Source organism: Diceros bicornis, chromosome 16 (genome assembly GCF_020826845.1).
Source record: "Diceros bicornis minor isolate mBicDic1 chromosome 16, mDicBic1.mat.cur, whole genome shotgun sequence".
NCBI classification, from domain to species: Eukaryota; Metazoa; Chordata; class Mammalia; order Perissodactyla; family Rhinocerotidae; genus Diceros; species Diceros bicornis.
Genome location: NC_080755.1, coordinates 50,460,714 through 50,531,764, shown reverse-complemented (window position 1 = coordinate 50,531,764; position 71,051 = coordinate 50,460,714). Strand labels below are relative to the sequence as shown.

Genomic DNA, 71,051 nt, shown 5'->3' with positions numbered 1-71,051 from the left:
ATTTCTGTAAATTAGAAAATGTATATAAGTGCATATACCACTAGCCTCTAAATGTTCCCTGTTATATATTTACAGGCAATTTGGTATACAGAAAATCAAGGCTTGGAGGGTCCTGTGTTTGGATCAGCTGATATGTGGAATGGTGTTGGAATATTTTTTGATTCTTTTGACAATGATGGAAAGGTATATTTGTTGTCAGCACTATTACTCACTTTAATATACTTGCTAACAAGGTTAGGCTTGAGAAATAGAGCTTATTTAACACTTTTGTCAGTTTAATAGTAGAGAACTCTCCAAGCTATATTTTTAGTATGATGGTTAGTCTTTATGTAGCTGGGAATTTACAAATATAAAGCTACGAGTACGTGATCTGTCATACACCAACTTGAGGCCGTAGTGCAGCCCTAACTCTGACAATTTGGCAGTGACTTCCCCCCTACCGTATGTGCTTAGTAACTTTGATGGAAAAGTGTGAGTCGTTTAGATGTACGCAGTAAAACCAGTAGTGTTAAGAAAACTTTAACAATTTTCATCAAAATAACCATGTGCATTACTACTACCAGCTCACTTATTAATATCTTTTCATATGTGAATCACTTTTTTTGATCAGCCAGTTTCTCTAATGATCTCTCCTAAAACAGTTAAGAACAAAATCTGCTTACAAATTGGAAACATTAACTTGTGCTTTAGTAGCCTTAAGAATGATGATCTTTGTTTCAGCTGGTTGTTTCTCTACTGACTGTCAGAGGTCATTAATAATTTAAAGGGGAACTGTAATAACTCTGTGAATGCTGAGGCCGTCTTAGTCCTGTTCCTAAGCTCCCATAAGCCCACACTTGTGCCGTGTTCTCGGTGTGTCCTCAGATATTTGTTGAGGTTGATGATTCAAAGACAGGGAGCATCAGTCTTTATTGAGGTGTTAAGTAACTGTTTTTGAATGATTATAAGAGTTTACTAAACATTTTCTAAATAAGTAGAAGTCTCTTCTAGAGAAGTAATCATTCAGAATGATCTAGAATTCTTTGATCTAAGGACTTTAGAACAAATACATTCTTTTTGTTTTTAGAAAAATAATCCTGCTGTAGTAATTATAGGCAACAATGGACAAATCCATTATGACCATCAAAAGTAAGTATGTGTTTTTTTACATTATTCCTGATTTCAGCTTCTTTTTGGAAACCTTATAAAATATATTGTTTCAGATCTGATCATTTTCCAGATGAAATAAGATTATTCCTTTTCTTGAGATGTATTTTGTAAGTTGGTGGAAAAGTCTTATTTTAATTTGGTTATGTTTTAAAGTTCTTTCTGTGAACCACCTCAGATTTCAAAAATAAAAATGTGTTGTTTTATTTAATCTAAAATTATATAAGACTTGTGAAGGCTTATAAAACATTCCTGGTGGCTGGTCCAGTGGTGTAGTGGTTAAGTTCGCGCACTGCGCATCAGTGGCCCAGGGTTCGCAGGTTCAGATCCCTGGCGCGGACCTATGCACCGCTTGTCAAGCCATACAGTGGCAGGCGTCCCATATAAAATAGAGGAAGATGGGCACAGCTTTTAGCTCAGGGCCAATCTTCCTCAGCAGAAAGAGGAGGCTTGGCAACAGATGTTAGCTCAGGACTAATCTTCCTCACCAAAAACAAAACAAAACAAACAAACATTCCAGGCTTTTAGTGATGCCACTAGTCATGTTTATTCGTCTTTATTAAAAGGGATCTTTCAAAACGTTCGGAGCCTTGACCAAACTAATGACTAAGCAGTTTATGCCACCTACCCAACCTTAGTATTGCTTTACTTAAAGATGCTCAGTGGGCTACAAAGCTTCTCAGTGTTTAGTTTATTTATAATGTGTATGAATTAGGTATGTATAATTCTTATTTTTACGTGTTTGTTGTGGGAGGAATTACATTTTAGCCATTCAGTGAACTGTAAAAAAATTACTTATCCACACTCCTTTTACTGTTTCCTACCTTAGTGATTTTTCTACTCTGGTAGTTCATCACAAGTACCTGTGGAGCTGTTTAAAATAGAGGTGCCTAGGCCTCTTTGTGATTCTGCTTCAGTTGATTGAGGGTGGGATCTAGGAATCTGCATTTTTAAAAGCTCCATATATTGATTCTGATTCTGCCGTGGCATAGAGGACCACTGCCCTAGTCTCATGTAGAAGAGTATAACTTTCCCTGCCATCAGTGCATTTTAACATCGGGCTCCTGCTGTTATCCAGGGTCCTTACAGGAGTCACAGGGAAAACTCGTGGGTCAACTTTGTATCTTCTGAATAAATAACTTCAGATATCCCAAGACTGTGTCACAACTTGATATTATTTTAATCTTCCTGAACATTAATAATTTTAAATAGTGAGTTTTTAAATACTGAAAAGTTTTCTTAAGTTTCTCGTTTGTTTTCCTTTTCCCTCATACTGTAGTGATGGTGCTAATCAAGCTTTAGCAAGTTGCCAGAGGGACTTTCGTAATAAACCCTATCCTGTCCGGGCAAAGGTTATCTATTACCAGAAAACATTGACAGTAAGTAACATGCATTTAGAGATAATCAAATGAACAATATTCTAGAAAGACTTTTCATTTTGAATCCTTAATAGAAATTAAATGCATTTAAATTTGGATATTGTTCATCAGTGTTAGTTTGAGAGAACCGAAGTGGCTTCAGAGCTCCATGTAAGTGGTAGTATGTGGTAAAACCTTGCCAGTAGGTTTGCATTTAGTCAGTAAATGTTTAAGCATCCTGCTAAATGCCATACATTATGTACTTATCCAAGCCTTCAACATACAAATACGACTAAGACAGAGGTCATTTTCTCCAAAGAGCTGTAGTGTGATGGAGGAGACATTTATGTTATATTACTGTGCTTTGTGATAAATGCTACAACACAGATAATACTAAGGGATCAAGGGTTTAGAATCCTGTAATTCTAACAGGTGGGAGAGGGGAAGGTCAGGAAGTTTCTTAGAGTTGAGCTGCACCTTGAAGGAGAAGTAGGAATTTCCTCAATGGAGTGCATATTCCAGGCAGAAGAAACAGGCATAGGGACTAGAGAGAAGTTGAAAGATTTGGGAAAGGCAAGAAGTCTGGTATGGCTGGAGGATAGAGGAGATCATGGGAAGTGAGGTTGAAAGGTTGGCAGTAATGGGTCTTGCAGGCCCCATGTAGTTTATTCTATAAGGAACTGTTAAAAGAGTTTTAAGCAGGAAAGTGAAATGGTCAGATTTGCAATTTAGGAAGATGCCTTAGGCAGCAGTGTTTTTATAATGGTATTTGTGAAAGGAGCAAAGGGTAAGGTGATTTAGACTCCTTGACTCTTAATGGGCTACACCCTGTACCTGGTACTTATATGCAGTTTCTCATTTTTTCTTTCCAACAGCCTCGTGGGGTAGGCATTGCCATTTTATACACAGGAAAATTGAATATGGGAGATTTGAAGTAACTTGGACAGAATCATACCAAATAAGTAACAGAACTGTGATTTGAACTCAGCACTAATTTAACTGCAAGACTCCACTTGTGGTCTGAACTAAGGTAGAGGAAAGATAGAGGAGAGGTGATTAGGATGTGGAGACTACAGGACTTAGTTCTAGTTTGTTTGAGGGTGGGGGGGTGAATACAGATGTGGAGTCAAAGATAGTTTCTGAATTTCTGGCCAGTTGTACAGCTAAGTGGTTCCATTAACTAGCCAAGAAGCAGCACATTTGTTTTTGTTTGTTTGAGGGAGGAGTGGGAAAGCAGAAGGTTGATAATGAGTTTAGTTGTAGACAGATTGAGTTTAGGGTAATATGTAGGTAGATATATCCAGCTGGCAGTTATAATAACTAAGATCACTAATGCAGTGTCAACTTTGCTTTTTAAAGACACCATCCATACCTGGTTATACAATATTTATAAGTAAAAAATATTTTGTATGAGTTTTTATATTTCCCCTAAATCATGAGCTAGCGTTGTACTCCTATGTGTAAAACTCTGAAAAAACCAGTTCTTTGGGCCTGGCCCCCTGGCTTAGCGGTTAAGTGCGCGCGCTCCGCTGCTGGGGGCCCAGGTTTGGATCCCGGGCACGCACCGACGCACCGCCTCTCCGGCCATGCTGAGGCCGCGTCCCACATACATCAACTAGAAGGATGTGCAGCTATGACATATGACTATCTACTGGGGTTTTGGGGGGAAAAAGATAAATAAATAAAAATCTTAAAAAAAAAAAAAAAAAACAGTGCTTTGGAAAAGTTTGTATTGGCTCATTCTTAAATTCCACGCTAATTTAGAGAGCTCAGAATAGAGGAAGTGTCCAGTCTAGTATGATTGACTTGGATTTGAACTCCACTGTAATGATACATCTTGTACAGTTTCATCAGAGTCATCAGTAAATCCAACTTGCCTTCATGTAGCAGAATGCAGACACCAGCCATGGAGAGTGCAGACACACACTTGAGTTCACAGATTGCAGTGAGGCCTTGAGCCCTACTGGCAGTTCCCAAAATAATAGTCCTGCAAAACGTACTCCCAGGGGAGTTCCGTAGTCGGATGAGATTGGGCATGACTGCGTATCAGCACATTAAAGATTGTGGGGAGTCCTGAAATAAAGAAACCTTTATTAAATTCCATGTTCTTCAAACTTACTTGACCATGGAGTTCTTTTTTCACCTAGTGTCTATGAATGTCTGTAGAGCTAGTGTTCTGAAGGATACGTTTTAGAGAGACTTGGCAGGACGCATGACTGTGACTTAATAATTCTAGTCTTTGTTTGCCCAGTCCGTTGTCCCTGTAATTAATGAGTTACCTCATTAATTTAATAAAGAGAAACTCACTACTTGTTAAGGCACTCTATTTAATTTTCAACTAGCTGTAGTGAAAATTGTAAATTCAACCTACTGGTTTTAGCTCTATCACTGAGATTTCAGAACAAGTCTGGTCCCTCTTCTGTATGAACCATTCAAAGAAAGTAATCATGGTTCCCTGAGTCTTCTTGAGAGAAGGTGAACCATATTCTATTTTAGAAAGATTTTCATGGAAAGGTATCAGATTTTTCTCTTTAAAGCTTTGACACATAGTAAGGCAAAAACCATTTTCATAAGTGAAATAACTTGTAGTATAATGATACTGAATAAGTGAGGTTATTTAATGGACAAAGGATTACCCTTTATAATAACAAGAGAAAGCTGATAGCTTTTTGACAGTTGGATATTAGACCAGGTATAAAGATCAGATAGTATTAGTCATACATTGACTATTTGGAATTCATTTTACAGTGTCTGTTGTAAAAGCTATAGCTACAGTATGTCTTTCTAGGTAATGATCAATAATGGCTTCACACCAGATAAAAATGATTATGAGTTTTGTGCCAAAGTGGAAAATATGATTATCCCCGCACAAGGGCATTTTGGAATATCTGCTGCAACTGGGGGTCTTGCAGGTAAATCTTGCTATATTTTAATATTGAGTTTGTGAATTGAGTTTTATTGGGAATAGTATATTTTGGAGCTGTGTAGACTTGTTTACTTTTAACCTTTTAAAACTAGTTGTAACCTTCCCATAGTCTGTGGTGCAGGTCATTTGGTCTCTTGGGACTGCTAATTCTCTACTTATATTCCGTAGGTATACAGCTGGCTAGAACTACAGAAAGTTGGCTGGGGCTGTATACAGTTGCCTGGGGCTGCATACAGTTATGTCAATTAGAGCTTCCGTTTGGCTGCTACTTCATAGTGGAGACATATTTAAAGTCAAGGCTGTAAATGGTTCATTGCCAAGTGTTTTAGGATCCTAAGATTTATCACAGCACATTTAAATGAATGTGGTAGCCTGAGGAAATATTACTGGGGACTAAACTTTAAACCAGATATATTTACTCTTTTTTTCTATATGTGATGATAAATGAACTTATATTTGGTATTAATACCATCTTGTGTTTATATGATGCATTGTATATTTTTATTATTTTCAAATATATGAATTGTTCATTACAGCAACACAGGGTGGGAGGGAAAGAGGATAGATTGTATTTACCCTATTCTTAGATGAGTTTGCCAAATCTGGACTTTCTAAAGATCACAGGCCAGTAATGGTCAGACCAAGCAGGACTTGGTTTAGGTTTCTGACTCCTGGGTTCAGTGCTCTTTTATACTGCATGACTTTTCCTAAAGTTACCTAACCAACACTGTAGTAATACAGTTTTCTCTTTAATCTGGCTACATATATAGATCTCTATAATAGTGACAGAAAGCACAGAGATTGCTGCACAGTTGAAATTAATTGCTCTTGCTTTGTGGATGTGACTAGCCGGGATTGGTATTTTGGTTCAATGTTATGAGGTTTGATCTGGTAGGTCCCTGTTTTCAGCTTAAACAGCTTCAAATTAACTTTGTTTTTTAATATGATTTTAGATAAAACTGTTAATGTCTACTATGTGAGGGGAATAAATATGACTGATGTATAGATAAAGTAATCATATTATCGAAATCAGGATGCTTTGGGAGTAAAAGGAGAAGTTGCTAGAAATGGCAGGACAACATGGGTAAATCAGGACTGTCCTGCTAAGCCAGGACAGAGCAGTGTCGTATTTGTAACAAGAAAGTAAGGCAAGAAGTGATAAGTGCTATAAGAGAGGTTTAGATACACATCAGTACAGGAAGTACATGAAGGAGAGGGTTTTGTCTTATTTGGCTGGGACATAGTCCCTGAAGATTTGTGAGAAAATGTGGGAGCATCTTGGTTCCAGGATTAGGAGTTTGGGCTTGTTTTGACCCTTCATTTGTTTGTTCATTCCCTTATCAGACATTTATTAAACATCTGTTACATGTTAAACATTGCTAAGTGTTCTGGTTTAGAATTTAAGTAAGTGAATTTTAGCTTATTTCTAATGTAAATCTTTTAGATGAATTTTTATCCCTAAGCCCGCAGAACACCATTGCCTGTACTAAATTAGAGCTAATTTTTGTTATTTCTCTTAGTGATTATTATTTTTTAAAGCAGTAGATATCTATAAAGTAAATTCACAACCATAAAAATAATCTATTATGGAACTTTTTCAGATTTTTTTTTTAATTTGTAGATGACCATGATGTCCTTTCTTTTCTGACTTTCCAATTGACTGAGCCTGGGAAAGAGCCAGTAAGTATACACATTTTTTTCAAATAATATATTTTCAATTCAGTGGTATTGCCTCATAGTTGAAAACTTGGGAAGACCGACTTAGATTCGGATCTCGTTTCTGCCGGTTCCTGCCGCGTGACCTTGTGCAAGTTACTTAACCTCTGTAACGCTCCATCTCTTCAGTGGTAAAACTGAGATGTTTGTACTGGCCCCCTCTTGACATTGTAAGCCTTAAATGAGACGTGCACTTCTAACAAGCACTCAAAAAATGGTAGTGGCTGCTGTTATTTTTTGTTGTAATTATTAGTAGCAAGAGTAAATTGGCTATGATTTAAATAAGAAGTAACATTTTTATGTTAACCTTTCAACTCGTGATGGAGTAGTTAAAATGAGAAAAAGAACATATATTGAGGTTTATTGTTTTCTTACCTTTTTAATTTTTTTTTTAATGATCTATTCTTAAACTCCAAAAAAGCCTACAATGGATATAGAAATTTCAGTAAAAGAAAAAGAAAAGTATCAGGAGGAATTTGAGCACTTTCAACAAGAACTGGATAAAAAAAAAGAGGAGTTCCAGAAGGACCACCCTGACCTTCAGGGGCATCCTGGTGAGTTGTAGAAAGCTGCCCTCAGAGCAGCGGCAGTAGTCGTGGCCTTTGTGTGTCACTTTCATTCATCTCATCCTCGCTCTCTTACCTGGCACGTTCCAAGTCCCTTCTGGAAACAATGTAGGAGCAAATCTTCAGTCTTTAAAGGGCTTGGAGATTGATGTTTTTAGCAGTAAGAGAGTGGCTTAGTGCTGTGTGCAGTGATGAGTGCCGTGGGTGAACAATGGACCACTGGAGGGTGAGCTCTGTTAGGATGGGGATTTTGTTTGTTGTGTTTACTGCTATGTCCCCTAAACCTAAAAAAAAAAAGAAAAAAAAAGAGAACAGCAACAGTGCTGACCTAGGAGTTGAGACTTAGTAAATATTTTTTTCAATGAAATCATTCAAGGCTTATTTCTTTCCTTTTAGTGGCACACAGTTACCTTATTAATGTAGAGTTAATACTTGAAAACTATCAGACTATCGTGAGAGTAATGTGAAGTGATTGTCTGGCTCTCCTTCTCAATAGAATTCTGGACTTTAAAGGTTGAAAATTTTAAAATATTAGTTTAAGCCAGTGTAATTAGGAATGTAAGGGTGCTACGTGTCAAAAATAAAACCTGTTAAGGCCAAATGGAGTGACTTTATATCATCTGCTAACTTTTATTGTCCGGGGCGTTTCCCATCAGCACAGTGTTCAGGGCTGTACTTCATGAGCCTGGGGCTAGCTTTCGAACTCTCCGTGTAGTACGTGATTCTCTAAATTATCAACAGTCTGATTCAGACTTAATGAAGATAAAAATGAAAGATAAGTTTCATTCTTTGATTTGTTTTAAACATCACGTATGATTTGTGAATATATCCTGAAGTTTATTGCAGTAAGTGTTTGAATGAAATGCTCTATTTTCAGCGTGGTCAGGTATAAAAAGAAAATCAGCTGTTCTCAACTCCATTTCTTAGTCTTTTACGTAAGTAAAATGCACAAATTTTAAGAGTATAGTTTGATGAATTTTGACAAATGTGTATACCCATTTAAACCATCACTCAGATCAGTACACAGAATATTTTTATCACCCCACAAAGTTCCCTCACGCCTCTTTCAAGTCAAGCCCCCTTCACAGAGGCAACAACTATTCTGATTTCTATTAACATAGACTAGTTCATAGAGTTCATATAAGTAGAATATATTTGGAGGAGAAAATGATTTTTAGGTGAAAAAATTCAGACCTAATTTATCATAAGTGTTCAGCCACCAGAGATGGCAAAAACAAACAGTAATTTGGTGGGGGTAGGGTAGAAGGGGTAAAGGGGCGCATATGTATGGTGACAGATATAAACTAGACTATTGGTGGTGAACACAATGCAGTCTATACAGAAAATGATATATAATAATGTCCACCTGAAATTTATGCAATGTTATAAGCCAATATGACCTTAATAAAATAATTTTTAAAAATCCAGTAATTTAATCATGATTGAATTAATTATTTGCATGTTTACTCTTGGGGAGATCATAGCACTATGTTGATGATTTTCTAATTTTAGTATATGTTAATACTTTGGTCACTTATGGTATTTCAAAAGCTACATATGTGTAGATGATTCTAAAAATTTTAATTTGTAATTTCCATTTCAGCGGATGAAATATTTGAGAGTGTAGGAGATCGTGAGCTGAGACAAATCTTTGAAGGACAGAATCGTATTCATCTTGAAATCAAGCAGCTGAACCGACAGTTAGATATGATTCTTGATGAACAGCGAAGATATGTGTCTTCCTTGACAGAGGAGATCTCTAAAAGAGGAGCAGGAATCCCAGGGCAGCATGGACAGGTGAGTTTTGAAATGTGAAAATATGCCTTAGTTAGCCTTTGATGGAGGAGAAGTAGAAAAGAATAGGTACTGTGCTAAATGTTCCTGTAGAGTGTGAATTATTGCATGTCATCTTTTGTTTTTCCTCCAGATCACTCAACAAGAGCTGGATACTGTTGTGAACACTCAGCATGAGATTCTGAGACAAGTAAATGAAATGAAGTAAGTATACAAAAGTAGGGTCTGTTATGTGATATCTTTCTCCTAAATTCATGACTTCTGTAGATATGCAAGCATGTTCTTGTAAGATTCCTGCATGAGAGTAAGAATCACGTTCTAGAATCATTTTATAAATAGGGGAATATAAAGTACAGGAACTTTTGATAATTTAGAAACTGCAAACATGTCTAAATTTTTTAATTGTTCTAAACTATAAAAGAAAAAAATGCTTTAGCATCTTTAAGAAAATAGGTTTGTCACAGTTACTTGACAGCCAGGAATATTCATACATTTCTTAAATATAAAAAGAATGTGGATAATATATAACAATTCTATAAAAAATACTAGGAGAATAAGCGTGCATAGCGTTGTAGGAGTGTAATACAAGCATACCTGATGCAGGAACTTCTTTTTGATGGAATGAAATCATTTTGAAGGAAATAGACTATGTGTGACTACCTCCTTTTCATTCCATCTTATACCCCAAGAGAGACTGAGACAAAGAATTGGAGCAGAGAGGAGATACTGTGTCCTTGGAACATTGATAAGTTTCTAAAAAGGCTTTAATTATGCAGATAATTAACAGCTTTCAATGCCTGGAGCAGAGAAACAGCCCAAGTGTCACATTTCATAAGCTAATACTTGAGAGCACTGCCCAACCAATACAACCCTTGACAAATAAGAACGTCAAGGTGAGTTCTTTAGGACTGGAATATTAAACAGCATTAGGTTAAACAGAAGGTGATAATATGTAACACCTAGTGATTAAAGGCAACCCAACTTGTAACTGCAAATTTCTATTTCTTTCAGTTGTACTGTTTGGCATATTTAAAAGTCTTAAGGTTGTAAACTCATGATTAAAATATTTATGATACTAAATGAATAGTTAAATTCTTTTAGAAATAGCCTGGACTTGTAACATTATTTTTTTAAATCTTTATTTTGATCTAATTTTAGACTTCAGATGTTGTAAAAACAGTACAGTTTCCATATATCCCTCACTCATCTTTCCCTAATGTTAACATCTTACATAACCATAGTACGATTGTCAGAAACAAGTAATTAACATTGGTATAGGACTATTAATTAAGCTAAAGATCTTATTCAGATTTCACCAGTTTTCTACCAGTGCGTTTTTTCTGTTCCAAGATCCTATCCAGGATCACACATTGCATTTAGTTATTTCTCTTGAGACTTCTGCAGTCTGAAGTCTTTCCTTGTCTTTCATGACCATGACAATTTCCAAGAGCGCTGATCAGTTATTTGGTCCAGTGTCTCTCAATTTGGGTTTGTCTGGTGTTTGCTCTTATCACGAGTACAACAGTGTATCATGTTCATGATGTCGATATGTCTTGTTACAGGTGATGTTGGCTGTGATCACTTAGTTATGGTGGTTTCTTTGTTGTTTCTGTACTTTAAAGTTACTGTCTTTCCCTTGGTGGTTAATAAATATTTTGGGAAGGATACTTTGAGACTATGTAAATATCCTGTTTCACTTTAAACTTTTGCTCACTAATTTTTAGCATCCATTCATGTCTTTTCTGAAACAAGAATATAGTGTTTACCAAATGCTTATTTTCCATTCCTTCTACATTTATTTATTGTAATTCTATAAGGATCAGCTATCCCTTCTCCCCTATTTATTTAATCAATTATTTATATCAGTATGGACTCACGGATATTTATTGTATGAGTTACAGTCCAATACTGTCGTTATGTATTTTGTTGCTCAAATCGTTCCAGCTCTGGTCATTAGGAACTCCTCCAGGGTGGCTTCTGTGTTCTTTTGGCAAGCCCCATCTTTTTTTAAGCATTTCTTTACTTTCTGGTACTACCCTATGTTTCAGGCTCATCTTGTATTTTCTCTGCCTTCTCTCTAGAATCAACCACTTCTCCAGTGAGCCCTCATTCCTTTTATTGGAGAAAGGTGTTAAGAAACCAAGATCTGGGCACTAGATCTGCTCCTTACTACTGGGGTGCCACTGCTTCTAGGCCCTCTCAGTGGACAGACCTGGGGAATACATGAATGTATACTAACCCACACATATCTATATTTTTGTAGCCCTCAATCTACATTTGTATTAAAAAACCATGATTTATCCAGATACTTTGGATTCCAGTTGGACTGGGCTGGACTGAACACTACAGGGTTGATTTTAGCCTTCCTCCTTTCCCTATTTGAAAATTCTTTCTCCAACAGGGTGAAACCTGGTTTTTATTATCTATAATGTATTTACTTATTGGTTCAATTTTAGTGTGCAAATAAAGTACACACAAAGTGGTTTCAAATTGTTAACCTGTATTCCTGTGAGAAACACGTTTACTGACAGATTTATGTAAAGTTCCTTTTTGTAAAGTTTCTTTTGCCTCTAGCCTTACAATATCTAGCTCAGACACCATTTTGCAGATAGTTTAGTTCTCTTCTTCCCCACTCACTTCAGTCTGGTTAGGGTATTCATTTATAATACAGTTAGGTTCTTTGTTAGTGTTTGTATTCCTCCTACATCCCAGTTGATTTTGATTGTTGATATTTTGGGTATATGAAGGGTGTGTGAATACTGTGGTTCTAAGAGCCAAAATATGTATATTCATTGAAGTATTACTCCTTCATAACTACTACCCCATTCCCATGGTAACCCATCCCATTAATTTCTGGTTTGTTCTTCCTGTATTTATTCTGCACACGTGTATTTTCTTAGATCCCTTCTTTCTCATGTGAATGGCAGCATGCTCTAGATGCTCTTTTGTGCTTTCTTGTTTCTCTTAACAGTAATACCAGAACATCTTAAGATTCAGTTAGTGGTTAGTAAATCCTAGCTATCCAGTTGCATTATCCGTGAAAGCAGTTACTTAGGGTAGTTAGCAATCCTTGTAAGCTCCCACTTATTAATTGAGAACAAATGTCATGCATACAATAAGTTAGTGTAAAAACTGAACTCACATATCTGAATTTATCCTCTAGAACTTTTTCTTCAGGATTAAGCTTCAGAAAAAAATATAAAAAGATAAGAAATAATTGCCTTTGATGGAAAAGGTGGTTTGTGTCTTTATTAATTTTCATATTCTTAGGGAATCATAGAATTTTTTTTAGCAGAAACATGTAGTTCAATCCCCTTCAGTTTACAAAAAGAGAAAAAAAAAGGCCCTGAATGATAAAAGATCACAATATGAAAACAGTCAGAACTAGTTCTCATTATCTCCTCACTTTCAGGTGCTGTTTCTAGCAAACCATAAAGCCTTGCCAGTTTTGGTTTTCATTATAGCAATTTTCAAACATACAAAAAAGTTGAGAATGATATAAGAGCCCTCCCTCATATCCCCATCGCCCACTTTCAACAGTTATTAGTAACCAGATGTTGTCAGCCTGAACCGTTCATTATAAAGTGCCCCCATCAGTCTCTCCAAGTTTTAGTAGCCCATGATGGCCATGCCTGAATCCATTTCGTTAGAGGTTGAAGAAGAGTTGACACTCTCATTCTAAAATTCCCTCTCCGTTTAAAAAGAAGAATTTCTCTCATTACTTGTCTGTTATCCCTAAATAGTTCAGGAAAGGCAGAATAAATACTTGATTCTTTCTCCTTGTTTTTCAGAATAATGAGTTGGGCCCCTGGCAACCTCCAGTGTTAAATGATGAGGTAGTGAGAGGTGATTTTTTTTTTTCAACTCATGGATTTTAATGTATTTTGCTACTTTGATCCACTAGTCTTTATAATTGATGTTCAAGTTGTTTGCTCTTTGGCCTCTAGCAGCCCCTACCAGTTAGCTTATGTGCCCTTTTGACACAACGCCAGTAGTCGCTGGCAGCTTCCTTCCTCTCAGGTGTGAGATTTTTCAGGCTTCTCTTGTACATTTCTGTCCCACACATGGCAAAAGGCATTTTTCTTTGGACCCTGATCTTCTAGTGGGAAACGGTATTTGTAGACAGTCTAGTGCTTATTGCTACTGGATTGTCATTGCTTCTAGGCCTTTTCAGTGGGCAGAGTTACAGATGCTGTTTGAGCTTTGCCATTCGTATATGTTGGCTTGTGTCGTTTGTTAATTGGTTATATTTTTTAAATGTTGAATTCAAAGTATAAATGTTCTTTTTGGTGAGTAGGCAGCATTTAGCATTTCATGTTTACCTTCACCTAATTAATGAGTACCTATTGCATTCTAGGTACTGTGCGAGGCATTTTCACATGAATATTCATATTCTTCTGGGACCTTGCTCTTAGTAATCCTCTTCTGTACCTCCAGCCTATCCCTGTAATGTAATATTTAAGCTGCCTAGCAATTTTTATTCACTCTTGATCATCATTTATATCATTCAAAATATACAACACTCTCCTCAAGCCCCATAACCCAGCCCACCAGTGCCAGTCTGCCTGGGAGATGACCTTGTCTCCTCCCCTCCGTTCTGTGCTCCACCCTCCCTCCCCACACTGTCTCCATCCACTCAGCTGTGTCCAGGCCAGTCCTGAGGTCTGGATCAGATTCTCTCTGCTTCTCTGACCCTTGCTCTGTCAGTGGTCCTCTCTCCGTCTTCTACCTAAACTTATCCTTCAGTGCTACTTCTTCCATTTATAAAAGGGCTTGCTCTTCCGTTATTTAAAACTAATCAAAATACACCAACCTTTAACAGACCCTTTATATTCCTTTTCCTGTTGCTTCTCTTTTTCTTTCCTTTTTAGCTAAGTTTCTAAAAAGGTAGACCAAACTACCTCTCTCCACTTCCAGATCACTGTAATTTGTCCTCATACCACTAAACCATTCTTTGTGTAGTCACTCGTGCCCTAGTAATGAATACCTTTCAGTCCTCATCTTTCTGGACTTTCTGTAACAGTTGACACTTGTCCTCACTCCCCCCGTCTTGAGACATTTTCCTTTCAAGGCTTCGAGCATACCTTACACCCTTAGTGCTCTTTGGCCTCTCAGCTTCAATTGCGTTTTCTTCATTTATTGCTCTTCCTTCCATCATCCCTTAAAAGGTGTTTTTCTCTAGGGTTCTCTCCAGCCCTCTTTTCACTTGACCTATTCCCTAAGCTAGGTATCCCCTCTTTCCACCACAATCCCATCCCTGTAGGACCCTCCTTATTCTTGAACAGCTCAGCTCTCAGGGCCTGGCTAAGTGAAATGCATCTTTCTTTGTAGAACTCTACATGTGCCTCTATCACATTGCTCTCCTGCTGGACTATTTATTAGTTTCAGCGGGGCAGGAATTATATTTTTCTCACACTGTTTATATCCCTAAAAGTTGCCTGGCTCATAACATGTACCAGATAAATGTTAGCAGAATCAACAGGCAAATGAATAAATTAATTAATAGGAACTCTTTAAGTGACTCAATCTTTATATATTAAAAAGACATTTATAATTAAGCAAGTTCATGCTTCTGGGAAGCAATGTTTTTAAATGCAGATATGTGAGAAAGTTATATATTCTGGGATGCTTTATTCTTGGTAAGTATTTTAGATATATTAAAATGTAATTCTTAATTTGGATTATAGTGGAAAAGCTTAGACTCACATGAATTTTTTTGAGCATGTGTGCCATTAAAAGAAATTTTAATCAACACAGGTCGTTTATTCAGACAGCACTTGAGATATTTTGTAGCAAATTTTAAAATATTCATTGCTCATATAACTCAAATATAATTTTTAAAACTTTTATTATACTTAACATTCGGCCTGACATACTGTTATTTCTAAGTAATTCTAATATTTGAGTTCCTTTTTTTGTTTTCTTCCACCAAAGCTTTTACTTTTTAAGCTAAATTTTACCGTAAGGAAATAAGTTAGATAACTTATTTATTCATTCATATAATTGAACTATAACTGTTGAAGGCACTGTCAGGAAATCAGAGACATCCCCATTCTCTGGGAGCTTATGTTCTATGAGGGAGATACTCCATATGTACAGATACCAAGAAGAAAAGTGTGTATTCGTGTGTGTATGTATGTTTAGGGAGTGGTTGCTTTTGGCAGGAGAGGCTTAGGGAAAGGAAAATGTAGAGGAAGGGCAGCCATTTGAACTGGGCTTTCCATTTCAGACCATTGCTCTTGGAAGCAGGGCTCGGGACCAGAAGGAACATCACAGACACAGAGGCTTAAAGTGAAGGATATTTTCAGGGAATGGTAGGAGCCAAGACAGATAAAAGAGAGTAGTAGGAGACAGAGTTAGAAAGATGAGCTGCAAAGAGATTATGGAGACCCTTAGGATTTTTAAAGACCTGTGGCCATTTTCAAACAGAAACAGAAGTAGAGAGACTAGTATAGTGAACCTCTGCTTATCCATCAATCACTTAACACTTGTGAACTTTTTGCCAGTCCATCTTATTTTATCTACCCTGCCAAAAAATCCCCAGACTTGAAGATATTTCATAATATATATGTTAATAACGTAAACTATTTGCCATTTATAGAGCTTTTTTTTTAAGTACTCCTAGGTAAAATAACCTGACATTTTCAGGTAAATTGAAATTCAGATACATTCCTTTCTTTCTTAAGGTTATTTTTCTACCATTATTTAAAAAAATATTTGTGGGGCTGGACCGGTGGTGTAACGGTTAAGTGCGTGCGCTCCACTGCTGGAAGCCTGGGTTCAGGTCCTGGGCGCGCATTGATGCCCCGCTTGTGAGGCCATGCTGAGACAGCATCCCATATAAAGTAGAGGAAGATGGGCACGGATGTTAGCCCAGGGCCAGTCTTCTCAGCAAAAAAAGAGGAGGATTGGCATGGATGTTAGCTTAGGGCTGATCTTCCTCAAAAAAAAACAACAAAAAAATATGAGTAGTCTCTTACTGTCATGCTTACAGACTCATCTCCAAAGGGCATACTCAGGCTAGAGCTCTTTATTCTTACATCTGAATTGTGGAATCACACTTGACGTGCAGATTATGTTCTGAAGTCAGTGTGTAAGGTAAAACGTTGTATAATGTCAAAATTACTCTTCAGAAAGATACCACCTTGGAGACTTCCACACCATTGCTCAGTATGACAACCAACCAGTTTTTCCTTCATCTTTGCAATGGATAGTTTCCTCTTTAGTTGGGTTCTAGTTGAAGCACTAGGTTTGTATATAGGGGCTATCTGATAGAACTGCAAGGAGAAATAGAATTACATTTGTCTTAGGGGTCCTCAAGACCACCCCTGGGTTCTGTGATTTGCTAGAAGTACTCACAAATCTCAAAAGCTGCTACACTCACAGTTATGGTTTATTACCCAAAAAAGGATACAGAATAAAATCAGCAGAGAAAAAAGTGCATGGGGAGAACCAGGCCCAAGCTTCCAGTAGTCCCTCCCAGTGGAGTCGCTCACATAGTGCTAGTTCCTCTCAGCAGTCATGTGTGACAACATGTGCAGTGTTGCCAGCCAAGGAAGCACACCCAAGCCTTAGTTCCTGGGATTTATCAGGGGTCAGTCACACAGGCATGGAGCACCCATGTGACTGTCCTTAACTACTCAGTCTCCAGTCCCCCTAGAGGTCAAACTGATACAGCACTCTCGGCCCCAGCCAAACAAAAACATATGTCACATTGTTAGCGTAAATGGTCTGGTGTGGCCCAAGGCCCTATGTAGACAAAGACACTCTTAACAGGCGGGATATTTCAGGGGCTTAGAGTTTACCTCCCAGGGGTCAAGGGCCAGTCCTGAAAACCTTTGGAATGTGCAGGGTTTGGGCATCCCAGGCCTAATGGGTTAATCCTTTATTGTACTTCATTAAACACCTAGAAAGGTTTAAGTTCATTGACAGTATCATGCATTATGTTATTCAATATCTGTTTATAGTGTTGGTTTTAACACAAATTATTTAACGTTATTCTCTTATGTGGTTATTCTTACGTAGTTAGATGACCTTTAGTGAAAGATAAAAGCATAATGTTAAGTTGTAGTTTTATGAATTATTTTCCAATCTTGAAGACAATTCAGTTTTTTAAAATATAGATTTTCTGTATCTTTTTTTTATGATCTGATATATTGGGCTTAGAAATGTATCTAACCATTTGAAATCTGTGACTGAAAAAATCATCCTTCTGGTGATTCCATTGTCTAAAGGGATCTCCTATTTCAGGAATTCCATGAGTGAAACTGTCAGACTGGTCAGTGGCATACAGCATCCCGGCTCTGTAGGGGGAGTTTATGAGACAACCCAGCACTTCAACGACATCAAGGAGCACCTTCACTTAGTGAAGCGGGACATAGATAACTTAGTGCAGCGGAATCTGGTGAGCTTTTCCCTCTAGTTTTCTGGTTATCACTGTCTTCTTTAGGAAAGGAAGAACACATATTGTACTGACAATATTGTGATTTTTTAGTTAATCCTAATGCTCATTTTTAATATTCAAGGTAGAATTATTCCATATGATCCAAATGTCTGTATGTTCCCCATCATGCTTCCATAGTCTGTTGAATAGATTTTTTTTAATTGTTATTCCAATTAGTGGAGCTATCACAATCTCAGACTTTTTTTCCCCTTGATTCTTTTTTTTTTTAACTTTTTATTTATTTTTTTTATTTTTATTTTTATTTTTTTGTGAGGAAGATCAGCCCTGAGCTAACATCCATGCTAATCCTCCTCTTTTTGCTGAGGAAGACTGGCCCTGAGCTAACATCTATTGCCAATACTCCTCCTTTTTTTCCCCCAAAGCCCCAGTAGATAGTTGTATGTCATAGTTGCACATCCTTCTAGTTGCTGTATGTGGGACGCAGCCTCAGCATGGCTGGACAAGCGGTGCGTTGGTGCGCGCCCAGGATCCGAACCTGGGCTGCCAGTAGCGGAGCGTGTGCACTTAACCGCTAAGCCACCGGGCCAGCCCTCCCTTGATTCTTTTCTCTAAGTTTTCTTCAAAAAAAAACAAACAAACATGGCTCTTGTTATTAGTAATGATATCTTTAAACAGCTTTGAAAAAGATAAACGTCTCTCTTGACAAACCCTTTTGTTAAACAAATAAACGCTGGGTAACTCATATTTCTGTCTAGGCTGTTAAGGAAGGGCAGATCTAACTGTGCTGACTGATAGCAGCTTTCTTTAGGCAATATTCTTCTTTTTTCCAGCTACTTTTCCTGTCTCACTTGGTTCATTTTTTTAAAAAGTGTTTTTTGTTTATCTGTTTTTTGACTTTAGTAGGTCTTCTTTTTAGTGTAAGCCCTATCTACATTTTTGGAGATTGGTGATAAATATTAAAAATAGGTAACATTTTTTCGAAGTTTAACATGCGTAAGAGGCAGTATTAGAAGACAGACTCCTGATACTTTTAAATTTTTTAAGTTTTAAGTTTTTCCTTAACTTATTCCCTTAGTTCTGTTTGAGGTTATTTCCCCCCAACATCAGCCTTTGTTGCAATGGCCAAGTTGATGCTGTGGGTGGTATATATGTCCTGAAGAACTTTGTCTTAAAAGCCATTCTGTCTGGATACCTTGATAAAATCTTTGTCCTTGGTATTTAATTGCCTCCCTGTAGTAGAAGGAATACTCATGGAAATAGGAAAAGAAACATTTTTGAAAATACTCATTACCGGGGGCCAGCCCAGTGGTGTAACGGTTAAGTTCTCAGCTCTGCTTCGCCGGCCTGGGGTTCACTAGTTCGGATCCTGGGTGCTGACCTACTCACCGCTCATCAAGCCATGCTGAGGCAGCATCCCACGTAGAAGAGCTACAATTCTACAACTATGATATACAACTATGTACTGGGGCTTTGGGGAGAAAAAAGAAAAAAAAAGAGGAAGATTGGCAACAGATGTTAGCTCGGGGCCAATCTTCCTCGACAAAAAAGGTTCGAGTTTGTTCATTAGAAAGGCTTTAAAAAAAAAAAAAAAGCTAATTACCAATGTTGAATGCTGGGAGATTGGGGAGGATGAGAGCTGAAAAAAAGCCATTATATTTGTCATGTAGTTCATTGGTAGGGTAACCATGTAGTTGGCTGCACCAGAACGCTTTTGAGAGTGAAAGTGATGCTGTTAATAATAATTACTCTAATACAGCAAGTGTGAACTGGAAGTGTCCAGGGAATTCGTGGTCTGTGACCTTCAGTGACACTAAAATCATTGTCACTGGTGAAGATAGGAGCCAGATGACAATGAGTTAGTGACTGGACAGTGAAAAGGTGGAGGCTTTCCAGTGTCAACTACTCTTTCAAAAAGTTTGGTAGTAAAAGTTTAAGGGGGTGGAAGATATTTATGGGATGAATAAATGAAAATGCTTGAGTTTAGACAATAGACTGTGAGTTTTATAAAGATTTCACATTTATTTCTTTTTCTAAAATACTGATTTGACTATTTGTAATAGAAAGTTCTTTGCCTTACAGCCATCAAATGAGAGAGCGAGATGCCCAGAACTACCACCATTTCCATCATGTCTGTCTACGGTGCACTTTGTTATATTTGTAGTGGTACAAACGGTATTATTCATTGGTTATGTCATGTATAGGTAAGTCTCTAAAATTTAACCCAACATTTTTCTGTATTTAATTTTAAATACTCAGTAAGTTATCTATGTCCATAATAGAGCTTTTGATACATATAAAATTAGGTTTATACAAAGCAAATATTATTTCTAGTCTCTGTCAGTTCACACAGGAGTGGATGTATAGAATGTATGCTTATCTTAATGTGTTTTATACTTCAAAAGGCATTGCATATTTTAATTTTAAGCAATCCTGTTTTCTTTCTGAAGTAAAGTCTATAGGGCTTCTTTCAGACTTTTTCTTTCTCTTTTCCCTTAGGTCTCAGCAAGAAGCAGCTGCCAAAAAATTCTTTTGACCACCATTTTCGTATGTGTACATCATGTATGTATGTACAAAATGTTGTCTTTTTGAGGGAATTTAAGTATTTAAATTGCTTCATAGTCTAAATTATTAAATTTTGTATAAAAGAACTGTCTAAACATTGATTTGCAGTGAGAATAAACCTTGAAGACAACCACATGTAAATTTGTGCATAGTACATAAATCTATTTAAATTTCAGTGAATTTCTGGCCAGTAAAATATAGCCACTGAACAGAATATTGATAAATAAGAGGGTAAATAATAGAAAGTGGGAGCCACCCCCAGATGTGAAATTTACCCCTAAGTCTTTGATGTTGGAGGTTTCTTTATGCAACATAAACACTTGCCCTCCTGCCACCAAAAATCTGACATCTAAAGCTCCCCATCATGCTTATTTTGTAACCAAAGTGTTTTTTGAGAGGTCAGAATTTCCTACTCTAAGACCTAATCCTGCAATCCTTTAATATAACTCCCTTTGAAATCAAAGAATATTTTGTCTGAGAGCATAAGGATCTGGAAAACAGACTTCAGAATGTTTATTGAAGTATTTTTTCCCTCTGATTATCAGTGATATATTTCACTTTTAAAGGAAATTTTGGGGGAAAATTAAGAGCTGCTCTTTGCCTAAAAAACCATTTAGGTGAAAACATTCCTCTGATAATGGTTTTTATGGGTATTTTGCCTCGTAATGTACTTATTTCATGATTGCTCATATTCCTGAATGTCTTCATTCCAACAGTGTCAGTTCAATATTATGAAAATAATTTTTGCATTTATATTTGTAATTTAAGGAACTTATTTCTTCCATTTTGTGCAGCATGTAAATTCAGCTCAGGTTGCATGTTCTGAGGATATTTTAGGTTCTCAAAACCTACCACTACCTTCTGCTTTACATCACTCCATGCGACCTGGTGTTGTGACTGCATACTCGTTTAAATCAAGGAGGCTGCAGTAGAAGCAGTGTTAGGATTTTTGAAGGCGAAATTTGAAAAATAGAGTTAATACTTCTGATTTTTCTTTTAATGCTAGAACTAAGGATATTGTGAAGGACTTGCTAGTAAGCTTAACCTTGAAATGTAAGACTGGAAGGAGTTGTTATAGTCTTTGTACATGTTGTTCTAGGTATTATAGCAACAGTCTGTAAATGACATTTAAAAATGCAGACTTCATTTTGTTTTCACAGCTGATGTAGACTTATTTTTGTTGGCTTCAAAATACTCTCTTACCTCTTTTAAAAGGCTAAAGTAGTTATCTTTCATTTGTCATAGAATCCAAAATAATACTGTTTTATAAGATAGTACTGTTTAATTCTTCCAAGCCTTGATGAATTTGCTCTCAAATGTCCTTTACAGATTGGGCTAATGGCCCAAAATCTATACCAAGACTATGAAGAACTCTGCATTATAGCAATACCTAACTAGTACTATGTATGCAAACAGTCCAAGCATTGCTTTTTAACATTAGCGTTTATCCTAGAACACTGAACGAGAATATTCTAATGATTACTTACTCGACTTCAGTCGCTTCAACAGAGAAAATGCTTCTCCAGTATTTTTCTTTTGTAGTGTTAACATTTTGAAATTCGTGTTTCAGAGACATCATCATCACAGAATTTACTCTTAATCTATGAAAAAAAATTAATACCTTCAGAAAAATGTTTAAGTTGTAGACAATGAAACTTGGAAAATCCACTTGAGATAAAAGGCTGCAAAATACCCAGTATTATAAAATCCAAGGTCACGTGTGCCTGTCCTTATTAAAGGAATACCAGATCTATACAGTGTACTTTTTTCAAGCTAAAATTCAAGAGGAAACATTCTCATCATTCCTAGTACGAATGGAGATCTCGGCTCTTATGAAACAGCATGAATCGTTTTCCTTTTTTACTTAGTAATTTAATTTGTGTGAAAATCCCTCAGTAAAGCAGTTTGCATAGCGTGTTTATCATATTTGACTTTTGATTTATTTTCCTCAAAGTTATTTAAGTAGCTCATTTCTGAAGAAAATGTTTGCTCTGTGGAAAAATCAATCACTGCCAGGATTCTTTCATTTCTGTACTATTTTGTATAATGGAATTTGTTGACTTCTCTCACACCAGCAAGTATTTTACAGGTGCCTTGGATGAGAACAAAATTGATTTTAAAATTTTAGTGTAAGTCATTGTGCTTATGATGCCACTTTTTGAAAGAAATGCAATTACATAATGGCTAACAGCCTTATTTAATGTACCTATTTGTGTTCTAATTGTATGAATGTTTGATTCAGCTTGAAACTTGACTGTAAAGCCACAAACGATAAACAATATTTTGTTATGTATTAAAGGGATATCAGTGATTCTCAAAGTGTGGTCCTAGACCAGCTGGGTCACAGAGTGCTTGTTAAGAAGACAGGTTCTGGATTCTATTCCCATCCACCCAAGTCAGAATTTAGGGCTGGGGCATCAGAATATCAGTTTTCAACTGGCACTTCAGGTGGTTCTGAGCACACTGATGTTTGAGAACCACTAAGATGGGGAGTGAAAAAAGTGTTTTGCTTTGTTGGTTTAAAGCTGAGCTGAGAGCATAATATAACATTTTCATTGTCAATGACATTAGCACATGTGCACTGATTCTTTCATACTTAAAATCTACTTAATGTTCTTTTTACTAAAACTCATGTTTATTAGCAACTACAAACTAAACCCAGATTGTTGCCTGTAGCCTACTCTTGGTACTTTGATTGATGGCTTTTAAACTTACTAAATTATCCCAGATCATGGTCAAGCCATAAAAACTCCCATCTTCCAGTCTGCCTGCTAAAGCCTTTTGCTTTCTTGATTGTGATTTTTGTGACATTTTATCTCAGACAGTTGTACTTTTTGATAATTTGGGGAAAACAGAAATTACTTGAATAAGGGATTGCGTGACCCGCTGCATTGCAGAGATACAGTCTTTGCAAAGAACATAAGTAACAGTTGTGAATATTAAGGTGTGTTTATCTTTTCCTGTCCATGTGCTTTTCACAGGGAGATCATGAACAAATGATTATATTGGGGATTTTTTAATTTATAAGATCTAATGTAAAATCACCACTTGCAACTTTTTAGATCTGTATGTTGCCTGTTTAATGTATTTCTTTTAAAAGTTTAAAAAGATTTTCTATCCACTGTTAATTTCAATTGGACAACATTTTGTCAAGTGTTTTTTTCTGATTGTTATTTGATGCTAGCTGGAATTCAAGAAATGACATTGACCTTATTCAAATAAAGAAATATTTTAGTAAATTTCCTTTTTCCTTCATTGATCTTGGATAATACATAGTTTATTTTCCAGATAGGCCAGGATTTGTCATAGTATTTCATTTATTGTGCTATGTGCTCTGCCCTAGGTGGCTTACCACCTGTGGAGTCAGCACATGGAAGCATAAAAAGAGAAGTAGAAATGATAGGGATGAATGCTTTACCCTTGCTGATAATGAAAAATACAAATTAATTAAAACAATGTATTTGATATTCTCACCTTTAATAACCAAATACTGGTAAAAGTATAGTTAAGCTGGAACTCTTTGTCATTACTAATAGCAATTAAAAAAAATCTTTTAATCTCTTTGGCAAGCACCACTCAACCAAGTAATTCCAATTCTGAGAGTACACGTAGCATAAAAAGGAAAAGAGTAGAGTTTTGGTGTCAGACAAATCTGGGTTTGAATCTTGGCTCTGCCGCTCACTAACGATGACCTTCGGGTTCGTCATGATACTTACCTCACGAGGTTGGTAGCATTGTAAAAGAGAGAAAGTGTTTTCAGAGAATGGTAGACTAAGGTAATGGACCCCTCTTCTGCTATAAACACACAAAAACTGGATAAAAGATTTAAATAAATTAGATGAGTTTGAAAGCAATCAGAGGAAACTTAAAGCCTGATCAGTGAGCCTGCTGGGGGAGGGGTGTTAAAAACTAGACGGTAGTTAGGCCCTAGACACTAGTTGGACGTTATCAAGTTCATTTGGGGCAGTGGGGACATGGCGTTGCAGGCTGTAGTAAAGATTGGGGATTTTATTCAGGTATGATAAGCGTTTGTGGGGGTAGTACCTAGTGGTTCCATTTCACAAATCCTGGGGTATTTATTTTCCCTTTCTGGAGGAATGAAAGATTCTACACAAAACAGCAAATAGTTTACTGGATGTCCAAGTGGAAACACCATTGTAATAAATGAGGAATAAAAAATTTTTAAAGATACGATCCCATTTTCAATGGAGTTACCTGTTGGGGAGACGACGAGAGATTTGATTTCATAAAACAAAGCAATATCAGGGAGTATTCAGTTGCCACACTGATGTAGTTACCACCTAACGGTCTCTGTAATGCTTGACATCCTCCCCCCACACACACACACATATACACACACTCATAGTCACACTCACATACATACGGAAAAGGACTGGACAGGCTGCTTTACAAACTGGCTTTGGAGTTTAGAATTGACACTCTCACCATTAATAGTAGTTCCTAATTCCTAATAAAATGGAATTTTAGTAATAGATTTTGTAATACACCTAAATCATTTAAGTAATAACATAATAAAATGGATTTTTATTTTTATTTGGTTTTTTGTTACTTTGTTTTGTTCTTTAAGAAATAATATTAATCCTCTGATTCAGACCTGCCAAATCCAAGTTGGCTGTAAGCATAGCCTTGGGGATTTCACTTTCTGACCAAAATTTTATATAGGACAGATCTTCAACAGATTGTCCTTTTCTTTGGCAAATAAAAGTGTTTTTTAATATCATGAAATACCTCTGGAGTATTTTCTAAAGGAGAGTTGTGCTGAACTGAGAAAACAAAACAACAACAGTGAAACATAGGCTATAGCTTTTACTTTATCATCTGAGAAGTTCTATAAGACCTTATTAGTAACCCTCCTCAGTGGAGATGAAATATAGTTGATTGTAGATGGTAATTGAGAGATAATGGTTTGAATGTAGTAAGTTCCAGGCAGCACATCTAAAAGTGAAAGGAGCTAAGTATTAACGTACGTTCTCAACCAGAGCTCTGAGTAGTTTCTATTTCACCCTAAATCTTTGTCAGTCGTTCAGACTGAGACCATTTTAGCAATGTTTTTAAATAGTTTAGTAAAAGAGAAGGCAGATCTTAAAATCTATAAAACTAGCATTTTAGGCAAAAATCCAGATTATATAGTTCTGTATGATCTGAGGGATAGTCATCATCTTCTGAGAGGGCTTATGCCTACAGATAAAATAATAAGCATCGGTTACAGTAGCCTACATCTCTTCCCTCTGCCCCACCCCCTCCTGGCGTGCTTTAATTAGAAAGATACGTAGATTAAAGTCTTAGCCATACTCAATTCCTCCCTTGACCTGAAGGAAACCACGGCAATTGAGAATCTGCTGTGTTGCAAAACATTGTCAAAAGCTTTATCCAAGTACACCAGTGAGCTTAAGGAGAGCTCCCAGGAGGTAGACTGTATGTAAGAGAAAAAGGTGACCCCATTACACATCGGTGATTTAACTCACATTGTTCTTACCTTCTCGAGCGGAGCATTGACAGTGTCCAGCGCATCATTTCCACACAGAAGTGTAGCAGGTCAGTGCAGGAGAAGGCTGAGGTCATCTTCCACGTGTAAATTAAGGACCCGCTGGCTGGCCCTTCACACTTACCTCCGTTGGATATTTATGTATGGGACATGGTAACCACTGAACCAGTACAGAATTCAGACAAACCAAAAGGCAAATCCTTGCCTAGTGCTTAGAGTGCAATGAGATAAAATGATAGATCAAAGGATTATTTTTGCTTAATGAAGCATTTTGGGTTTGACTCTCACTAGACTCGGTTTTCAACAGGATGTTGTGCTCAAGGGCTGAAATTTGGAAATGCCACTACAGCCATATAATCAGTCAACTCTGGTTAATTTAATTGAAACAGGACTCTTGATGAAGCCCTGCTGTGCTTATAATTTAAAATTTAGAAATGGGTAGGGAGAGTAGTAGATAATGTGAGGGATTTTTTTCCCTCTGAAATTAGCTTAGTGTATTAATTCAGAAAGTAGTCGCATCTGATTGTATGCCTTAGTAATCTGAACCATCTGCCTCTCTGTACTAAGGAGTTCTCCTCTAATCCAGCTTACAGCCCAGAAACCACTCTTCTCTATCATTATGCCCTTGAATAGATGAGGCTGTGCAAAGTCCTTTGCTCTTAAATGTGTTGCTGTCGTTGAGGATATTGGGAGATTTTGTCTTTTTTGTTTCCTTCAGGTTTTGTCTGCGTTGGTTTTATTTTTCGGGGGCAGACACAATGGCTTTCTTTATGAAGACTATGATAAGTAACCAGGTAAAGAATTTAGGATTTGGTGGCGGGTCTGAAGAAAAAAAAGAAGAAGGAGGTACTTCTGATCCTGCAGCAGCTCATGGGATGACTAGAGAGGAATATGAGGAATATCAAAAGCAAATGATTGAGGAGAAGTGAGTACATGCGACTTCGTTTCCCTTTAAAGCAAGAAGAAATTAATGCTGGCCCTGCCTTCTTCAGCTCCCTGACTTCTTTCTCTTTGCTCTTTTGATGCCTTTCCTAATGTGCTGTTGGCCTCTAACCTTAGGACAGCATGTTCTGCGAAAGGGAACAATTTCCTAGCCTCAGCAGTGACTATGTCCTACTTGTACGAATGGAAATGAAAAATAATAGGTGAATCTATATGTTGTTCTTAAAGCAGCTTAACACTTTCTGGTCTAGGCACATTTTCACAGACCTCAATTTAATTGTTCTGACGAAAATTTGTGAGCCTATCTTTACAGTCTTGCCGAAATTCACCCTCCTAGCAAGTAGAAAACTTTCAAATTGTAAGAATTCAGACTTTGCACCTGGAAGAGGGCCTTAAAGAATATACAGTGCAGCCTTTTTGATCTTACACGTGTGAGAAAAAGCCTAGAAAGCACAATGGTGTCATCAGACTTGGCTTCTCCAAGACTATGAATAAATTAGTGGACTGTTTATCGTGAAAATTTTAAAGATACAGAAATGTAGAACAGTATAATGAATACCCACATCTACCTATGACATAAAGTCGACAGCCAACATTTTGCCATATTTGCTTATAGATACATTAGTTGTATAGAAGATAGGCAGATATCGTGAACCATTTTTAAAGTGAGTTACAGACATCATGATACTTCACCCCTAAATATTTCAGCCATGTACTTCCAAAAAATAGACATTCTCCTAGCTATGTAAAATGTAAGAGAAGAAATATTTGTACCATTGTAGTTGGGTATTATGGAATGTGAATATCACCAACAATTTTTCACGCTGAGACTGCACTTTAAATAAGTGTAATCTATATATAATTTTTTTAAGTTTAAGGTAAAATTAATTTGAGTCTTTTAATAATCAACTAAGAATTGAAGCATGAATCTTGAGATTAAATGTTCATCATATGTTACAAAGGAAAAGTATTTCTTTTTGCCGCCATGGCTGTTTTGCTCACGATCAGTTAGGTAGTAGTTGCCTAAGTCCTGTTGCTAAGATAGGTGAAAAGGTTAATGACCTGGAGGAAACGAAGAAAGTGCAAAGGCCTACATTTAATGGAAACCTTGTCTAGTGTATTTTTTCTGAAAGAAATTATGGCTTATAAACTACCTAGGATGTATTACGCTTGGCTCTGCAGTAAATTAAAGTCAGTGGAAAAAAAAAAAAAAAGTAAATGCAACTACAAAAATGATGTTGGTGCTAAGGTAATACTTGGGCAAAAAAAGCAGCATTCCTTGAATATTGACTAGTTTTGCCTATGGCATGTAAAAACACAGCAACTATCGTGAAGCGACAGAAGTAGAACGATAGCACCAAATGATAGCTCAAGTGGGCTAAGAAAAAGAAAATGGCCAGAGATTTAGACTATGCACTTGATCATGTAAAATATCATTTAATATGTCCAAGCAATAAATCTGGTCGCAGATATGGCATCTGTTTGATTAATTAATGTCCTAGTTTTCCTTATTTTTCTGTCTGGGCAGATCAAAGACCAAAATGCCCAAATGGTGTGGTCAAGCAGTGGATTGGAGTATTTGCCAACTACTCGGCTGTGTGTGTGTGTGTGTGTGTGTGTGTGTGTGTATGAATACTATAAATTACGTAGTCACTCAATTTAAGAACTAACAGGACAATGGGGCCAGCCTGCTTCCCCATGGCAAGTGGCAGGATTTCCGGTCCATTGCTTGAGTTTTCAAGAGCTTCATCACCTAGAATGCAACATAAAGAAGTAGGCATCAAAAATAGTTCATCACAAGTTACTTGTAGAGAGAGCTATGGACATTATAGTATATATAATAATTAATATTAGCAAATAGAAGCCTCCCAAACCTGTCCTCATCATTTTAGAAAAGTTGCGGGATTGACTCTACTAATTGTAAACTAAAAACTACCTAATAATGCACTCTACCACACATTCGTTTTTATTTTACTTCTGTGTTCAGATTTTTTTTTTCACTAGTGGTAACATTAGCACTGAAAGAGGTCTATACCTAAATAGAATATTGTTTAACTAAAACAATAGTCTGTTTATCCCTCCATTTCTCTCAATTATATTAAAATGTCCCTTTACCCTAGTTACGGTACAGCAATTGCTACCATACCATTTGTAACTTGAACTCTGATATACATCACAGACCTAAATATAAAAGTTAAAATTCTAAAGCATTTACAAAAAAAACATAGAATATCTTTGCAAGTTGGAAGTATGCAAAGATTTCTTAAACGTGACTCTGAAAGCAATAACTATAAAATTTTAAAATGATAAATTAGACATTGTCAAAATTAAAAACTTTCATGCGTCAAAAGACATCGTTAAGAAAATAAATAGGCAAGCCACAGACTGAGAGAATATATTTTTAAAATGTACATCTGACAAAGGACTGGGATCTAGGATATATAAAGAATTCATACAACTCAATAATAAGGGCAAAAAAAGTGGGCAAGAGTTGAACAAATACTTCACAAAGATATACAAATGGCCAATTAGTACATGAAAAAAAAAAGCCTGATCTCATTAGTCATCATGGAAATGAAAATTAAAATCACACTAAAGTACAACTACACGCACATCAGAATGGCTAAAATTAAAAAGATTCAATACCCAATGTGGACCACAATGCGGAACAGTGGAACTGTTGTGCCGGTTGATGAGACGTGAGAGAGTATGACCACTTGGAAAAAGGTCTGACAGTTTCTTACAAAACTACACTGACTCAACCAAATTACCCTGTAACTCTGCAATTCCCTGCCTAGATATTTACCTAGAGGAAATGAGTGTATATGTCCACAAAAAGACTTGTACAAAAATGTTCATAACAGCTCCCTTCACAGTAGCCCCAAAATGGGGAATAGTCCAGGTGTTCCTCAACAGCAGAATGAAAAAACAAATGTGATATGTTCATATAGTAGAATACACTCAGTAATAAGAAGGAGCAAACTACTGATAAATAACTTGGATAAATCTCAAAAGTTTTTTATGCTGAGTGAAAGAAGCCTTATGCAGAAGAATTCATAGTGTATTGTTATATTTATATGAAATTGTAGAACAGGCAAAACCAGTCTAGGGTGGAAAAAAGACAGTGGTTGCCTCTAAGACTGGAGAGCAGGAGTTGATTGGGAATGGGGGGATGAGGGAATTTTCTCAGGTGATAGTAATGGTTTGTATATCTTAATAGGGGTTTGGGAAACACACACAGGAACAGAAGCAATAGAAGAAGTATATATATATGTATGTATGTATGCATATGTATATGTATGTATGTAGATGTAGATGTATATATGAGATTTATTATAAGGAATTGGCTCACGTGATTATGGAGGCTGAGAAGTTCCACGATCTGCCATCTGCAGGCTGGAGACCCAGGAAAGTCGTTGGTGTAGTTCTGAGAACTGGAGGACTGATGGCGTAAGTCTCAGTGAAAAACAGGAGAAGACTGATGTCTCAGCTTCTGCAAGCGGAGGGTGAATTCTCCCTTCCTCTGCTTTTCTGTTCTATTCAAACCCTCAAAGGATTGGGTGATGCCCACCCACAGTAGGGAGGGCAGTCTGCCTTACTCAGTCCATCAGTTCAAATGCTGATCTCATCTGGAAACACCCTCCCGGGCATACCCAGAAATAACGTTTAATCTGGGCACCTTGTGTCCCAGTCAAATTGACACATAAAATTAACCTTCACAGCACATTTAAGGTCTGTGCATTTAATTGTATGCAAAATTTTAGGAATTTTGCAAATTCCTAGGTAGCATGCAAATAATGCTTCATGTAAAGATACTTCGCCAAACCCGTGAGCAGAAATCCCACCAGGCCCCGCATGGGGCTACACTAGGAACCAGAAAGCTCTCGGGAAACCACAAGCACTCTTTCCATCTCTTGCCGTTGCTTCTGTCTCCATATGGCTGCTTTGTGCTTCTTTCTCAGCAGTCAGCTCTCTCCTGCTCTGTTACCCAGGCCACATGGCCGATGGAAAATGGCGGCTGATGGCCTCCAAGTACAGTTGCAGCCACACTGCGAGTCTCTGGCTTTCTCAGTCCCAATCCCAAATTCCCAGACAATCCAATACAGTGAGAGGGCAGGGATGTGTGTATAAAGTTAGCTCCGAATGGGCAGCTGGGAGGAGGCGGTTATTGTGAGCTTCACAGACATCCCCAAAGGTGTCTGCTTCTGTCTGCATCATCATGAGCAAGGGAGTCCATTTCAAGCCAGTATAATCACAAATCCAATTAGGTCATCCCCAGAGCACTGTGGAAATCTACCCTACCTTGCCTGGGGATGCCTCTTTCCAAACAGGAAAGGGAACGTTGTACCTAAATTAGGGTCTAGAGGGGGTGACAATGAAAGGAAACAGATTTATATTACACCCCCAAACACCATGTGCCTCCAAAGGACCCCAGTCCTGGGGTCTGCAACCTGAATTAGCTCGCCTAAGAATCACTCAGGGAGCTTATTAGAAATGTAGCTTCCTCTCCCCCAACCCCAGGGATTCTGATGCAGCCGAACTGGGATCAGACCCAGGCAGCTGCATTCTTTACAAGCACTGAGGGTGATTCTGATGCTGGTGGTCCCAGGTCATACTTAGAGCAACACAGTGAGGTCAACTGTACAGTAGGAGTAACTACCCTGCCCCTCTCCTGGGCTGTGTCATAGATTCCCAGAACCAAGCAGTCTTGGGGACATAGGGGTGTCTCTGAGTTATGAGAGTAGAATGACAGGGAGGCAGATGTTTGGGGACTCTCCCATTTCCCAGGTGTCTGCAGGCAGTGGGGACTCGGGAGGCGTATCACAGGGTCTGGCTCCGCTGAGCAGGGGCTGGAACGTCCTTAGCTCTCTATGTCCTTTGATCCTTTCTTCTATTCTTTTACTTTTAGGATGGAAAGAGATGCTGCGTTTACACAAAAAAAGGCAGAGAGGGCATGCCTCAGAGTTCATCTCAGAGAAAAGTACAGACTCCCGAAGGTGAGACACTTAACACAGTAAACATCCAGTCATTTCTGACATAGTGAAAAATGGAGAATGTTATCAGCAAAAGGTCGTGCTCATGAATATCTATATATACACATATATACTCACATATATACATACATATATATGAGTATACATATTGTATACATGTTTGTCTTAATCTTAACTGAGGTGTTTGATGTAGTGAAAAGAGCATTGAACTAGGAGTTCATAAAAACTAGATTCCAGTCATTTAACCTCTATGAACATTTCCACTCAACAAAATGGAGTTAATACCTATAGATGACATTTTTATGTAAATTTATCTAAAGACTATAAAACTTCTATATATCAACACACAGTGCGGGTAATAATCACGGCTGACATTTATTGAGCTCTAAGTGCCTCACGTGTATCAATTCATTTAATTCTCTCAACAGTCCTGTAAGGTCTGTTCTTAACAGTAGAGGAAACAGAGGCACAGAGAAAGTAACCACTCTCCTGCCAAAGGCCACCAGCGGGAAAGGCAGAGTCCAGGGTCGTGACTTCTGTAATGCTCTGCCTCTGTTTCACAGGAGCGATTGGCTCCTTCTTTTTGGAGACGTAGTAGTGATGGTCATCACTGAGCACTGTCTTATCCATCTTGGCGCTGGCTGAGAGGACAAATGCCTGTAGGCAGGCTCTGGTGGAGTAGTTGGTTTAGAAAAGTTGTGGGATTGACTCTACTAACTGTGAAGTAAAAACTACTCAACAGCGCATTCTGCTCCACATTCATTTCTATCTCACTGGCTGAGAGGTGGGAAGAGGGTGTGCTGACGTGTTCTGGTGGGGCTCGGCTACACTGTTCCAGGGCTGGCGTTCCGGGGTGACAGGGGGCGTGGCACTTGGCTCTTCTGGCTCACCTCTCATTTCCCCCTACCTGGGGATCCGCTCAGCTCCACTAAATGACTCCACCTGCACCCTCTGGGCTGGGTGTTCAACTTCATATGGCAGAGGTGCACCCTCCCTTAGAGAACATCTTCCACCTGGGGAAGCCAAAGAGCCCTTCCAAGTACATGATCCTTTCCTAAGGATGTGCCCATCTCCAAGTCAGCTGGGTGGTTTAGAAAGTGCTGCTAAACCAATTCCTTCGGTGGGTCCCCTGCACATCCCAGAAAAGTTGACTTCAGGAGCTACAAGCACTAAATACAGGGAGAGAGCCCGCTGTCCATGCAAGGTCACTGCTGAAGTCACCAAAGAATTAAACAGCGCCCCCCTGTGGGAGAGATTGATCCCTAAGACCCAGAAACCCGGGTCTGCCCTCAGTGAGGGGAGGAAAACTCACAATGAAATTTAAACTCACTTTCTTTTGCGACCAATGAACATTGAAAAGAATGCCCTGCTTTTTGTGCCCCTTATCCAGTCCAGTACTTTGTCCCACTGTGCTTACATTTTGGAAGAGGAGAGCACTTCTGAACCCTGTCCCTTCCACTCCTGTTGTCTGGTGGATTTCCTGAAGTCCCTAGGGTGTCACTGGCTATCCTCAGCAATGTGGCTTCCCCCAGGCAGGACGCTTGACTCAGACTTACGCTCCTGCCTCCCGCCTTGGGTGCATCTGATTAAAGCACCACAGATCTTGTTGGGAATGAAGCAGAAATTAAACACACACACGCACACCGGACCACCAGGCCATGTCTCTTCCACAGAGGTGGGGCCTTTAAGGATTTATTTTTGACAACTGTTCTGTTGTCCTGTGGAATGTAAGGAAAACTGGGTTTTATTTCTGGCTCTGCCACTCAGACATGGTACAAACTCAGATGGCTTTTTAAAATATCTGAGCCTCAGTTTCCTTATCTATAAAATGGGGGCAGTGATACCTACTTCATAACGTCTTTGTCTGAGATAATATAAAGAACCTGATACAGGACCTGACTAATGGAAAGAGCTCAGTAGATGGTAGTTCTAATTTCTGTTACTATATCTATTCACGGAAGTCTTATTTCTTGATAGTAACAACCAGGAGTCTTAAAGACCTTGGGTAAGCACACTGATGTGTGTAAATGATGGAACAGCTCGAGGTCCCTGAACCTCAAGCATCTGAGCTTTTGGTTGTTTTCTTCCTTAACGGCGAGTCAGTGGTCTTGCTCCTTTCCGGATCCTCAGGGGTGAACACCTTCAGGCTTAGCAGCAAGGTTTTGATGCTCTTCAGAGACAAAATAATTCCCTAATCTCTGGGCCAAGCTATGCTTTGGGACAAGTCTTCCCAGCAGAAACTAGGGAAAGAAGAAAGACTTATAGCCATGAAATGTGCACATTCGTATCCTCCCTGGAGAGGGACAGTGACTATATCTGCAGCGGCTACTGCTCCCTAAAGCCAGCTGGGAAGGGGCATCAAAAAGTCAATGAATTGCTAACAGTGGAGCCCAGGATTTTGCATTGCATGGTTTACCGATGCTTATATACCCCCTTTTCTGTAGTTTCAAATGCGTGGTGCGTATGAGACCTCACCTGATGTTTTCACGGGCCCTGAAAGAGACCTTTGAGTTCATCTAAGACTCTAATGCCTCTGCCTCATTTTAGACATGAAATTGCAGCCAGGGGCTGGGGGAGGGGGTTGGGGGGCGTTAAATAGCTCTGCAAAAACCCACAGCTATTGATTGACACAACCAGGATTGGAACTTAGGCCTCTCAACCATGAAAGAGTGACTTACTCACAAACGGATTTGAACACAGCTCCCTCTGGCCCCCAGATCTCTGCTCTTTCTACTCTTGATATTAAAGGTGTCCCAAAAGTTTTAGTGCAGTTTTGAGCTGCATGTGGCTTAAAACTGCACGAAAACTTTGGGGACAACCTGTACTGCTCACTATTTCAGTGAAGTGTCACAGAATCCCACCCCCAGCAGCGCGGGGACGTTGCTTTTCTCTCTCCTGTGTTGTCTGATGGCTGGACCGCAGACCTGTGAGTTGCTGACTAAATTCCAAATACAATCCAAATAAACAGATGAGAATGTCACGTTAGAGCGTTCTACACTGAATCCTTCACTGAAGAGTGGACTTTCAGATGGGGGCCTCCCTCGGGCGCTTTTAGACTATGGCTGCATTTTGAAAAAACAGACTCTACACACAGTGTTTTAAGAAGTTGCCTCTGGTGTGAAAAAATACTAAAAATACATACTAATAATACAACAGGCTGCTTTTTGTAAAGCACATGGAAATTCTATTCCAATGCACACTATCCATAAAACAATAATTAATAGAAAGTATACCATAAAAAATCAACTGGACCATATTCCACTGTGTCCAGTTGTCACCAGATGTGGCTAAGGCGCCCACCTCAATGCAGCACCTTGCATTTAAAGTCCAGCCCCACCCTTGGGCACCACCTCCACCTCCCACGGCTGTCACAGGTTACATGTTCCCCTCCCACTGCCCCATCGAGGCTCTGGGTGCAGCTGGCCTTTGATAGGCCCCGGTGCTAGAAAGGGGTGCTGGGAGACAGACGCATTTCCCAGGCTAAGATCAGCCCCCAGCCGGCGGCCTCCTGTTTCCTCAGAATGGTCACTCATTTTCAAGGCGGACCCTGGGGTCGCTGTGGAGCGCACAGCAGCAGCCGCCTGTGTGGGGACAGGAATCTGCGTCCCTCGCGCCCCCTGGTGTCCCCAGACGCAGCGGGCGCGGGCAGCCCCAGGGAAATGCACTGTCGCTGCCCCAGCAGAACCGCCCCGCGGGTGCTCTCAGCTCCTCGGGGGGCACTGTGGGTTGTAGCAGGGAGAGTGGTGGTGGCGGGGAACAGAAGTAAATGCCTGGAGGTGATTTGTTTTTCTTTTGAAGCCCATTCTTTAGACGTTAAGGACCAGATTGTGCATTTTATCCTAAAGTGGTCGCTGTACTAGTGAGCCTGGAAGGGCCTGCGGGGCCCTCCTAGAAGCAGCTGTCACAAAGCAGGGGCTGGCAGTGCCCCGGAGGGATAGGGCTGGGAGGGGAGCATCTGAGCAGCAGATCTTCCCATGGTGCGTCGGGAGGGAGAGCTAGAAAACAAACCGGTGTTAGCTGTCTCTGCAACAACCAGGATGGTGAGGGATTTTGAAATGACTGGCAGTGATTGAGGGAGAGTTGAAGGGATGGGAACATTCAGCCTTGAGAGGAAGTGACGTTGGGGAAGGTCGTTTCCCAGGCCTGAATGCCATGCTTTGTTTCTCATACTGTTTCAAGCCAACTTATCTGGAGGGGCTCATGCTGCTGGCTGTTATGAGATTGTATGTAACTCTGAGGTCTTTCTTTGATGAGGCAGAAGAACCCTTCATAGTGGAACCTTTAGAATGCCATCCGAAAACCACAATGGGAATTTAAGTTGTACAGGTTTTCTTCTCCTAGAGGCTCCAGTAGGGACCAAGGAGGCCAGGAAAGCTAGGCACTGCCATATGCATCACTGTGATTGGGAAAGCTCAAGGCCATGGCAGTGTGTCCAGTGAATTGGAGGGAGAGGAACGAGGGGCAGGCTGGCCAGTGCTACACCCTTAGAGCGGCAGGGGAGGGCTGCTGGAGGCCTGGGCCGGTGAGGAACTGCTAGGCTAAAGATGGGGCCGCAATTCCCGAGTCGGTATGTACATCTCCTTCGTGGGGCTTGGCATCTTGATTACCGCACTTAATTGATTACTTATCTGATTACTGCAATTAAAAATAGTCATCATCAATTATTCAGCCATAAAAAAGAAGGAAATCCTACCATCTGTGACAACATGGATGGACCTTGAAGGCATTATGCTAAGTGAAGTAAGTCAGACAGAGAAAGACAAATACTTATGATCTCACTTATATGTGGAATCTAAAACAAATGGAACTCATAGATACAGAGAACAGATTGGTGGTTGCTAGAGGTGGGGGGTAGGGGGCGAGCAAAATGTGTGGAGGTGACCAAAAATACAAACTTCCAGTTAGAAGGTAAATAAACCCTGGGGGTGTAATGTACAGCATGGTGACTATTAAAAAAAGGTCATCAGAAGGCATCGGTAGGACAAATCATATTGTCCTTAACAGTTAGCAATAACCTCGAGATAGGCGGGGTCATCTGAGGAGCACACTGACTGCCCCTCCTCCCGCCTCCCTGAGCTCTCTTCCTGGAGCAGGTGTGGGTTTCCTGGGCTGCCATGGCGCTCAGGGTCCTTGACCCCAGTGTCTGAGTGGTATTTCTCTTTGTTAAGCTTATTTTTTATTTACAGAAAAGCCCATGTTGGAGGTGTACACTCAATGCGCCATCATAAAACTCATGTAAATCAAGGGACTTGCCCAAGGTCACAAAGCTACTGTGACAGATGGGGCCTCAAGCCTCCTTATTCTTCACCCAGTTCTTTTCCATGCCCCACTCTCCCCACAGCCCTCTAAACTGTGATCTCCACTCAGAATGGTAGACTTGAGAACTGAACACAACTGTCTAACAAAGAAGTGGTGCTGGGCAGAAAGCAAGGGTCACCAGGACCTTATTGGGCTCCTCATAACAACCTCCCTCTCCCCTCATGGTTTGCAGAATTCTTAGCCCTGTGCCGTCTTATAAAATCCCTGTTGGGTAAGCAGCCATACTAATAGTATTAACAGTCCACAGGGAGTTGGACACATTCACCATGTCCTCCAGCTAATGAGGGATGACCCCCTGGGTCCCTCATTCACAATTCCCCAGGGTCACCGTCACAGCGGTTACATAACCAGCAGGAGGCGATTCTGGGCCCTTCCCCTCACCGAGGCCCAACGGAGAGCAGATTTGAGGAAGATGTCTTCCCGGGAGCTGTCAGGTCTAATGAGGATAACTATGTCACATTTTGGAATTAGAACTGTATTTTCTAAAGAAATTATTTGGCTGGTGTTTCCTGTGAAAAAGAGCTTCACTGGATTGCTGACTGGGGGAAGGAAATTTGGACTCTGAAAAGGAGCAATGTTGGCCCTAGCCCCCTAGCAAACAAGCCCTCCTCTCCTGAGTGTACTGTTCACTGCCAATGACAATACCATTGTCGTACTCGTGTCCTTTGATGGCCACTTGTAATTGCGGTGATGACATAAGGAGTCAAATAAGTGCAGCAATCAAATGAGCTTAATAATCTGAAGTACATACAGGAAAGTATATCAGTCATTATGATGTTCGTGTACACATGTCCGCTCTATGTTGATTCCTTCTGTTTTTCAAATTACAGGTAATTAGAGGACTTCACATGCCTAAAGCAATCCATGATGCTCCTGTTAGATTTGGACCCCACTCCGCTAATCATCCCCTGTCCTGTGTTTTCAGTTTTTCCTCTCTATTGGCCTCTTCTTTATAGAGGAAGTCAAATCTCTCCCAACTAAAACAAGCAGCACTTTCTGAGTCAACGTGCCTTTCTGGGTATCTTCCCTGAATGACTGGTTCCCACTGCTGTGCTGAAACCTTCCTTCAGATGCTCAGCCAGATGGTTCTGTTGTTTTCTTTTGGGACCTCTTTGTTTCTCATTGTTTCCTCTGGCTCTGGTCACGGCTTCCTCCCAGAAGACCTCTCTCTCCTTGGCTTCTGGACACCACCCTTCTGGTTCTCATTCTCCTCGAACTGTTTCTTCTCTGTCTTCTTCATGGGTTACTCTTCCCCTGTCAGCCCCCAAATTCTGGAATATTCCAGGATGCTCCCTCAGTGTGCTCTTTTTCCCACTCAAGTCTCACATTCTCCCTGGATGACTGTACCTTGCTGTTGCTTTCAGCTACCACCAATTGTGTGCTGATGACTCTCAAATCTATACCCCAACCCACACCTTCTTCCTAAATTTCCCTGCTGCATCTACCTCTACTAGGGTACCTCGTAGCTCATATCCAGAACAGACTCCCTCATTATCCCCCTAAACCTGCTCCTCCTGTAGGCTCCACCTCCATTGATGGCTCCCAGGGCCAGCCCCTCCCCCAGGCTGGCAACCGGGTCAAGCTTGACTTTTCCCTCCTCCTCCAGCCTCACATCCAGTAAATCACCAAGTCACCCTAATTTCACCTCCTAAATAATTATCAACTCATCCCCAACTGCAGGCCTCATCATTTCTCACCTCTTTTACTACAACAGCTGTTAAGTAGCTTTTCAACTTTGAGTCTTGCTCTCCTCAAAACTGCAGAGTAAGGTTTCCAAAATGCACATCTGATCCTGTTCCTTCCCTGTTTAAAAAAAAGAAAAAAAGACTTAACATGACTTTTAGAGTAAAGTCCAAACCCCTTGGCCTGTACGCCATGATGTGGCTCCTATCTTTCTAGCCTCACCTCTTGCCAGTCCCCGCCTGGACTGTCCCTTCCTCCCACTTTATCTCCTACACCCTGCTCCCCATGGCTCCTTTCCTTCCTGTAAGAGTTTGTGATCTGGTGCGACTTCTTCCAGAAACTTCCATGACCTCCCTGGCCCCACCTAAGGCTGCGTTGGGTCACGTTTCTCCATTCTCCTGTAATACCTGAGTGCATGTCTCTTACATCATCTTATCACTCTGAATATTCTCACCTACTAGACTGTGCTCCTTACTCAGGGGCTGGGTTTTCCTCTTTGTCGTCAGTGCCTTGCACGGTGCCTGGCATGTGGAAGTCACACACGCACACACACACACACACACACACACACACACACACAAGAGGTCTGCTGAATGATCAGTGTTTGGGGAAAAAGGAAAAAAATCACATATCCAAAGGACAAAGTCTCAAAAACAGCAGAAAGAATCTACCTGCCCTAAAACTTATATTAAAATAAATTTTCATGAAAAGAACAAATCTGGATTCAACATTATAATTTTGTATGAAATACAAAGGCTACTTTGTATTATAATTAAGATGTCACATTTCTTCAAATAGAGGAAGCAATACATTGTAAATAAAGCCACAAGATTATTTCTAAAAATAAAGGTGCCCCTCTTCCTTGACAATTCAAAATGTGTATGTAAGTCAAGCCAAATTAATAAGAGAAAACAGTTCCACAGTGAACCCTAATCCTATTAACGGAGTTGTCAATCTAGGTTAGTCATTGAAAAATAATGTCATGCCCCCTGCTGAGCTATATGATTTAGTTACACCTGGTGTTTTTCTGCTGTATTAAGGGCATCGTTCATTTAGAATAAAGATGAAGATAGAAGAAAATCTATCAATAGAGTTGTCTTTAGACATGTCACACTGAAAGCGCTGTTAGAATTTAATTTAAAATTTGCATCTTAAAAACAGATATGATTCCCTGAACCTTTCTTTGCCCGCCTCGCCTCCTTCAGATGAGGAGCTCTGGGGATTGCCCAGCAGGGTTGGAGACTGAAACCTCCTGCTTCCGAGCAGCTGTGTCTGGTGGCAGGGCAGTGAGGCCATCAGAGGCCCTACCAGGGGCCTTCTCTTCCTTCTCCTCCCCATCCTGCCCAGTTCAGTTTGCTTCTTCTCCTCACACCCTTGATAGGGCCGTGGACCGAATGTTCTGAGGGGGCGTGGGGAAGGGAAGAAAGAGAGGTTGCCCACTGATACAGCAGGAATGCAATATGTGTAGCTTAGCCACACTAGCTTGCTCAGTTAATCCTCACAACCACCCTTAAAGGTAGATAGATATTATTTCCCCTCATAGATAAGAACACCGGCTGAGAGAGGGAAAGTGACTTCTCTCGGTCACACAGCCTGTAAATGGCAAGGCAAGACCCCAAACCAATCTGACTCCACTAGCCATATTTTCCTGTTAGACCCTGCAGGTGTGCTGGGTTCTTGCCCCTAATAAACTGAATGACATTTATGCAAGAATCTTCACCTGACCTGGGTTTGCTCATCTGTAAATGAGAAGCTTGGATAAGTGACCTCTAAGAGCTTCTTGAGTTCCTATGGAATGCCTGCCTAAAGGAGAGAAGATGTGCACAGCTGGTTCTAGAAATTCTCATTCCACGTAGGACCCTATACATGCACACTCTCAATCAACATTAAAAACTGACGCCTATTATTGGAGAAGTCAAATTCACACCGTCTGTCCTATTCCGGGTGCGCAGAGGGCTCTTTGAGTAGCTAAAGAGGGAAGAACAGTGTGGTGTCACAGAAGGAGCAGCTAGCAAGCCCCAGACAAAGATCTCAACGTCGCTCACATGTTAGAATCACCGGGGAAGCTTTTTAAATATTCTACTGCCTGGGCCCCCACCACGGACCACTGGAACCAAATCTCTGAGGGTGGGGCCTGGCTATCAGTATTTTTCTATGCTTTATAGGGAGTCAGAGGCACAGAGAGGGTTGAGCACCACTGTCCCAGGGGAGAGAACATAAACTTGGCTCGGTGCTTCAGCAGCAACTGGGCAGAATGAGGATGAGTGTCTGCCACATCCTGGTCCCCCAGGCCTCACGCCTACACCCTCCTGGTCTGGCCCAGATACCCCCTTACTTTGGGCATAGCAGGCCATGCTCACTTTGACTTTCTACGGAGGTGTTTGTGGACTGGCTTTGTTCCTCGATCTGTGTCCCCGCTCCAGCAATGTCTTGTAAGCTCCGGCCAGACGGGAACCAGGGGTTGCTGTCGCCTTGCCTAGAGGCCGGTGCAGCACCCCTACTCGTGACCAGGACAGTGAGGAGGGGTTTGTGAAGACAAGTGACTGCTGACATCGACGATCCTCACAAATAAGTAAAGATCGAATGTTAGAGCAACTTGTCACAGTGAAGAAATCCATTAATCTAGCTGTTTGGTGTCATGTAGGCCAAAAATGAACAAACCAACCCAAAACAAACTCCGTTCTACCTAGTATCAAACAAACTGGTGTGTGCTTATACCGGTCTCTAATGAAACTCGAACAAGTGGTGAACGCTGGGCGTTTTGAAGATATAACCATCTAAAACAGTTGGTCATCGTACCTGGAGTTTGGCACAAGAGGAGGGCAGTTGATCAAGATCTGGGGCGGAGGAAGTCTGAATCCAGGGTCGTGCTTACCGTTCAGTAAAGGTCAGAAATCAGTCACAGGGAATAACAATGAGGGGATATGGGGCTATTTAAATAATGGGGCATTCAGCACTGGCAATTAAGATTATAAATCTGGTTAAAAACCAAGAGATTAAAACTGATTCTGGTCAGCCAGCATAAAAATAATTAGCTCTTAACTGCATTAAACAATATCGCAGATTGATAAGATTTCTGGAAATGAGAAGACCTCCAAAACAGAACCTCTAAGAATAAAGCATAGCCTGTAAGTCCCCTGATTATATGCCGGGTCACTTCACTCACTCACTCACTCACTCATTCATTCATTCATGCCATAGGCCTCAGGAGTAAACTTCCCCTCGTCCCTGGGCTTGATTCATATTGGCTGTAACTGCACTTGTATTTGTGGAGGGTAGTGAGGCATTACTGCCCTCCCTTGATGTGTGAACTGTGTCAAAATATTCCTGGTCTCCCCAACCCAAGATTTGTCAGTGGGCAGCAGAGAGTCTGGACAAGACATTCATTGTTTGCATTGTAGACAAGGTCCTATCAGCAGGGTGGTTCATTAGGCCAGGAGGAGGCGGGGCTGCACAGGGTCTGCTGTATAAACCCCACTTATGCTCCTTAATTGCTTGCTCCGTCCTGGATCTTCCTCTTTTGGGCCGATGCTCCCCAACGCTCTGTTTCCCTGTCCATGCCTCCGTAATCCCAGGGATCCCTTCAGCAGGGATCCTGACATCAAGCTGCCCTTTTTCCTCAAAAATATTAGCAACTACAGCTACATTTGTCCAGGGCTTAGAAGCTTACAAGGCCCGTCCACACCGTGTCTCCTTCAGTCTGTTCCACAATCCTCTGAGGGGCCCCCTCTGAGTGGGCATCAGAAGTTTTTGGCCAGAAAACTTGCTGACTTGGCCAAAGTCATGCGGTGGGTGAATAACAGACTGGGACTCGAACCAGGTCTCCTGACTCCAGATCCCACAGTCTTTCCACTGTCATTGGCTACTTCTGCAGGATAACAGTCAGGGCTGACTGCAGCTTTTTGTAAACAGGACACTTACCCTTGGCCTGTCCTGCGTCCGGGCCTAGCTCACTTGGTTAGGACAGTGTTCATGAGGCCAGTGGTCCAGGTTTGGTCCAAGAGGGTTTTGTCTTTGTCCTCTAGACACTCACTGGCCCTGTCTGGTTGTCCTACCCTTAGTCATAAGGTGTCCATAGCATAGGCTGCAGCCCAAGAAAACTGACTCCAGTACTAGAATCCTCACCTGAAGCAACTCTGCTGCTGATGGGCAGTAGGATTGTCCTTCTAGAAGGATGGTGATTGTAGGACTCGCTGACCACAGCCATTGACCACACCTAACACTGCCTTTAGACTGGACAACTGGGGCCACCTGCCTTGGGCCCCATGCTCTAGAGGGCTCCCCTCTTTCCCTCTGGCCACACTCCTTCACATGGGGCAAAAAGTCCAGGGCCAAAGGGGCAGGCCTACCCAGAGCCCACCCCTCCTCTAGACCACACTCAGGCTGCCCAGGACCCTGAGTTCCCTGCCTGAATGCCTTCAGCGCCTGCCCAGGCCTCTGCACTAGGTCTGTCCTCCTGAGGCTGCGCTGAGCTGCTGGCCTGGGTACTGCTAAGCCTGAAGAGTAGAGAGGGTATATATATATATATATATGGAGAGAGAGAGAGAGAGGGTATACGTATATATACTGGGAACTCTATATATATGTATATATATAAGGTTCCCAGGAGGAATGGAGCCAGGGACCAGGAAAAAAGAGGACCAGCTCATGAGCCAGGGACCTCTATCCATACTCATCCTCCGGGTCCCACAGACATTAGAGTGGGCCTGACAAGCGGTAAGGGATGCCTGGGTCCTCGAGGTAGCTTTCTTGCAGAATTGAGGGCCTAGAGCCAAAAGGGAAATGAATAGGCCCAGCTTGCTAGGAAAGCCCATGAAATCAGGGGCCACCCTAGGCCAGAGGTAAGGTGTAAAGAGAGCAAGGCCTTCTGAAGAGGCTGACACCATGTGCAGGAGCCACGATTACTCAGTGCAAATCCCCCGCCCACCTCTGAGGGTTATTATGTTTATGAATGGCTACCCTTGGTTGACTGCTTAATATACTCCAAATAATTAGTTATTGTCTAGTTACTCCTCTACAACTCTAAGGCAAATAATATAATCTCAATTTATAGACAAGGAAATAAAGATCAGAGAGGTTGTATAAGGTGCCCCAGGTCACACAGCCTGTAAGTCATGGAGGTAACCATCATACTCAGGCAATCTGATTCTCAAGCCAATGCTTGACCTCTAGGCTGCACTGCCCCAACAGGAATGTGAAGAGAAATGTCAGTAGCTATGAAAACAGAGCTCGTGACAGCAAAGAGGGCCTGCACATTTAAGTATTGTTAAGCCTGTAGTAGTCTGTGACAATAGGCTCATTGAATCATTCAATAAGCAAGCACTGTCCATGTCTACCTGCCAGACACTCCGCTGGGTTCTGAGACTGATAGATGAGTAAGCTCCCGTCTTCAAGGAATGTGGAGCAGTGGCTCTCAGACTTTAGCAAGCACCAGAATTGCCAGGACGGTTGTTAAATCACAGATTGCTGGGCCCAGCTCCACAGCTTCTGAATCAGCAGGTCTGAGTGAGGCCTGAGAATGTGCATTTCTGACAATGTCCCAGGAGATGCCCATGCAGCTGGCCTGGGGACCCCACTTTGAGAACCACTTTGGTAGAAGTTGTGCCCATCAAGAGTCTCTCTGTGAGTTGTGAGGCGAAGTGGAACCCCACTGCTCTCCCTTCCCTGGGCAAGTGGAATGAGGAGATAATAAACCTCGAAGTCCTCCTTGAAGGAGGAAACGGTTCCAAAGCTTCTTCAGAGGCAGCAGGCTGAGGTCGCTGGTGAAGGGGAGGCGGGTGCATCGGCCCCGAGCCCTGTGGGTGGATCAGGTCTCTGAGCACCAGCTGGTGGCTCACTTCCCGTTGGCCCCTCCAACTGCCTGTCCCTCCAGGCCCACAGCAGCTAGTCCGTCCAGGTTTGAACCTGGTGATATCTGCAGAGATCTTATCACCAACCAGAGGGGCAGGGGTGCCGGAATTCCCAGGAAGGCCTTTTCAAATCATGCACATTGTATTTCGGGGAGCTTAAGGGAGGGCAGGTGTCCTGCACCTACATGAACTAAGAATCGCCGGGCTGCAGTCCTGCTTCTCTCCTCCCTACAAAGACGCCCAGAGGATGATCAGCAAGGAAAGCAGCCTAGAGGGTAGGTAAATAAAAAATAAATAGAAATGGAGGATTGGCCGGGAGCCCCTGGGGATTAACTAACTAATTAATCCCCACACCAGTTTGACGAGGAACTAATTAATCCGTTAAGCGCCTTGAGCGGCCAAGGCCTGGCCAAGTGCAGGGCAAGGCTCCTCTCACCTGGGGAGGCTGAAGCCCAGTGTGGCCTCTGTCCGAGCTCTTCAGGGAGGACCTGCCTCCCAGAGCACTCGTCTCCTCTGCATCGGAAGGCTGCCTCTCAAGCTGTTTCTGGAGCCAGGCTCGCTGTCACTCTGCCCAGAGAATCGAATAAGAGAGCTCCTGGGAAAGGCTGTGGCCTCCAGCTTCTCGAAGGATCAGAGAAGTGTGGAGCCACAGAGCCTCAGAACTGGAAAAGCTCTCGGAGATCCACTTTCCAGATGCAGAGTAAAGTTTACACACTACCCTGGCTCACTGTTTGGGCATAGACACAGCGCAGATGTTTGTTGATAATCATTTCTGCTGAGCACCCAGGCAAGGGGAATTCGTATCTCCCATAGGTCTTGCTTGAACTCCACCTGGGAACTCAGAAGGGAGCAAAATCTTTCTAAAATCGAACCTATGTGGTCTGATTTAGACTAAGATGATCGTTTTATCTTTATGTGATTTTTCATGCACTTTGGTAACAAATTCCAGGCTAGTCACAACCTACTGAGTTGGGCCCTGAAGTCTGCTTAGATCTTTCCTGTCGTTCACTTTTGTGATGCTCTTTTTAATCTTCTGTGCCCCCGAAGTGCAGTTTGCCTCTTGTTACAACCTGATGTCAGAAAATTATCCGATAGCAGCCATCCGGGAATGTGAATGACCCTTACCTTTCCCAGAGAAACTTTTTCTTTCGATTCTTCTGTCTTGTTACAAAGGAAGAGGCTCTACAGCCAAAGGGGTAAAGGGCTTTCTAAGACCAGGCAGCATGCACCAAGAAATTTGGAACAACCACACCTAGAATCACAAAGTGAAATGTGTGAGGCAAGCTGCGGTGACAGCATCAGCGTCACAGAAGGCTAGCTGGTGGGGATGCAGAATGGGAGCCGTGCCATCCAGGATTCATTTATTTATTTATTTTTTGTGAGGAAGATCAGCCCTGAGCTAACATCCATGCCAATCCTCCTCTTTTTGCTGAGGAAGACTGGCCCTGAGCTAACATCCGTGCTGATCTTCCTCCACTTTATGTGGGACGCTACCACAGCATGGCCTGACAAGCAGTGGGTCAGTGCACAGCGGGATCTGAACCCGGGCCGCCAGCAGCGGAGCATGCGCACTTAACCGCTACACTGCAGGGCCGGCCCCCGAGGATTTGTTTAATCTACAAGTGTTGTGTGCCAGACTTGCTTCCAGGTGTCAAGGATGTAAGTTGAATTTGGATGATTCTGTGTCCATGGGGGCCCCCTGTCTAGTAGAAGAGAGGGCAGGGGCAATGGTTAAGCAGAAGTTTCCACTAAAGAGTGATGCCTGAAATGACCGAGCACTGTCTGGGCTCTGTGAACCCAAAACCCACCCTTCAGAGTGGATCCGCCAGGGCCCCTGAGCCCCAGCCTGGAGCTGACAGACTGCAAATCTTGCAAAGCTGCCCTGAGCCGGTGTTGGTGTGTGATTCTCAAGCTTTGCAGGACTCAGCAAGACAGAGAGGGCTTCTTAAGACATGGATTGCTGGGACCCACCCCAGAGGTTCTGATTCAGTATGTCTGGGGTGAGGCCAGAGAATTTGTCTTTCTAATGTGTTCCTTAGATGATGCTAATGCTACTGGGTCAAGGGACTACACATTGAGAACCACTGTGCTAGAAGGTTCTGATCCACCCAAGGTGCAGTGAAAGAGGGACATGCCAACCAGGACGTCTGGCCTCCAAGACTGCTCCCAGGCCCAGGCTCTGCTGAGAGATGGCTAAGCATGCCATTCACTTCATTCATCCTCGACAGAGGATTTTCCGGCTGCCTTTAATATTTGTTTGTTTGTTTTTAGAGTGGTTTATCTGTCTCTGTATTTCTTTTTCCAATAGAGTGAAATGGATGAGAACCAAATCCAGATGGCTGGAGATGATGTGGATTTGCCTGAAGATCTCCGGAAAATGGTAGATGAAGATCAAGAAGAGGAAGAAGATAAGGATACTATTCTTGGGCAGTTCCAGAATCTTCAGAACATGGACTTGGACACCATCAAAGAAAAAGCCCAGGCCACCTTCACAGAAATCAAGCAGACAGCAGAGCAGAAGTGTTCTGTGATGTGAGGGGCGGGGCAGGGGTGGAGGAGGGAACGAGGTCAAGGCGGAAGTGACCACTCTCCCATGGAGCGTTTTGAGCAGCGTATACTTTAACCTAGTGAACACAGTTAGAAACACCATGATGATAAAGCTCTCTACAAACATGAAGACACCAACTTGATGTTCTAAATGTTCCTGGTAGAGCATTTATCTAGCACCTTGCAACAGGAAACATACTTTCCTTTTAGTTATAAATGTGGCTAAGTATGAAATTTCACCTGTGAGTGATGCAGAAGACATCTGCTTAAAGACCACAGGACAGCCAGGAAGAAACAAAAGCAAAGGCATTTCCTTTCTGACTTCCTTCCTTAGGGGGCAAGGTCTCACCCTGTCCAACTGTTAGCATGATTCCAGGTCCCTTCAGAGAAAGATGGGGAAGGTCAGGGTGCCCATTGGGAGCCCCGGCTGCAGGCTCAAGGGCAAGTAAAGACCACACCACGTCTTGCTCCCAGGATCCTTGATGTCATTGATGCTTCTCATCAAGTTTGGCACTTAGTTCAAAGCCAAGGGAAAGTAGCAAGATTGTGGTAAATGATGAGAAATGATGGCGGAGAATAGACTTGACCAGCCCTTTGCATTGTAGCTCATCATTCTAGAGGCCACGTGAAGAATGGATTTGAGCGGGGTGAGACTAGAGGCAGGGGGCAACTGGGAAGGTTATTTCTGTTTCTGCATTCAGCATCATCTCCTCTTGTCTGAACTTGGTGACAGCAATGGGAACAAAAGGGGTGGACAAATAGAGAGCATTGAGAGTTAAGTCAATCTCTCTGTGTGTCTCTTTCTCTCTCTCTTCCCCTGTTTCTCTCTCATCCTGTCCTCCTCTTCTTGCCCTCTCTCCCTACCTCTCCTCCTTTTTCCTCTCCTGTCCCACTCCATCCCACTCCTTCAGACTAGCTTCCAATAAATCATGCTGTCATTCCATGCTACAGTCTTCCAGGGTATACATGGATTTCTTTTTCTTGACATTTGCTCTCTTTGAAAAGGAATTATTCAAAAGAGTTAGAATATTTACCTCTGAAATACTTAGAGCTGTTTAGCCAAAGCCAGCCAAACCAAAACAAAATACTGGTTTTTCAATGAATGTTCATAGAATACATAATTCTCAAAGACAAATTTTATCAAGAAGAACTACTCGATCAGAGGAAAAGGAAACTAATACCAAAAAGTGAGAGGCTAACCTGTTCTATACCCAGAGTTCCTGAATGTGTTGTCCAAGAAGTTTCACGCTATGAAAATATGCAAATAAAACAAATTATTAGGGGTCCAGAACTTACAGTCCTTGGCAAAGTTTAGCCCCTCTTGGAAGTTCCTGGGAGAATATGGATGCAATGTTTGAGGGTAATTAGCCTTGAAGTCCACTTTCTTAGTCCCTTCAGGTTGCTGTAACAAAATACCATAGACTTATAAACAAGAAACATTTATTTCTCATAATTCTGGAGGCTGGAAGGCTGAGATCAGGCTGCCAACATGGTGAGGGGAAGGACCTCTCTGGGTTGCAGAATTCTCGTTTTACCCTAACATGGCAGAAGGGGCAAGGGAACTCTGTGGGTCTCTTTTATAAAAGCACTAATCTCATTCACGAGGGCTCCACCCTCATGACCTAATCACCTTCCAAAGACCCCGCCTCCTAATACTGTCACCTTGGAGGTTAGGATTCAACATATGAATTTGGAGGGGACAGAAATTCAGGCCAGAGCATCCACGAACCCCAGATACATTGGACATATTTTAAAATCATGCTTGTCTTTGATCAGAACTGGCATATGAGTTGTGATTTGTTTTATAGCTGGAACTTTAAAATATTCACAATTTTAACAGCTATAAAATAATGGATAAGATTTATTTTCAGTTCAGTGCCTGAGTCTGCCCTATAATTATCAGCCCGGGTGGGATGGATGGGTGATGCACGTGGTCTTGTGTTTGTACACTTTGTTGTGACACAAAATACTGTGGCTGCCAAATTATTCCACAGACTAGCTGCAGGAGGACATAGAAGGCTTACTTTCTTGTAAAAGATGCAGCCAATGCTGCTAAGGAAATCACTAAATTAGCGCTTCGTCTTGACAACCAACGTGCTCCAGTACCATTTGGTCCCTGTCCCAGTGGAGCTGCACACCTGCTGGAGGACTCTGGCCGTGGTGATCTGACTCTTCTCATATCACAACACACCACACCGTGTTACACAACATAACCTCATCCCATAATACACCATATCACACCACAGCACAGCACACCAGACGACACCACCTCCATCAATATACACCACATGTGTATGGGGCTGGGGCAGGGAGGGCCTGTATTAGGGCATTCAGAGGGCCTTTTTCCCTCTCGAGGTAGATAGTGTCTATATCATGTGATGGACACAAAAGGATCTCCCTTCACCAAAACAAAGAGTCTAACAATTGTAAAGGACTAGAAAGGAATCTATTCTAAACACCCATAAATAAGAGAACCTCTGCTACAACACACCAGTTGAGCCTCATCTGAAAGCCTCCAGTGGTACAGAGTTCACCCTCTGCTGCTCCTGCTCTGAGGGAATTCAGCCACTGCTGCTTCCATTTGTGGACATCTTTGTTAGAAAATGCTTTCTTGTGTTAGGTTGAAATTGGCTGCGTCTTTGACCCATTTGTCATGGTTCCGTTGTGTGGAGCTATACAGGTGTGCCCAAATTCCCACTCGGGCCTTGGATGATGTCCCCACTCAGTTTTCTTTTTTCCAGGTAAGACATCCTTAGTTCTTTTCATCAGTTCACAGCACACAATATTGACACCGTTGGCCCACTAGGTAACCCTGCTCTGACTGTCACTGTCCGCGAGTGAAGCCAGCCATGCAGTCATATGGATGCCATCGCCTTCCACACTCTGCCACCGGACTTGATGCTTGCAGCCATTCCTTTGGGCCAACTGGTAGTAAGGAATGAGGATTCAAGTCCCAATTCCCTTCTGTGTGACCTTGAACAAGTCATTTGTCTTCTCTGGAAATTCATTTTCTCCACAGTAAAAATGAAGGGGCTGGATTCCTTTACATTCTATGATCCATTCCATAGTTTCGGGGTAATCAATATCAGGTGTAGCTTTATCTCATGAAAGCACATTAGCCCATTGCCACTGTCACGGAATTAGGTTTCTGTCCCTCTACGAACTCCAGCTGAGCAAAGGGACAACAGCCCCCAGGGGTGGAAAGGGACAGAGTTTGGGTAGTTTCTAGAAGGCAGAAGGGCCAGGAACACAGAGGAGTTGCCCGTGAAGAGAAAATCTTAGGTCCAGGGAATGTTTTTAGTCAGGAGGAAAGACCTCTAATGACCTTAGGGAGAAATGCTGAAGAATGAATTCCAAGAAGACAAGCGAAATGGACTGCCCAGTTTTGCCTAGAGTTAGTCTAGTCCCCAATTAGATATGCACTCCTACAGCACAATGAAGCAGGCAATCTTCTTTTGAAAGCATATTGACGTAGTGAGCTCAGTTATTCAGAGGCCAACTAATCCAGTTTGTGAGTTACATAAGCACTTCAATTTGCGACCCTGACACTAGAAATCTGGCCAAATTGTGGCTACAAACAGAACCATCAGAGACAGGGAGAGGGGTGAGATTAAAAACGAACCAACAAACCGGGGGTTTGCAGCTTCTGATAACAGGGGATTAGCTCCTATGGATTAAGCCTCCTGCAGAAAACAACTATAAACTCTCCACCAAATACAAAGAAACAACTGCCTGAAGGCCCCAGAGAGCAACCCAAAGCAGGTCTACGCTGGAGGGGAATTGAATCTACACTTGGAAGAAGGAAAAAGCACTGGTGAGTTTTCTTTTGGTTGCAGATTTCATCTGAGGGCAGACCCCAGTCAAGACAAGTAAGACGCTAAAACTCAGATAGAAAACCTGCAGCCCGTTGGCTCGAAGAACCAACAGAGTTTGGGGTGACCACAGTAGCTGTAAAGTGAAAGAGCAATTTCCAGAAGGGAGAGAACCACAGAAGGACAGGCCTAAATTCTGTGTGTAAAGTCTGTTCAAGATCCTGGCTAGTCCCTGACCTGTGTTGTATGAGGCAGACACCAAGCAGCCCAGTGAAGGTTAAACAGCTGAACCAAGAATTCTGTTGCTGCCCACCCCGGGGAAATATTTGTTTGTATCCCGCCAAGTTTGCTGATTGCTAACCAAACAAAAATACTCTTCATAAAAACATAACTCAGCAAAGTAAGTAGAAGGGAGGCGATAATAAAGATAAGAGCATAGATTAATGAAATAGAAAAAAAAAAAACGAAAAACAAAAGAAGCCCAAAAATTGATTCTTTAAGAGGATCAACAAAGTTGATAGAGGCAAGGTAGACTGCTCAAGAAAAAAAAGAAGAGTGAGAACGTAAATTACCAACATCCAAAACAAAAGGGAGGATACACTACAGATCCTACAGACATTAAAAGTTTAATAAGGGAATATTGTGGAGAACTTTATGCCAATAAATTTGACAACTTAGTGAATTTGACAAATTCTTTGAAAAAACACACCTTACAAATACTGACACAAGAGGAACAGAGTAACCCCATGTTTACTGAAGAACTAGAAGTAATTCTCAAAATCTTATCCACAAAGAAAAATCCAGGCCCCAATGGCTTCACTGGTGAATTATATCACATATTTAAGGAAGAAATATCACCAATATTACACAAACTCTTTCAGAAAATAAAGGAGGAGGGAATTCTTCCAAGTAATTTTATTAGGCAAGTACCCTGACACCAAAATCTGACAAAAACGTTATAAAAACAGAAAATCACAAGCCAATATCCCTGTTGAATAGAGATGAAAAATCCTTAACAACTAACGGCAAATCAAATCCAGCAATATAAAAAGAAAAAATAATGTATCATAAAGAAGATAGGTTTATAACAAGCCATACATAAGTTACAGACTGGAAGAAAATATTTTCAAAATGTACATCTGACAAAAGACTGGAATCTAGGAGATATATATATATAAAATATATGTAACATATAAATTACACAAATTTATATATATAAATATGAACTAATAATTTATATAAATTACATATATTTACATATATTTGTATCTGACAAGAGACTGGAATCTGAGGTTCCAGTATTTTATCTGATACAAATATATGAAATATATGTAATTTATATAAACATATATATTTAAAACTCTTCCAACTCAATAAAATTTTAAAAAACACATAAGAAAAGAAAAGCAAAAGATTTGAGATGATGCTTAACAAAGGAACATGTACAAATGGCCAAGCATATTAAAAGATACTCAAAGTAATTGCCAGGGAAATGAAAATTAAAACCAGTCACAAAATGACATATTACTACAGACCCACTAAAATGCTTAAAATTTAAAAAACTGACAACAACAAGTGTTGGTGAGGATGTGGAGCAATTGGAACTCTCGTATATTATTGGAAGCAGTGTTAAATAGTATAACTACCTTTGGACAAAGTTCTGGCAGTTTCATTTAAAAGTAACATACTAAACTACACTAGACCTAGCATTCCACTCTTAGGATTTGAAAGCACACTTCCTCAAAAAAATAGGTACAAGAATGTTCACAGCAGCTTTATTCAGAATAGCTAGGAAGTAGAAGTAGTTCGTGTATCCATCAACAGATGAACGGATAAACAACTATGGAATATTCACACAATGAAATACTACTCAGCAATAAAAATGAATGCACCTCTGATACATAGAACAACATAGATGAATCTCAAAATCATTAAGCTGAGTGAAAGAACTGCTGCCCATAGGAGTATGTGCTATATGACTCCATTTATAAGAAATTCTTAACAGGTAGACTAATCTATGGTGAAAAATACCAGAAGAGTGTTTGCCTCTAGGGGAATGGTGTGAGCGTTGACTGGGAAGGGGCATGCATGATTTTTCATGCATGATAGTAATTCACCGTGTCTTGATAGGGGTTTGCTGTAAAAAAGTATATTAAAGTATATGCTTTTGTCAAACTCGTTTACGCTAAGATTTATGCATTTCACCTTATGTATACTCTACTGGAAAAGAAAAAGAGAATCCTGAAAAAATATTGAACTCTAGTCACTATTATGTATGCCCTTGTGTTTTGGGGGGTAAAATGCACTGAAATCTGCAACTTTCTTTAAGTACAAAAAAACACAAGAGATTGATGGATAGATAGAGAGATGGACAGATGAATAAATAGATATAATAGAGAAATATAGCAAAATATTAATTTTAAAATCTGGTGGGTATATGGTGCTTATAATCCCTTCATCTTTATTACATTTTAAAATTTTCTTTTATTTATTTATTTATTTATTATTTTATTTATTTATTTATTTTTTGGTGAGGAAGATTGGCCCTGAGCTAACATCTGTTGCCAATCTTCCTCTTTTTGCTTGAGGAAGACTGTTGCCCAGCTAACATCTGTGCCAGTCTTCCTCTATTTTGTATGTGGGATGCCGCCACAGCATGGCTTGATGAGCGGTGTGTAGGTTTGCACCCGGGCTCCGAACCTGCAAACCCCGGACTGCTGAAGTGGAGCGCATGAACTTAAACCACTATACCACTGGGATGGCCCCATAAAATTTTCTTAGTATATCTTTTATATTTTATAATTAAATGTTGGGGGCAGAATGAATGAACATCTCCACTTGTTAGAAGCTCTAGTGGAAAAGTTATGATAGGAAGAAAGGCTGAAACAAATGGGTGAAATGAAGTTTGGGATTCCCCATGCATTTTAAGCTCTCATTTTCTTCTCTGCCCAATAGTTCAAATAATGGTCAGATGTGTGTTTCATATTCTTGTGTTCGTGTGTAGGGCTTTCATTTAAATGTTCAAAACATTTAATAATATAGAAAGATCACTTCCACAGCAAATGAAAATTTCTATAAGACTTTCATATTTCTTAATACAATCAAAAATATATAAGTTAAAATGAAATAAATATACTCACTGCCTAACTGCAGGAATTCTGGAAGGACAGTTTGTGTCTTCCAGTTCTCATAGGTATTTAAAAGACTAGTGCTCCCAGGTATTCAAGCCAAAAATAGTGTTTTGTGTGGACTTTCGGATCCAGTGCAAGGCCACACCCAGAATGCTCCGCTGGTCATTGACCTGGGACTACAGGAGTCTTTCTGTCTCCCTCTTCCTCCTCCTCACTCCATGGCCATCCATGTTTTGATCACAATCAGCATCAACAGATGTGACATCCACATGTCTCCCTGAAGATGTTAGAGATATAAGACGTTTTCCCATACAGTCACAACAGAAATCCCTAGAAAACCTGGACCAAAAATTCGTTTCCCGAGATTATAATGTGGCTCTTTCAAATAATAACAAATTGAAAAAAAAAAAAAAAGAACGTAACCAGCCTTTGAGAGTTTACTGCAGACTTTCCCTAGGTTTTGTTTTTTCTCTTTTTCTTTTTTAAAAATTCTTATATTATCATTTTTAACTATGGTAAAATACACATAAAATGTACCACTTTAACAATTTTTAGTGTACAGTTCTGTGGCATTAAGTATATTCACATTGTTGTGCAACTATCACCATCATCCATCTCCAGAACTTATTCATCTTCCCAAACAGACACTGTATCCATTAAACAACAACTCCCCATTCTCTCCTCGAACCCTGGCAGCCACCATTCTACTTTCAGTTTCTATGAATTTGACTACTATAGGAACTTCATATAAGTGGATCATACCATATTTGTCCTTTCATGACTGGCTTATTTCACTTAGCATAACGTCCTCAAGTTTCATACACGTTGTAGCGTGTGTCAGAATTTCTTTCCTTTCATGGCTCAATAATATTCCATTGTCTGTATAGACAACGTTTTGTTTATCCATGCATCTGTCAATGGACACTTGGGTTGTTTCCACCTTTTGGCTATTGTGAATAACCCTGCTGTGAACACGAGTGTACAAATATCTGTTCTAGTCCCTGCTTTCAATTTTTTTTCAGTGAAATTGGGTGGAATTCCACCCAAAAGTGGAATTGCTGCATCATCCGTAGGTTTTTGTCTGAGTTAGAAAGTGCAGTTTGGGGAGCTACAAAAATTATGCTTGGAGTATGTAAGAAAATTTAGTATCATACAAATTAAATTCAGTTTCAAAAATCTTGGTGTGTTTTTCTTTTGCCTTTTAAAAAAACCTTTTATTATGGAAATGTGTCAAGCCTAACCAAAAGTAGACATACAAGTGTAACAAATCCACATGTACCTTAGTGTAGTTTCTTTACCCTAAAGTGCTGCTATCTTTGGAAAACTATGTATCGTCACAACTCCATCTATAACCGAAGACATCATCTTAGATGGTGTCTAGTTCCTGGAGCTATAGAAAGACAGCATAAACGTACAAACTGATGCTTTCTTGTCTGCTTAAGTCATTTCAGAAACCTTTAAAGATTTCCAAGTTGTGTGTCTTTAAAGCTCATTCCCTTAACTTGTGGCGCACACACCCTGCAGTCTGTGCGGCAAGCTCCTGACATCTGAATGAAGACACTTCTGCGGAGCAGCTTGAAAACCCTATTGAAAGCATCTGGTGGTTAAAAGGGACTAATTAGATTGGCAAGGACACATAAGATCAGCATTTTTAGGGCTTAAGGGGTCAAAGGACAAAGTACAATAAAAATTGACAAACAAATGTCGATAAAATTGCAATCAACTGTAAAGATAAACTAAATCTAATAGTCTGTAGCAGAGATGCAGGAGCCACTTTGGAAGAAGAATGGCATTCCCTAAGATGGTGCACCCCGCTAAGAGGGAAGCCGGGGTGGGGTGGGCTCTGAGCAGGATGACGGTCGCGTTGCCTGGAGCCCCGTCCCTCTCCTCATGGGATGAACACTCACATCAAAGGCGGTGGCGGAAACCGCAGCCAGCGCTGAGGCTAACAAGACTGGAGTGGACTGAACTGACTTGTGAAAGCGATCAAATGATTTCCATGGACGGTTTGGGAAGGAAAGCAAAGCACTTTGACATTTTCCCAACACCTGGGAAATAATTAATGTTTTAGAAAAACTCCAGATGACTGATTATAAGAATGTGAAAAAATGTATACTCGTGCTAATTAACAGCTGTGTGAACTTACTTAAACTGTTTCCTCGTCTGTAAAATAGAGTTCCTTGCAGTTATTCATTAAATCAACCACCACTATGTGCAACATATGTTCTGGATGCTGGAGATCCAATATACAAGGTCCCTATTCTCACGCAGCTTAGATTCTCATGAGGGGAGACGAGTAACAAACAAGTAAACAAATAATAAATGAGATAGTTTTGGAGAGTGAAAGGTGCTATGAGAAAAATAAAATGACAAGAAGGGTCATGTGAACATTTAGGGGAGGGTGTTTCAGGCAGTGAGAATAGTCAGTGCAAAGGTTCTGAGGCAGGAAGAGGCTTAGAGGATTTCAAGAAAAAAAGGCCAATGTGGCTGTAGCTGAGTGAGCAAGTTGGAGCAGGTAGGAGAGCGGCCGGAAGTGTTCAGTGAGGCTGTTTGAGAAGTGGGCAAGTCTTAGTAGGCAGTGCAAGGAGTTGAATTTTATCCTGAGTATAACAGTAAACCTTTGGAGAGTTTTATGCAGGGAACAGCATGATCTGACTTACATTTTTGCAAGATTATCTGGCTGCTGAGTGGAAAGTGGAGAGTAGGGAGCTAAGAGTAGCAGGAAGGAGACCAGTTAGAAAGCTAATTCAGAAATCTGTCCAAGCAAGATAAGACAGTGGCCTGCAATGTGGTGGAGAGGGAGAAGAGTGTCCAGTTATGAGAAATATTCCAGAAATAGAGCCAAACGGGCTTATGGAATATGGGTGGTGTGGGAAAGAAAGCATTATAATAATATTGACCTCATAGGGTGCTGTGAAAATGAAATGAGGATTGGCTCCCTGATAACTGTCCTCTCAACAAGAAGAGGGGAGAAGGATCCTGGAGTTGGCCAAACTCTGGGTGGGGGTGGGGTCAAGGCTGCTGCCAATGGGCATCCTCGGATTTGCCTTCTTAGCTCTCTAAGAGGATTGATGCGCTTCAAGACCATCATCCCCTTGAGATAAATGTCTCTTGTGCTTCCCCTAGACACTCTGAATTCAATTAGTTTAATTAGAAAACAAGTAAAGAGGAATTATCTTAATATAGCTTTGCTCCTAACAACTCAAAAAAGCCCATTTCTTTGGCAGAAATCCAAGTTTTTCTCTTTTATTTACATATTCTAAGATATTGTTCCATTTTTTGGCAAAAAAGGCCGACCCCTCTTACCCAACAGATCATATTTTAGTTTTAATAATAATAAACACTTTCTGATTCCTTCACTCTTTAATGAATAAGAACACTGATATGCTACTGAATATTTAAAAACAATTAATCAGAGGGAGGGAGAAAGAATGCCCAGATTTTTTTTTTTTTTTCCAATTTCTGGGTTGAAGTACTCCCCCTATGGCTGATTTCAAACTACTGTGACGTCACTGAACTCAGAGCTGGGAAGAGAGGCTAACCAGTAAGAGCTGATTCCGGGACACCAGTGGGTAGGAGTATCAGTCATTTGCCAAAATGCCCTGCATATCTATCCCCAAGGGATTTTTTTCTCTTACATAGAGGCTACTTGGATTGGGGTCGGCAGCAAAAGCAAGGCCAGGACTGTGTAATTGGGTTGGTAAATGATTGGGGAGTAGTGTGCAGAGTAACTTCATTGTGTTTGTACAATAAACAGATTCCTCCGGGACTCATGTTCAGACTTACTCAAACTCCATGGGACACCCGACTGTAGATCCTGAGAGCTCAGCATGGCAGTGATAAATCTGCAGCCGCCTAACGAGAGTCGGGGGTCCGGAGACTGGCCTCTAGTCCAAAGCCTGCACACACATTCTGTCTCATGTTGGGCAAATTACTTAATTTCTCGGGGCTAACGTTTCCCCATCTACAGAGGAAAGGTCGGGGCTAGAAGTCGAGAGAGCAAACAAGATAATCACCAAGGTTCCTCTTCTAAGTCTTAAACATACGATCCTCTGCAATAACAGAAAACTAAATACGAGACTAGTTTTAAGTGATGTTGCTCTCCAACATGTTGTAACTGGGAAACAGTGGGAATGCTAAAGGAGGACAGACTTGTTAATTACTGGATGGTCTGCATCGAGCTGTGGTCTCTGTTCTAATACAAAAGGAAGTCTTTCAAACAGGGTATTACTGCCGGGAAACACAACAGCCCCCAATTGCCCTTGGTTTCATGTCGTGATTAAATGAAATGTCTGTTTCCATATGCCCATCTGAGAGGGCTCTCAATTCAGCCATAAATGCCTATATGAGGCCTGTCTCTTCCTTGGTTTATGTGTTTTAGCCACAATTATGTGATGGGGTTATTATTCACTGCAGTGTCCTTATACCATCAGTTTAGTCTGAAAATACCACAGAATATTCAGATCATCATTTTGAGGAGTAAATTGACGTATACTTCCAAACACGAAAGCGGCCAAGGATATTCATTATTAGTTGTCTACTTGTAAAAACGGGGTTTCTGATAGGCATCTCTAAGAACGTTTTCCTGATATACCTTCCGTGGTGGTCCAAATAGGAAAATATTTCATCAGTTAGGAAGATTCAGTAGAGAGAGGTGCACAAGCAGAGTGTATCCTATCTCTGGACTCGATACGCCAGTATTGAAGAGAGAGTTTAGCTATTTATTTTTTTGCAAGCATTGTCAGCAGCTTGCACATTGTGCCCGTGGCATACAATATACAGTGTAGTAGAGGGGAGAATTCATAGCATCAAAGGCAGACAAAATAAATGACTTGTGGTAGAGGCTCAAAAATACATTGTTCACAAACCAATGATAGTGAATTGGGGCTCTGAGAACAGAAAGAGAATTCCCCAAACTTTATGAGACAGCCTTGGGAAATTGAATGGTATACTTCATTTATATTTTTTAATATATCTCTCATCACTATAATTGACCAAATAAATTATAGATTGCCCTTCACACGTTTTTAACTCCCATGTTACTTAAATTCTGAACCATATTATTCTTATATCCTTTGACTCCCAAATTTTCTTACTTTGCTTTATCTGCTAGTTCTCTTATAGCCACTGGAGAATTAACAGTGCATATGTATATACTCACACTATATTGAGAGGTAGTACACAGAGTGGTTAGATGGGTGCATTCCTGAGAATGCTAGCTCCACCTGAAGCCAGCTGTGTAACCTTGGGCACGTGACTTAACCTCTCTGTGTCTCAGATTCCTCATCTGTAAAGTGGAGATAATAACAGTGTCTACCTCATAGGGCCATTGTGAGGACTAATTAGGTAATCCACGTAGATATTCAGAATAGTGCCCACTGGCATATACTGTAGTTAGTATCCAATAAATAATAACTGTTATTATATATTGTTTTTAACTCTTGACAATAGAATTTGTTGAACTGCAGTGTGTGTGTGTATTTAATGATTATATGAGTCACGTTTTGCTCTGGTTATACCTAAAGTTAAGTTGCTGGTCCTCCAGTGCGGTATAAGACAGGTGAAGTTATTCCAGGATTGAAATACATCTACTATTGCATGCAGACAATCAAGTCGATTTTATACACTTTATGAAGTGTTATCACATAGGCACTTGCAATGGACATTTTTTGCCAAACCTAAGACATTGCTTCAGGGTGAAGTTACTAGAGGGTGTGTTCAAATGGCATGGACTCACTTTGTGAACACACGCCCACCCAGCACACAAGGAATTCACTCTACAGATGCCCATTTCTCTCAGGAGTGTGGTGGGTGAAGCAGCCCACCCAGAATAGTTCCAGAAATGGGACCTCCTGCATACATCCAAGACAAAAGAGTCACCTTATCCCACAACTTCACATGATTGCTGGTTACATTTAGATTTCATTTTCTTCATATTAGCCAGCGACTATCCCCTTTCTCCTCAAAATCTCTCCCCCAACTTCAATTATCCTTCTATATTGTCCTTCCCACAACACACTCTTAACACCCCCACAGGCCCCAACCACCTCCTGTCTTCTCACTTCTGGAAATGTTTCTCTGAGTCATGCCAAGTTTAAAGGGGCTTTAGCTGTGTCTAAGTTCAGCCCACATGTGGGGGCTGGGAGGAGGGAGTTTTCTTTGATCCACCTAATGAATTAATGACTTAAACAGGGGTGGAGTTCAGAAGCCAGGCTCCTTACTTTTGCCGAAGCCGGGCTGATTACGAGCTGGCGTAACTGCCGGAAAAATGCAGCTTCATGCTAGAAGAATTAGGGACATGGCCGAGTCCATTCATCTTCCCTGATGGAGTTCTTGGGAAATACACATGTAGATTAGCCCCTAACAATGACCCCCGGCTGATCGCTGGAGTACCCTCCACGGTGCCCACAATGGTATTGACTAGCTCTTTATGCCGCGCACAAAGGAAGCCCCAACCTCCCCTTGTCCTGCTTTGCCCTGTTTCCCCCTAGTCCCTCGCCAGTGGCCATTGAAGTCTTTTCTGGTTTTCTCCGGAGACTCTGAAATAAACAGTAAATAAAAGCTCACCTCACCTGGACCTATTAGGGAGAGCTGGGCAGTTCCAGAAGGAATTAACTTGGGAAAACAAGGCCATAAGCCCCTTAGCGTGTGGGCAGGAGCTTAAGAAAACGCTGCCAATCTTTGTTTAGTGGTGATTATAGAGATCAATTTAATATTGGAGAAGTTTACATAAAAAGCATCCTCAGAGGGGAAACAACAAATACCAATTAATTACCCCCACGCTGCCCTCTGTCACCGAAGCATCAGCACCTCAGCCACCTGGTCGACATAACTGGTGTGTGGGACCTTATGGGGTGCCACCAGGTCATTTGCAGGGACAGTGCCTTTGACGGCCTAAAAAGCCTGAGGAGGGCCCGGGGCGGGGGGCCGGGGGAGGCTTCTCCTGGGCTGTGGTGGGGAACCTCCTGAGGGTTTGTTCAGTCGTCCTGGACACCGGTACCCAAAGGCTGCCGTCCACGGGCTCTGGCTCCATTTCTCTGGGGAGCTAGGCTGCCTCTTCCTCAGCCTCTTAGACGCAGGATTCAGTCTCCGGAAAGGATTAACCGTGAACTGCAGGCTAAGATGTACTTTGATTCTTTTCAAAACTATTACACTCTGTAATAATAATTACAGATGAGCTGCAGCCAGGAAACACTGGACAAGGAGTGAGCTGGTCTGAGTCCTAGTCCTGACTCCTCCGCTTAATAGCTGTATCACTTTCAGCCTCAGTTTTCTCTTCTGTAAAATGGGGACAAATATATTTGTCCTGCTCACCTCACAGAGCTGTGAGGATTGGATGATGTGAAGACTGTGAAAGGATTTTGAAAACTCTAAAGTGATATGCAAAAACTAGAAAGTGTGTATTGATGTTCATTAATTTAGGTTTTTCTTAAAAAATAATTTCTCACTTGAATCAGTAGCTCAATTTTCATCTACTGTAAACTCACAAGCTTGCTATTTTAATTTACCTTTTTATAGTTTTATTAAAAATAGAGAATTGTGTAATGACCCCTCCCCACGTGCCCGAATTAACCCTTTAATGATCCTTGATGTAGTTACGTATGCTTTCTCATGTCCTTCTATAGTTTAAAGGTGGAGGATCCGAAGAGACATGTTTTCTCTCCTTTCCTTCTTTGTCTTGTCTCCCAGGCTGGACGTTAAGCTCCTCAGGGCCAGCGCCAGGGTTTTCCTTTCTTTGGTGGTGCTGCCATGAACCACATCAGGGCCAGACCCTCAGTGGGGACACAGTAAACGCTTGTCTGAATGCCACGGGGGATAAACAGAAGGGTAGGGGGAAAAAGACTCCCCGCGTGGAGATCAGAGCATCTGCTGCAAAGGCGATTTTGAGTCTCTGTTTTGTTATCTGTATGAGGCCATGGGTGTTAACTAATTGTGGTCATCATTTCACAATTATAGAAGTTAAATCGTCATGCTGTACACCTTAAACTTATACAGTGCTGTAGGTCAATTATATCTCAATAAAACTGGGGGAGAAAAGGAGAAGAATCTCTACGTCCTTAGGCTTTTAGGAAAGCGTTTTGGTTCACGTTTCTGGCTGACAGTTCAGTGAAGGCCAGGCGCCCAACACAGGGCTGGCATCAGATTTGAGATGGGCCAGCGTTCACAGCACGGGGGGATGTGAAAAAACGCTGCAGAAACCGTCTTTCCTCTTGGCCTGTGACTCACTCTGCGCCACTGAAGCCTTGTGGGGCCCCCAAAGGGAAAGAAATGCAAGGGGATTATGCCTGTAACCCCCAGGGAAGCGCGAGGCCTTCTCCCCCAGACGAAGGTCCTTCCCCACTCAGCCTGAGGGTGGTCATCTCCTTGGCCTGGAGAACTGTTTGGTGGCTAGGGTTCCTGCAGGACAAACAGTCGTCGAGAGTGAGGAACCCCTAGCAGGTCTTCCACGGGGCCTGAACCCGGCAGCGTGTTCCACCCCGGGCCTCCCAGCCTCCTGCTGGGCTGTTGGTCACTTGAGGTCACCGGGCCTGCGGGCACAGAGGGCCCCTCCGCCTCCCGGGGCTGGCGCTGGAGCGAGGGAGCCTGCCCACGCCCGACTCCGAGGGGCCGGGGAGGAGGAGTTGAAACAGATATAGACAAACAAAATAAACACGAAGTCCAGAGATTCGGACTAGGGAGCCGAAAGAGGGGTGCCAGCGGGGGTGAAAAAGAGGGAGAGAGGGGAAAATTCAAACTGGGGAGATGCGTGGCCTGACTTCCGATGCCGTCGAGCCAGGAAGCCTTCTGCTCCGGGAGCTCAGCCCCGAGGAGGAAGCGAGTCCGAGGGCAGAGGCGAGTGTGGGGTAGGGGGAGCGGGAGAGAGAGGTGAGCTCAAGGAGGCAGGCAAGCCGGAGTGGGCAGGTGAGACCCAGGTCATCGGCCTCATTGAGGCAGGACTGAGGGGATCGTGCCCCCGCACCCGGGTCCCCAGGCTTGTCAAGCAGGCCACCTCCGATCTCCTGGGCGTGTTTGGAGTGTGTGGAGCGGATCGAGAGATGGGAGGTGGGATGTTCGGGGTGCTAGCCCAGCCTGGGGTGGCAGAGTGAGGACCCTGAGGCTGGGCGAAGGAAAGACCCGCCCCGCTGCGGAGGGAGGGGCCGAGGGAGGAGGCTGGGTCCCGGGCGAGAGGGGAGGAGCCGGGGCGAGCGGGCGCGCAGCCTTTAGCGCCCGGAGCGCCAGCTGCCCTGAGTCCGAACTTCAGATCCTGCAGGGACCCAGGGGCTACGGGCCGAGAGCTCGCCCACCTCTAGCGCGCGCGCGACCGGGCCGGCGTCCCCCGCCGAGCCTGACCTTGGGTCCAGACCCCTCGGGTTGGACCGCCGTACCCGGGAAGAGCCGACTTCGAGCTTCTTCTCTCTGCCTCCAAAGCAGGCGGCGCTCCCGAGAGCGCGGGCCGCGCCCTCCGGCCGCCAGGCGCTCCCCATGCACCTGCCTGGCTGCGCCCCCGCCATGGCCGATGGCAGCTTCTCGCTCGCCGGCCACCTGCTCCGCAGCCCAGGGGGGAGCACCTCGCGGCTGCACAGCATCGAAGCCATCCTGGGATTTACCAAGGACGACGGCATCCTCGGCTCGTTCCCGGCGGAGCGGGGCGCCCGGGGCGCGAAGGAGCGGGATCGGAGGCCGGGCGCGCGGGCCGCCTGCCCCAAGGCGCCCGGGGGAGGCGCTGAGCCCTCCCCGCCGCCCGCCCCGGCGCCCGCTCCCGAGTACGAAGGTGAGCGCGCACCCTCGGGTGCTGCGAGGCCCTTCGGGTGCCCAAAGTTAGGAAAGAGCCCCTGCCGTAACTTTTATTAAGGCATCTGGGCGGCGGGTTGGGGGCTGGGTGTATAGCAGGAGCTGCCAACTTGCGTTAAAAGCTTGAGACCCCCTCGCAGCCCTCACCCCCGACCACCGCGGCTCATCTCGGAGCCCGCGTCCGCTGCCCGCGCCCATGGGTAGGCGGGGTGGCCCCGGGGATACTCCGGAGAGTGTCTCTGACCGTCCGGGGCCTCGTCGTCCCAGCCCCTCGCCCCTACTGCCCCAAGGAGCCCGGGGAGACGCGGCCGAGCCCGGGGCTGCCTCTCGGGCCCGCCGCGGGCGAAGCGAAGCTGTCGGAGGAGGAGCAGCCCAAGAAGAAGCACCGACGGAACCGCACGACCTTCACCACGTACCAGCTGCACGAGCTGGAGCGCGCGTTCGAGAAGTCCCACTACCCCGACGTGTACAGTCGGGAGGAGCTGGCCGGCAAGGTCAACCTGCCCGAAGTCCGCGTCCAGGTAAAGCGCCCGGATCGGTCCCCGGGAGGGTCCGAGGCCCAAGCTGCGGCCAAAGCTCCCTTGAGTCCCCGGGCGTCCACGCATTTATTATGGTCCTGTTCCCATTGGCATTCCTTGACTTGGCTCGCCCAGATCCCCAAAGATCTTCCCGGTGCCCCACGCACCGCCCCTCGGACAGTCTGTTCCAGCTTGTGGTACGATCTCCCCTTTGGGGTCTCTCTCTTCTAAGCTAAAAAGAGGAGTTGGGACTGGCTGGCAAGACGAGAGGACAGCTCATTAGACGCAGCCAGGATTGGAAGGGTGGGGATCACTGTGTAGAGAGGTAATGTAGGCAGCGGCTCAAGGGTAACGGGATTGGGGCCCCAAATGCCACCCTAGTCACTAGCTTGGAGCCCTATGTTCAAAAGCAAAACCCTGTCTTCTTACGAGGGGCCTGGCGCCTGTAGTTGAAACTTGGGGTAGATTTGTTTAAGAAGCTGACTTTTGCTTCTCCAGTGCACATCCACGCAAACTTCCCGCTGCTGCAGAGGCCTTTTCTTTTTTATTGTAAAGGGGTTTTTGCTTTAATTAAAGCTGAATTATCCTTAATCCCTGATCATTAAAATATTTGAAAGCCTTAAATATTTGCTAGTCATCTGTGAAAAATCTGGGAGGATTTCCAAATTGGGAGAGTTTACAGAGGCCTGAGAAGGAGACATTGGGAACAAATTTCACTGCTTCTGAAAGGCAGTGGAACGAAGGTGGGATTTGTGTGTGTGTCTAATGAATTAGATTTCCAGGAAGTGAGGATACTCAGATGTTTGGGGGCTTTTAGCTTTGTCTTAAAAATAAAAGAGGACAAACTCTTGCCTTTTGTCTCTTCTGCTTAGTTAAGGGGTTTACGGTAAGGAGTACATGTCATGGTTCTAAAAATTAGTTTTCTAATGTGACTCAGGATTAACTGGCAAGGACAGTTCAATATCTCCTAATTTGATTGCAATGATTTCATTGAAGGGGTAGGCTTTTTAGCACCTGCTTTTCAGGGAGGGAGGATGGGGTAGGGAGAGAGAAAGAATACAAGAAAGCTGAAGCAAGAGGAGAGGCAAATCCTTCCAGTGCCTTCCAGAATACAGGCACAGCCAACCCAGGGGCTGCCTTCATTCCTGAGGCCACCTCTGTCCCACTTTCCTTCTTCCCTCTTTACTTGTTCAGGGATTTTGGCTTCTCCTCTAAGTTGGGAGCTTCTTGAGAACAGTGTGACTTCTCTGTGACCACAGGGCCAGCAGAGTTCTCAGCATATGGCAGGTTCTTAACACATGGCTATGATGTAATCAGATTGGGGTGGGGGAGTGGGCAGGAAGAATCTCCAACTGTGTGGAGGGCAGCAGTAGAGCAGTATAAGAGCTGACTATCCCAGTCGTTAGCCCTCTGCCTCTGGATACCAGATTCGAAAACTCTAGCGGATATTTTGGGGGATGGAGTGGGATATGCAGGGAAACAGAGGAGGCAGTGGAATGGGAGCCCTCACCCACACCAGTGTTTCTCTTTTCTCTATTATCGTCAAATATCTAATGTATCTGGGAAAATCAGGGCCTCAGATATGTAGATGAATCTTTTGTGGGAAGGGGGCAGGAGTACTTACATTTTTGTTCTTTCTCTCTCCCCCCAAATCCCAGCCTACACACCCTTGCCCTGCTCTGCCCGGGTGCTGGGTGGCTGTTTTCTCAGCTCTCCTAGGTGGTCCCCCCACCTTATTGACTCAGAATGGCTTTCTCCCTTCTGCCTGCGGCTATTCCCTATTTCCCTTCATAAACATAATACTGAAGCCACCAGTTTGGCCGAAGTTTTCTCCACATTCTCCGCTAACCTAGACCAATTCTCTCTGTTCTGTTTCTGAGGGTGGTAACTTGGTGGTGAGACCTTTATTAAACCCTTTCTTGGGCTTTTGTCAAATCAGTCATGGAAGTTAAGAGACCAGACTTCACTCTTGGCGTGGACTTTTCCATATGTAAAGAAAAAAAGAAAAACTTAAACTCATTGAACTCATCTTACCGTAATGTCAAAACTAACTCCATAAAGTAAAAGTAGACATCATAAACTTGAACTATTGTAATCATTGAAAGCCATTGATAAGAAATATTGGAAATACTAAACGGATATCAATTAAATAAAAATGAAAATCTTCTTAAAGCAGCAATTCAAATATGCTCAGGACAAAATAAGTGCACTTTCTTCTACTAATTATTATCACCAGTAATTCGCGGAAATAGCTGTATTTTAACACCCAATGTTACCAGTTCCAGTACTTAGAGTATTTGTTTATATATGTTTATAAAAGAGACAACAGGTCGGTAAAACACAAAGTCTGAGACAAAAACGCAGCCGCTGCGAGCTGCACCATACAGGGAGGAAGCAAAGTCTGAACAGAAGTGTCAGGAGGGGCTGTCAACCAGCAAGTCACAGAAATTTGGGGAGATCTGGTTTCCAAGTCCTACGGTCCGATTCCAGGGTTAACTTTAGATTTTTGTGAGCACCTGCTACGTGCCAGGAGTGGGAAACAAATACAACCCCAGCTATGGGTGAGATAAACAGGGAAAAGTGTGGAAGGCCACGGAGGACCAGGATGGGACAAAGGGACTTAGAGGAAGCAAGAGAGAAGGAGGGAAGACACCGAAAGGAGAAACGGGACGGAAGCGAAAAGATAATGCGGGTGGGGTCGGGGGTGAAGGAGCAGGTGAGAAACAGTGGAGCCCCAGTTTTGCTTGGGGCTGGGGGAGCGAGCCGGCGGGCTGCACTGGCCTGGGCGGGGGCGCGGCCCCAGCCTCCGCCGCAGCCCGACGGCCGCTGTGCTGCCTTCCGCAGGTGTGGTTCCAGAACCGACGGGCCAAGTGGCGGCGGCAGGAGAAGCTGGAAGTGTCGTCCATGAAGCTGCAGGACTCGCCCCTCCTCTCCTTCAGCCGCTCTCCGCCCTCGGCGGCTCTGGCGCCCCTCGGGGCGGGCCCGGGCGGCGGCGGCGGGCCGGCGGGGGGCGCCCTGCCGCTGGAGTCGTGGCTCGGGCCGCCGCTGCCGGGAGGGGGCGCCACGGCGCTGCAGAGCCTGCCGGGCTTCGGGCCGCCGGCGCAGAGCCTGCCCGCCAGCTACACGCCGCCGCCGCCGCCCTTCCTGAACTCTCCGCCGCTGGGCCCCGGCCTGCAGCCTCTCGGGCCGCCGCCGCCCGCCTACCCGTGCGGACCCGGCTTCGGGGACAAGTTCCCGCTGGACGAGGCGGACCCGCGCAACAGCAGCATCGCCGCGCTGCGCCTCAAGGCCAAGGAGCACATCCAGGCCATCGGGAAGCCGTGGCAGGCCCTCTAGGGGCACCGGGGACCAAATCGGGCCAGAGGACCGTCCCAGGAGGCGAATCCGAGCCGCACGCGCGCATCCCTTCTCCCTGGGTCCCCCCACTCGGCCACTCTTTCCCTGTGCCGCCTGCGAGCTGCGGGCTTGGGTCGCGGACGCGCATCTGCTCCTGACTCTCGGGAGAGGGCTGACTCTCAGGCCTGCGGAGGTCCTCTGGCCAGCCCCAGACCCCCACGGACCCCCAGCCCTGCTGCTGGAGAGGGAGAGGCGGCCCGGCCCCGCCCGCCACGCTGCTCCCACCCCCGCGGGCGCCGGAGCCTCCACGTCGAGAGACCCAAAGCGCCTGACCTCAGCCGCTCCGGGGCCGCGTGGCGACCCCAGATAAAGAAAACTGGAAGGAAGGGGAGGTGGAGAAATAGAGTTTCAGGAACTCTTTGTATAAGTAGTTTCAAAGTACTTGGGAGGAGAATTAAAGATTTACTTATTTGGGTTTGATTCTGGTTAAGCGCGCTCAGGACTGCGTGGGGGGGGGCGCGGTGTGCGTGTGAATGGGGGTGCAGGAGGGGCTGCACTGATGGGCCGGGTGGGTCAGGGAAAGCAGAGGACGCGCAGGAGCTGGGGCTACCTCGTGCGAATCCTCCTGGGGCGCTTTGCTGGAGCAGATAATCGTCCCTATGCCGGACCTGCGGGGCCCTACACCAGAGGCGCCCCTCCCCGGGCGCGTGGGAGCATATGGGGTTCGGGGTGTTTGGAGCCTAAGCCTCAGCTGCCTGCGAGGTCCTGGTCCCTCCATACCCCAGTAGCCGAGCGGCGGCTGCAACTTTGAAAGACTGACCCCAATAGGAAGGGTCTACACCACCTTCCCCAAGGTGAGAGCTGAACGTCCCGAAGCCCCTGACAGCCCTGCCTCTCTCTTTCCAGCCCACCGCGGCCCAAGGCCCCTTTCAGATCATTGTCCAGGTTACCGGCTCAGTGCCAGCCCCCGCTACCCAGGACTGATGACATTAGTCCTCCGAAGACTAGGGCACAGCGACTTTTCCTTTTCTGAGCCCCGTGCCTCTCTCTGGTCTCCCCAACCCGCTCCGCAGCCCCCAACCCAACGGTTCTGTTTAACGCGCGCGCGTCAGGTTAGCTGTCGCGCTCGGAGAGAGTGCCCTGGAGCGCTCTGCGCGGCGACCCGGAGGGCACATCTTCTTGAGCGCGTCGGGGACAGTATCTGCAGTTCTCTGGCCCCGGCTCCGGGGCGGGGAAGGAATCCAGAGGGCCCCGCCGGCTTCAGAAACTCCCCCGGTCCTCGCGGAGCCCCGGGTGAAGGAGAGCCCGGGACTCCCAGCCTGAGCTGCCGCAGTATCCGGGTTGACTCTGCAAGCTGGGCCGCCGCCCTAATAGCCCGGATTCCCGCCGCGCAGGTCCTCTGGCCTCCTAGCTGTGAGTGCGCCCCGGAAGATGCGGCCAGAGCCTTAGCATCAACCGGCTACTGTCTATCGGTCGTTAAGTGAACCGCCCCAGCCCCCTTTCCTCGTCTAAATGAACCCTCCCTCCCTGGGAGGTGACAAAGATGGAATGAGATCACCGGCTTTGTGTGAACTACCGAGGACCCGGTTTGAGGCGATGCTCCTGCTTCTCTGACTGCGCAGTGGCCCTGTGCTGCCCTAGGGTTCCTGAGACCTGCTTGGGAAAAGGATGACTATCCCAGGGCCGGGGGTGCAGGGAGTGTCATCGCAGGATTCAGGCCTTCCCATGCGGGTCTGAAGAGGCTATGGCATAACCGGGCTGTGGACTCCTAGCCCTGGTGCCTTGCACATAGTAAGCTGGTGGGTAAGAATTGACTGAATCTGTTATTTCCCCCAAGAAGTAGGGAGTAACACCTGCACTTTCCCTCACAAGGAGTTCTGTGGGGAAATGGATGGAGCAGCCCAAATGATATCAGCTCTTGGCAAGAAAAAAATAGGTAAACTCAGGCTGAACCTGTAAGTCCATTCCTTTCAGTTTGGCCTATATTCTCTCTCATCTTTTAGAGGCCTCGTTTTACTAAGAATGATTTATTCAGAGAACTCCCAACTTCACTGGCCCTGGTGAGTACCACACTTGCTCTGCCCTCCTCCTTACCACAGTCCTGGGCACCTCTGACCTTGCACATCCCGCTGTCAGCATCTTCTTCGCTCCCCTTAGATCATTTCCGCAATTATTCATTTTGTCTCCTTCTCTCTGCCATTTTTCTTTTTTTTTTATAGTTTTATTTATTTATTTATTTTCCCCCCAAAGCCCCAGTAGATAGCTGTATCTCATAGCTGCACGTCCTTCTAGTTGCTGTATGTGGGACACGGCCTCAGCATGGCCGGAGAAGCGGCCTGTGGATGCGCGCCCAGGATCCGAACCCCGGGCCGCTAGCATCGGAGCGCACGCACTCAACCGCTAGGCCACGGGGCCGGCCCTGCCATTTTTCTTTCTGTTCTTTTTTCCACTGTAGCTTTCCACCACTTACCTCTCCTCTTTTACTATTTAAGTTAGTCTGAGAATGAATATTCTAAACCATCTCTTTAGGTACCAACAGAGTGAGCCATACCTGGATTTTAGGGACAAGTCCTTGGAAAATGATCACAATACTAATAGCTAATGATCACTGAAAGCTTACTACGTGCCAGCCCTCTTCTAGGCAGCTTACATCTATTGACTCATTTAAGCCTACAAGGACCCTACCAGGAAGATACAATTAGCCCCATTTTATAAATGAGGAAACTGAGGCACAGAGAGGTTGCGCCAGTTAACACTGCTTGTAAGCATTGGCGCTGGAATAGCAGAAGCTCTGGTCAGTTCACCGTCACAGTGCAGGCTCAGGAAACGTTTGCTGAGTAAGTGCTCCTTATTTCAATTCCCAAGAACAGCTCATTAGGCCACACGGGGAATTGAGATCGCGAAGGGTGGGTGCTAGCTGTGAGTGCTTTCCAGGGCCTCCTGGGGAGGGCTGGACACGGCATCAGCCCCAGCGCCCGCTCCACCCACTCCTAGGGCAGCTCTAAGGGCCGCCGTCATGCTGCCAACTCCAGGAGGAGGGGTGCAGGGGAGGCGGGAAGCCAGGACTCAGGCCGGAGGTGAGACCGGCTTGTGCTACAGAGCGTTAAAGCCCCAAACGACCCTGGAACATTTGGGGCCTCTGCTCAAACTCACGTCTACAGAAAGTGCTTT

The 71,051-nt window shown here is 43.0% G+C and overlaps 3 protein-coding genes across 3 annotated transcripts in view; all 3 read left to right on the top strand.

Annotated features, from left to right (window-relative positions):
* Window positions 1–23,711, top strand: part of LMAN1 (lectin, mannose binding 1) — a 28,456-nt gene extending 4,745 nt beyond the window's left edge. Inside the window, exons 3-13 of the mRNA XM_058557239.1 lie at window positions 76–183; window positions 1,067–1,128; window positions 2,426–2,525; window positions 5,293–5,416; window positions 7,052–7,110; window positions 7,568–7,700; window positions 9,316–9,509; window positions 9,640–9,710; window positions 17,757–17,910; window positions 19,990–20,111; window positions 20,407–23,711. Coding sequence (XP_058413222.1) covers window positions 76–183; window positions 1,067–1,128; window positions 2,426–2,525; window positions 5,293–5,416; window positions 7,052–7,110; window positions 7,568–7,700; window positions 9,316–9,509; window positions 9,640–9,710; window positions 17,757–17,910; window positions 19,990–20,111; window positions 20,407–20,443 — 1,164 coding nt within the window. The 3' untranslated portion in view covers window positions 20,444–23,711. The remainder of the gene's footprint in view (window positions 1–75; window positions 184–1,066; window positions 1,129–2,425; window positions 2,526–5,292; window positions 5,417–7,051; window positions 7,111–7,567; window positions 7,701–9,315; window positions 9,510–9,639; window positions 9,711–17,756; window positions 17,911–19,989; window positions 20,112–20,406) is intronic.
* Window positions 23,712–25,009: 1,298 nt separating this feature from the next.
* Window positions 25,010–47,530, top strand: CPLX4 (complexin 4). Its single transcript, XM_058557241.1, has 3 exons — window positions 25,010–26,903; window positions 31,830–31,917; window positions 47,074–47,530. Exons 1-3 carry the CDS (start codon window positions 26,737–26,739, stop codon window positions 47,299–47,301), a joined length of 483 nt encoding a protein of 160 aa, XP_058413224.1. The 5' UTR covers window positions 25,010–26,736; the 3' UTR covers window positions 47,302–47,530.
* A 16,024-nt stretch (window positions 47,531–63,554) lies between these two features.
* On the top strand, window positions 63,555–68,349 carry RAX (retina and anterior neural fold homeobox). Its single transcript, XM_058556579.1, has 3 exons — window positions 63,555–64,006; window positions 64,294–64,547; window positions 67,389–68,349. The coding sequence occupies exons 1-3, from the start codon at window positions 63,718–63,720 to the stop codon at window positions 67,878–67,880; spliced, it is 1,035 nt and encodes a 344-aa protein (XP_058412562.1). The 5' UTR covers window positions 63,555–63,717; the 3' UTR covers window positions 67,881–68,349.
* The last annotated feature ends 2,702 nt before the right edge of the window (window positions 68,350–71,051 follow it).

What these genes read in the sequence shown, in the direction of transcription:
- CPLX4 (XM_058557241.1), top strand. Translation starts at nt 26,737, where the DNA reads ATGGCTTTCTTTATGAAGACTATGATAAGTAACCAGGTAAAGAATTTA. An exon ending in AAGCAAATGATTGAGGAGAA is followed by an intron (nt 26,904 to 31,829) that starts GTGAGTACATGC and finishes TTTTACTTTTAG; the next exon opens with GATGGAAAGAGATGCTGCGT. An exon ending in AAAAGTACAGACTCCCGAAG is followed by an intron (nt 31,918 to 47,073) that starts GTGAGACACTTA and finishes TTTTTCCAATAG; the next exon opens with AGTGAAATGGATGAGAACCA.
- RAX (XM_058556579.1), top strand. Translation starts at nt 63,718, where the DNA reads ATGCACCTGCCTGGCTGCGCCCCCGCCATGGCCGATGGCAGCTTCTCG. An exon ending in GCCCGCTCCCGAGTACGAAG is followed by an intron (nt 64,007 to 64,293) that starts GTGAGCGCGCAC and finishes TCGTCGTCCCAG; the next exon opens with CCCCTCGCCCCTACTGCCCC. An exon ending in TGCCCGAAGTCCGCGTCCAG is followed by an intron (nt 64,548 to 67,388) that starts GTAAAGCGCCCG and finishes TGCCTTCCGCAG; the next exon opens with GTGTGGTTCCAGAACCGACG.